General features: G+C 50.3%; 2 protein-coding genes and 1 long non-coding RNA gene across 5 annotated transcripts in view; 1 reads left to right on the plus strand and 2 right to left on the minus strand.

Annotated features, from left to right (window-relative positions):
* P2RX4 (purinergic receptor P2X 4) overlaps positions 1 to 5,825 on the minus strand; it is a 23,166-nt gene extending 17,341 nt beyond the window's left edge. The window contains exons 1-5 of the mRNA XM_078883425.1: positions 5,785 to 5,825; positions 4,310 to 4,437; positions 2,427 to 2,559; positions 2,074 to 2,145; positions 463 to 532 (exon numbers count right to left, since the gene is read on the minus strand). Of these exons, the coding sequence (XP_078739551.1) occupies positions 463 to 532; positions 2,074 to 2,145; positions 2,427 to 2,559; positions 4,310 to 4,431 (397 nt within the window). The 5' untranslated portion in view covers positions 4,432 to 4,437; positions 5,785 to 5,825. The remainder of the gene's footprint in view (positions 1 to 462; positions 533 to 2,073; positions 2,146 to 2,426; positions 2,560 to 4,309; positions 4,438 to 5,784) is intronic.
* An 8,937-nt stretch (positions 5,826 to 14,762) lies between these two features.
* LOC144952945 (uncharacterized) lies at positions 14,763 to 19,134 on the plus strand. The gene is made up of 3 exons (XR_013640723.1): positions 14,763 to 14,855; positions 15,938 to 16,002; positions 19,043 to 19,134. It is a non-coding gene; the product is annotated as an uncharacterized LOC144952945 (long non-coding RNA).
* A 2,059-nt stretch (positions 19,135 to 21,193) lies between these two features.
* Positions 21,194 to 39,323, minus strand: LOC144952939 (uncharacterized). 3 transcript variants are annotated; one of them, XR_013640721.1, is made up of 4 exons: positions 39,179 to 39,321; positions 37,118 to 37,190; positions 33,108 to 33,187; positions 21,194 to 25,940 (listed from the first exon to the last, which is right to left on the minus strand). XR_013640721.1 is itself a non-coding variant. In XM_078883427.1 (4 exons), the coding sequence occupies exons 3-4, from the start codon at positions 33,157 to 33,159 to the stop codon at positions 31,831 to 31,833; spliced, it is 639 nt and encodes a 212-aa protein (XP_078739553.1). In that variant the 5' UTR covers positions 33,160 to 33,187; positions 37,118 to 37,190; positions 39,179 to 39,323; the 3' UTR covers positions 30,242 to 31,830. The 3 variants fall into 3 exon arrangements, 2 of the variants coding, with proteins under 2 accessions (XP_078739553.1, XP_078739552.1); XM_078883427.1 differs by lacking the exon at positions 21,194 to 25,940 and adding an exon at positions 30,242 to 32,417 and having other exon boundaries at positions 39,179 to 39,323; XM_078883426.1 differs by lacking the exon at positions 21,194 to 25,940 and having other exon boundaries at positions 30,242 to 33,187; positions 39,179 to 39,323.
* Positions 39,324 to 51,011: the final 11,688 nt, after the last annotated feature.

Below are 51,011 nucleotides of genomic sequence, written 5' to 3' on the forward strand. Positions count from 1 at the left end.
GAGTTGTGAGTAGCTGGTGAGTAGGTGGTGAGTAGGTGGTGAGTGAGTGGTGAGTAGGTGGTGAGTGAGTGGTGAGTAGGTGGTGAGTAGGTGGTGAGTAGGTGGTGAGTGAGTGGTGAGTAGGTGGTGAGTGAGTGGTGAGTAGCTGGTGAGTAGGTGGTGAGTAGGTGGTGAGTGAGTGGTGAGTAGGTGGTGAGTGAGTGGTGAGTAGGTGGTGAGTAGGTGGTGAGTGAGTGGTGAGTAGGTGGTGAGTAGGTGGTGAGTGAGTGGTGAGTAGCTGGTGAGTAGGTGGTGAGTAGGTGGTGAGTGAGTGGTGAGTAGGTGGTGAGTGAGTGGTGAGTAGGTGGTGAGTAGGTGGTGAGTGAGTGGTGAGTAGGTGGTGAGTAGGTGGTGAGTGAGTGGTGAGTAGGTGGTGAGTAGGTGGTGAGTGAGTGGTGAGTAGCTGGTGAGTGGGTGTTTCACCCTCTCCCTCCGAGTCGATGATTCCTTTTGCACAGTCGGCGTCGGTCCGACAGGGAGACACAGCCGGGCTCTGGGGATGGACACTCACCACTCACTCACCACTCACTCACCACTAACACACTCACTCACCTACTCACTCACCAACTCACCACTCACTCACCACTCACTCACTCACTCACCACTAACACACTCACTCACCCACACACTCACCAACTCACTCACCAACTCACTCACTCACCACTCCCTCACCAACTCACTCACCAACTCACCACTCACCACTCACTCACCACTCACTCACTCACCACTCACTCACCAACTCACCACTCACTCACCACTCACTCACCACTCACTCACCACTAACACACTCACTCACCCACACACTCACCAACTCACTCACCAACTCACTCACTCACCACTCACTCACCACTCACTCACCAACTCACTCACCAACTCACTCACCACTCACTCACCAACTCACTCACCACTCACTCACCAACTCACCCACACACTCACCAACTCACTCACCACTCACTAACTCGCCACTAACACACTCATTCACCCACACACTCACCAACTCAACCACACACTCACAAACCCACCCACACACTCACCCACTCACTCACCAACTCAGCCACCCACACACTCACACACTCACCACCCACTCACCCACACACTCACCAACTCACCCACACACTCACCAACTCACCCACTCACTCACCAACTCACCCACACACTCACCAACTCACCCACACACTCACCCACTCACTCACCAACTCACCCACACACTCACCAACTCACCCACTCACTCACTAACTCACCCACACACTCACTCACCAACTCACCCACACACTCACCAACTCACCCACTCACTCACCAACTCACCCACACACTCACTCACCAACTCACCCACACACGCACTCACCACACACTCACCAACTCACCACCCACTCACCAACTCACTCACCAACTCACCCACACACTCACTCACCACACACTCACCAACTCACTCACCAACTCACTCACCCACTTACTCACCCACACACTCACTCACCAACTCACCCACACACTCACCAACTCACCCACTCACTCACCAACTCACCCACACACTCACTCACCAACTCACCCACACACGCACTCACCACACACTCACCAACTCACCACCCACTCACCAACTCACTCACCAACTCACCCACACACTCACTCACCACACACTCACCAACTCACTCACCAACTCACTCACCCACTTACTCACCCACACACTCACCAACTCACCCACACACTCACCAACTCACCACCCACTCACTCACCCACTCACTCACCAACTCACTCACCCACTCACTCACCAACTCACTCACCAACTCACTCACCAACTCACTCACCAACTCACTCACCCACTCACTCACCAACTCACTCACCAACTCATTCACCCACTCACTCACCAACTCACTCACCCACTCACTCACCCACTCACTCACCAACTCACTCACCAACTCACTCACCCACTCACTCACCCACTCACTCACCAACTCACTCACCCACTCACTCACCAACTCACTCACCCACTCACTCACCCACTCACTCACCAACTCACTCACCAACTCACCAACTCACCTGGGGGCAAGTTCCCTGCGTCTGGTTGGCCGTGAGCACGAAGTTGGTCATCACAAAGAACGAGTTCGGCTCCTGCGCGGGGAGAGGGGAGGGGGTCACGTTTATTGTCGACCTGGGCTGGGTAAGTGGGCTGGGTAGGTGGGCTGGGCACGTGGGCTGGGTACCTGGGCTGGGTACCTGGGCTGGGTACCTGGGCTGGGTACGTGGGCTGGGTAGGTGGGCTGGGTAGGTGGGCTGGGTACGTGGGCTGGGCACGTGGGCTGGGTGAGTGGGCTGGGTAGGTGGGCTGGGTGGGTGGGCTGGGTAGGTGGGCTGGGTGGGTAGGTGGGCTGGGTGGGTGGGCTGGGTGGTACCTGTGGGGGCACCACGTAGTCTGCCGCGTCGAACACGGCGCCGTCAGCGAGCGCCGCTCCCTTCACCTTCGTGGTGACGGAGCTGAGGACCTCGTCCGTGTCCTGGTAGCCGCGCTGCAGCACGAACACCCAGCTGGTGGGGGGGGGGGGGGTGGTGAGTCGGTGAGTCGGTGAGTGGGTGAGTGGTGAGTGAGTGGGTGAGTGGGTGTGTGAGTGGGTGTGTGAGTGGGTGAGTGGGTGAGTGGGTGAGTGAGTGGGTGAGTGGATGGGTGAGTGGGTGAGTGGGTGTGTGAGTGGGTGAGTGAGTGGGTGAGTGGGTGAGTGGGTGAGTGGGTGAGTGGGTGGGTGAGTGAGTGGGTGGATGAGTGGGTGAGTGGGTGGGTGGGTGGTGAGCGAGTTGGTGAGTGAGTGGGTGGGTGGGTGAGTGGGTGAGTGGTGAGTGAGTGGGTGAGTGGGTGTGTGAGTGGGTGAGTAAGTGGGTGGATGAGTGGGTGAGTGGGTGGGTGAGTGGTGAGTGAGTTGGTGAGTGAGTGGGTGGGTGAGTGGGTGAGTGGGTGGGTGAGTGGTGAGTGAGTTGGTGAGTGAGTGGGTGGGTGGGTGAGTGGATGAGTGGGTGAGTGGGTGGATGAGTGGGTGGGTGAGTGTGTGGGTGAGTGGGTGGGTGAGTGAGTGAGTGGGTGAGTGGGTGGGTGAGTGGGTGAGTGGGTGGGTGAGTGGGTGGGTGAGTGAGTGGGTGAGTGAGTAGGTGAGTGAGTGGTGAGTGGGTGGGTGAGTGGGTGGTGAGTCGGTGAGTCGGTGAGCCGGTGAGTCAGTGAGTGGGTGAGTGGTGAGTGAGTGGGTGAGTGGGTGAGTGGGTGTGTGAGTGGGTGAGTGAGTGGGTGGATGAGTGGGTGAGTGGGTGGGTGAGTGGTGAGTGAGTTGGTTAGTGAGTGGGTGGGTGAGTGGATGAGTGGGTGAGTGGGTGGATGAGTGGGTGGGTGAGTGTGTGGGTGAGTGGGTGAGTGGGTGAGTGTGTGGGTGAGTGAGTGAGTGAGTGGGTGAGTGGGTGGGTGACTGGGTGAGTGGGTGGGTGAGTGAGTGGGTGAGTGAGTAGGTGAGTGAGTGGTGAGTGAGTGGGTGAATGAGTGTGTGAGTGAGTAGGTGAGTGAGTTGGTGAGCGAGTTGGTGAGTGAGTGGTGAGTGAGTTGGTGAGTACTCTGTGTGTACCCTGTGTGTGTACTCTGTGTGTGTGTACTCTGTGTGTGTGTACTCTGTGTGTGTACCCTGTGTGTGTACTCTGTGTGTGAGTACTCTGTGTGAGTGTACCCTGTGTGTGAGTACACTGTGAGTGTGTACTCTGTGAGTGTGTACTCTGTGAGTGTGTACCCTGTGTGTTAGTACTCTGTGAGTGTGTACTCTGTGTGTGAGTACTCTGTGTGTGTGTACTCTGTGTGAGTGTACCCTGTGTGTGAGTACTCTGTGAGTGTGTACCCTGTGTGTTAGTACTCTGTGAGTGTGTACTCTGTGAGTGTGTACTCTGTGAGTGTGTACTCTGTGTGTTAGTACTCTGTGTGTGAGTACTCTGTGTGTGTGTACTCTGTGTGAGTGTACCCTGTGTGTGAGTACTCTGTGTGTGTACTCTGTGTGTACTCTGTGAGTGTGTACTTTGTGTGTGTGAGTACTCTGTGTGTGTACTCTGTGTGTGAGTACTCTGTGTGTGTGTACTCTGTGTGTGTGTACTCTGTGTGTGTACTCTGTGTGTACTCTGTGTGTGTACTCTGTGAGTGTGTACTTTGTGTGTGTGAGTACTCTGTGTGTGTACTCTGTGTGTGAGTACTCTGTGTGTGTGTACTCTGTGTGTGTGTACTCTGTGTGTACTCTGTGTGAGTCCCAGCCAGTCTCACCCAATGACGTAGGCGACGATGAGGAGTTGGAGGAGGCGATTGGCCACGGAGACTTTGCAGCTGTGGATCTTGACGATACGCGGAGTCTCGTACTCACAGAGCCCCCTACTCACGCAGCCCATCGCAGACTCACACACACAGAGTACTCACACACAGGGTACACACACAGAGTATACACACACAGTACACACACCCACAGGGTACACACACAGTACACACACACACAGTACACACACACAGACAGTACACACACACAGTACACACACACAGTACACACACAGTACACACACACAGTACACACACAGACAGTACACACACAGTACACACACAGACAGTACACACACAGTACACACACACAGTACACACACACAGTACACACACAGTACACACACAGACAGTACACACACAGACAGTACACACACAGTACACACACAGGGTACACACACAGAGTACTCACACACAGTACACACACCCACAGGGTACACACACAGTACACACACACAGTACACACACACAGTACACACACACAGTACACACACAGTACACACACAGTACACACACACAGTACACACACAGTACACACACAGACAGTACACACACAGTACACACACACAGTACACCCACAGGGTACACACACAGTACACACACACAGTACACACACAGTACACACACACAGTACACACACAGACAGTACACACACACAGTACACACACACAGTACACCCACAGGGTACACACACAGTACACACACACAGTACACACACAGTACACACACACAGTACACACACAGACAGTACACACACAGAGTACTGGTACTCACACACACAGAGTACTCACACACACAGAGTACTGGTACTCACACACACAGAGTACTGCTACTCACACACACAGAGTACTGCTACTCACACACACAGAGTACTCACACACACAGAGTACTGGTACTCACACACACAGAGTACTGCTACTCACACACACAGAGTACTCACACACAGAGTACTGCTACTCACACACACAGAGTACTCACACACACAGAGTACTCACACACACAGAGTACTGCTACTCACACACACAGAGTACTCACACACACAGAGTACTGGTACTCACACACACAGAGTACTCACACACAGAGTACTGCTACTCACACACACAGAGTACTGCTACTCACACACACAGAGTACTGCTACTCACACACACAGAGTACTCACACACACAGAGTACTGCTACTCACACACACAGAGTACTGCTACTCACACACACACACAGTACTGGTACTCACACACACAGAGTACTGGTACTCACACACACAGAGTACTCACACACACAGAGTACTCACACACACAGAGTACTGCTACTCACACACACAGAGTACTGCTACTCACACACACAGAGTACTCACACACACAGAGTACTAATACTCACACACACAGAGTACTCACACACACAGAGTACTCACACACACAGAGTACTGCTACTCACACACGGTAGTGGAGTCCTCGGCGGCGTCCTGGGCGAGGTGAACTTTGCCTTGAACCTCGTGGGCGGAGTCTGGCGCGATCAGCTGACAGCTCCCACGTGGGTGGGTACAGGTGAGGGCAGGTGAGGGCAAGTGAGTGGTGGTGGTGGTGAGTGTGGTGAGTGGTGAGTGATGGTGAGTGATGGTGAGTGGTGGTGAGTGGTGGTGAGGGTAGGTGAGTGGTGGTGAGTGGTGGTGAGGGTAGGTGAGTGGTGGTGATTGGTGGTGAGTGATGGTGAGTGGTGGCGAGGGTAGGTGAGTGGTGGTGAGTGGTTTTTCAGTTTTTAGTGGTTTTTCGGAATTTCTTTCAGTTTTTAGTGTTTTTTTGTTTTTTTTTCAGTTTTTAGTGGTTAAGGTGCATTTTTTAAATTTTTAGTGTTTTTTGGGTTTTTTGTGGTTTAGGTGTTTTTTTCAGTTTTTAGTGGTTTTTTTCGTTTTGTTGTGTTTTTTCAGTTTTTTTGCGTTTTATTAGTGGTTTTGGGCTATTTTTTCAGTTTTTAGTGGTTTTTCGGTATTTTTTCAGTTTTTAGTGGTTTTTCGGTATTTTTTCAGTTTTTAGTGGTTTTGGGGTATTTTTTCAGTTTTTAGTGGTTTTTCGGTATTTTTTCAGTTTTTAGTGTTTTTGGGTTTTTTCGGTTTTTAGGGGTTTTTTCGTTTTTTTGGGTTTTTTCAGTTTTAGTGGTTTTGGGTATTTTTTCGGTTTTTAGTGTTTTGGGGTATTTTTTCAGTTTTTAGTGGTTTTCGGTATTCTTTTCAGTTTTTAGTGTTTTTGGGTTTTTTTTCGTTTTTTCAGGTTTTTTTCAGTTTTTAGTGGTTTTGGGTTTTTGTTTCAGTTTTGAGTGGTTTTGGGGGTTTTAGTGGTTTGGGGGTATTTTTTCAGTTTTCAGTGTTTTTGGGTTTTTTTCGGTTTTTAGTGGTTTGGGTTTTTTTTCTTCAGTTTTTAGTGGTTTAGGGGTATATTTTCAATATTTAGTGGTTTTAAGGTATTTTTTTCAGTTTTTAGTGTTTTGGGGTTTTTTCGCTTTTTTCAGTTTTTAGTGGTTTTGGGGTATTTTTTTCGGTTTTTAGTGGTTTTGGGGTATTCTTTCAGTTTTTAGTGGTTTTTCGGTATTTTTTTAGCAGACGGACAGAAAAATATGACATCTGTGCAGGACCGCCCTTTCCTGAAACCGCATTGGGGCTCCGCAAGCCCCTCCTCAGCGTGCCTAGCAAGGCGATGTTGAATAATCCTTGCCAGGACCTTTCCCGGCACACTGAAGAGTGAGATGCCCCTGTAGTTGTTACAGTCTGTGCAGTGACACACACACAGTGACACACTAACACAGTGACACACACACAGTGACACAGTGACACAACAACCGCCATACGCCACTAAGTGGCGGTGACGTCACCACGACGCTTGTGCCAGGCCATGTGCACCTTGAGGCCACGTGAAGTGTTGAACGCCCGCTGGCAGGTCACGGGGCAGACCCAGCAGGTGCCACGGGTCGACTGACCGAGATGACACACACTAACACACAGTGATACACACTAACACACAGTGTCACACACAGTGATACACACTAACACACAGTGTCACACACAGTGATAGACACTAACACACAGTGACACACACTAACACACAGTGACACACACTAATACAGTGACACACACTAACACACAGTGACACACACAGACAGTACACACACTAATACAGTGACACACACTAACACACAGTGACACACACTAACACACACACAATGACACACACTAACACAGTGACACACACACAGTGACACACACTAACACACACAGTGACACACACTAACACACACACAGTGACACACACACAGTGACACACACTAACAACAACAACAACCGCCATTCGCCACTAAGTGGCGGTGACGTCACCACGACGCTTGTGCCAGGCCATGTGCACCCTGAGGCCACGTGAAGTGTCGAACGCCCGCTGGCAGGAGGTCACGGGGCAGACCCAGGTGCCACGGGTCGACTGACCGAGATGACCGAGATGACTGGCTGATGCACCACCTGTGCCCCCTACTGTGCCAACTTGCTGTGCTTTAGCCACCCGGCGCTCCGCTCGTTGTTGTGAGCGTCGCTCCTCCGCCCTCCGTTGTTGTTGGAGGGCGACTGCCTCCAACTGCCCAGTAGCGTCCTTCACGAGCCTCCTCCACAGAGGCCGATCTTGACACCGCTGGTACCAGTCATCGGCAAGTCCACTCAGCTCCACGTCCTCCTGTACCACATCACTCCATCTCTTCTCTAGCCCGTGCCGCGCCCGTTTAGCCCCCTCGATCCGGCCGAACAAAAGCTGTTTAGGCATGCGGTGGCTGGGCATGCGGGCTACATGACCCAGCCAACGCAGCCTTGCCTGCCGGAGGAGCTCACTGATGGGACTTTGCCCAGATCTGTCAAGGACTTGTGAGCTCCTCACACAATCCAGCCTGGTTAAACCCAGGATGGATCGTAGGCAGGCCAGCCTAAATGTTTCCAACCGGCGAAGATGCTCCACTAGGGGGGTCCACGTTTCGCAAGCGTAGAGAAGGGAGGGAATGACCGTGGCCGAGAAGACCTGAAGCTTCGTGCGGAGCGACAGGCCAGGTAGCTTCCACACAGCGTTACGCAACCGATGAAAAGATATTGCCGCTCGACTGATTCGGAGTGAGACCTCTGCTGATAAACTGGAGCCGGTCATAAGCACACTGCCCAGGTATGGGAAACTCTCCACTCTCTCCACAACTGCCCCATCACCGATTGGGAGTTGTGGGGGTGGAGTGCCCGATGGTACAAAATACCCAGGCAGGTGCTTAGTTTTGGTGGGGCTGATGGTAAGGCCCCACCTCTTAGTGGCACGCTCCAGTCTCAGCAGCAGCGTCTCCAACTCCTCTTCTGAATGAGCAGCTATTACCAAATCATCGGCATACATAACGTGGTTGACCAATAGGGAGCCATCCCTTGATCGCACCTGGGCGTCGATCAGCCTCCCATTATATCTGTACCAAATGGTAATTCCCCCGGTACAGCTATTGAAGGCTTCACGAACTACGCAGTCGAAATAGATGTTAAATAATGTGGGAGCCAGAGGAGATCCCTGTCGCACCCCAAGGTGTACAGGGAAAGGCTCCGACTCCCGGCCACGTAGTTTTGCCCGGGCCCGCTCACCATCATGAAGGTCCTTAATGATCGTGAGCAGAGGGTCAGGGACTCCGAAAGCACGAAGAACAACCCAGAGCCCAGTCCTACTGATGGTATCATAGGCCTTGACCAGGTCAATGAAGCAGAGATGTAGGTCTTGTTGGAATTCCCTACACCTCTGCTGTAGCAGACGGACAGAAAATATGGCATCTGTGCAGGACCGACACACACTAACACACAGTGACACACACAATGATACACACACTAACACAGTGACACACACTAACACACACTAACACACACACAGTGACACACACTAACACACAGTGACACACACAATGATACACACAGTGACACGCACTAACACACAGTGACACAACAACCGCCATTCGCCACTAAGTGGCGGTGACGTCACCACGTGTAACACAGTGACACACACTAACACACACATTTAGATGGTTTGACGACAACAAATATCCGAACGTCGAAACAAAATAAAAATAAAATTTTTTTGAAACATTTTAAGTTTTAAGAGAATTGTGAAGGGGAGCCCAGTTTGAAGTGACGGTTGGAACGGTCTCTTTAGAATTGCCACCACGCATTGGCTCGGACTATCGGATCCCGCCGCCTGATTGGCTGCGACTCGACTCTCTCCCGACCTCTCAGCCAATCGGGAAAGACAATCTCAGGCACGGCGGCGCATCCTGACTATGTAATCCAAACCAGGCTGGAGGGAGGGGTGGGATGGGCGGTTGTGCTGTGGAGCTCCGCCTCCTGAATGCGTTCTCATCCAGCAGTGGATTTTAATGATTAAAAAACAAATTTGTAGCTGAGTCACGGCACGAAAAATAATAAACAAAAAGCACGCAATGGAAAACTGATCGAACCGAAGAAATTATAAGAGTATTCTGATTCAAACGATAAAATAATCTCGCTTTTTTGAAATCGCGGGCAACATGGCGCGGCTACTGGAGGAGTTCGAGGCTTGGCAAGAGGCGAGAATGAACTTTTATTTGTAATTTAATAAGTTTATTATTTAATGTGTCGCTCGTTATTTCAAGTTTAGATTACTATTCATTCCGTCGTTCATTATTTAAAGTAAATAATTACAACTGTACCGTGGAAATGCACGTTTTGTGTTTTTATTACATAAAATCACTTGCGGTAATTAACCGTACACAATTGTTCGCCTGCAAAGTGTTTTATAAGTTGTTGTGTTCGAGGTGTTACATATTGTTTATTCGTAAGGCTTTAACGTTGCTTTGTGTAATAAAACTATTACAGTTTGTGCATTAGTTTACGTACAGCATATTGTGCAATAGCTAATCTGCGTATAATGTAGTATTGTGAGGGACATATTTGCTACAAATTCGATTCACATGAGGTGATTGTGAGAACCACAATGTTACAGTACAAAACAAATGGTAAAATGCACATCAGACGACGCCAGATCAATTCTGTGCAATGATGACATCTCCACCAATTGGATTCTGAAATTATTTCAGCCACGACCAAAATGACGGTGCATGTCACGAATTCACCAGACCATGTGCCGATGCGTCATCCTTTGACTCTTTGGTTCTTTCGGTAAAATCACGTATAAAGATAAAATAATAAATTAAATAATAGCAGACGTTTCGATCGCAACACAAGCAATCATCAGGTATAAAAGAAATAGCAACAAAAATCTAACCAGAAAACTATAGACAGACATATAAGCAGACAGATATCACCAAGATACATAGAGAACAGACAGTACCGATACGTGTTCTCTCTCTCTCTGTGTATCTCTGTGATATCTGTCTGCTTGTATGTCTGTCTATAGTTTTCTGGTTAGATTTTTGTTGCTATTTCTTTTATACCTGATGATGATTGCTTGTGTTGCGATCGAAACGTCTGCTAGTATTTAATTTATTATTTTATCTTCATACGTCACTTTACCGAAAGAACCAAAGAGTAATTCCTGCAGTCACGAAAGCTACAAATTAAGACGTCATCCTCTTGTTGGGGGTTGATGTTTATAATCGGCATGATGGTGTTAGCAGCGTGTGTGCACACAATCTACTGGATCACTCAGATCCATGTCGCCTACCCCGCGTTACACAGCGTCGTGTAATGAGTCTTGAGGGTAAGCTTTAGACTGGCATGCCCACTACAGTAAACAAAAACAATTGCTGTGCTTGTCCCACCTGATGACGGAGGCTTGTGTTGCCTCCGAAACGTCGTGATTTAGTTATGTGACTTTACCGAAAGAACTCAAGAGTGGAGTAAGTAGCGTGTTCTTTCTCCGCGTGCGATGACGTGTGGCAAGCTTGTGCTCCCAGCATGTGCAGCGTGTTGTCATCGCGTACAACCACAGCGAGTGACGTGGCGTGCTGCTGCTTGCTCTCTCAGTATGTTTGTGCGGCAGGGCGCAGGAACTCGACTCTGAAGCGGAGACTGCAAGAGGCCGAGTGGCGTTTGTCAGCGAGTCAGGCGACCGAGTCTCAGCTGCGGGAAGGTGCCACCAGTCAAGCTCGTAGCCGCTCCACCATCACAACATCTTCACATCATCATCATCATCACGACATCATCATCATCACGTGTCACACTCGTCACTAGGCATGGGAGGACCCCCCTACCACCGACCACCTCCACAGCAGAGGTCGCAAACGGGTTTTGCTTCCTTACCCCCCGTACCCGTACCCGGCCGCACCAGGGTCGCAAACGGGTACCCGTACCCGGCCGTACCCGTACCCTACCCGTACCCGGCCGGGTACGGGTAGGATACGGGTATCGGGTACCTGATTTCGACTTCTGGGATGAAGCCATGTTGCAGGCGCGGGTGGGTTGATTCTAGGAACTTGAATTGTGAGAAGAGACAAGACTTAATTTTAGAACTTTCGTGACTGCAGGAATTATTATTTGTTTCTTTCGGTTAAGTCACGTCTAAAGATGAAATAATAAATTAAATTAAATAATAGATTGTTCACACTTAAATTCTAACTTAGCAATCTTTGAAATACGTAATCAACCAGGCAATGCGTTAATTGTGTGTTGACCGACCCTCTGTGTTGTATTACATTACATTTCGATATTTTACTAGGTTATTTAATTTTAGTGTGTCCTTCTCCTGATTTTCAGGCTTGCTTGCCGTGCCATCGCATTCGCAGCACCACGTCTGTTGACCACTCATTGATATGCTAATTTTTTCTCTAACCCTCCTCCCTCTCTCTGCCTCCGCCCCCCCCTCTGTCTATTTAAGGCCACCACACAGAGACGATCACCCCTCTCTGTTACCTGTGTTGCTCTCGCTATGTATCTTGGTGATATCTGTCTGCTAATATGTCTGTCTATAGTTTTCTGGTTAGATTTTATGTCGCTATTTCATTATACCTGATGATGATTGCTTGTGTTGCAATCGAAACGTCGTATTCTATTATTTTATTTTATTTATTATTTCATCTTTAGGCGTGACTTAACCGAAAGAAACAAATAATAAGAGACAAGACGTTGGGAAATGAGTGACAAACAGTTACTCACCAATGACTCACGGTCTACCCGTACCCGGCCGGGTACGGGTAGCCGGGTATCGGGTAGGGTACAGGCATCGGGTACCCGGTTGCGACCTCTGCTCCACAGTGATTTCATGACCTGTCACGATTCGATTGACAAGTTGTTGTTTTTGACGTCTCTTGTTCAATATTGTCTCTCGCTATTTCAATATCTCGTTTGTGCAGTCTTACCTTCTCCGTTAGCCTTGGTCCAGCATTTACATTCGTAGAATGTGTACAAGTACAGCACTTTTGTCAACCCACTGCTGGATGAAGGTCTCCTCGCTCCATGCAGGTCATGGGGTTGTTTGATGTGACCTCATCATGCTGATCGGGGCCAGTTTATGGAGGCGAAGGCATAGACATGGGGGCATTGAAGTAGATTACGAGAAAACATGTTTCTCCGCTACGCCCTGCTGCCTTGCAAGTATCCCAGAGCGTGTTGTGTCCATGGTGGTCATCCATCCAGCGCGAATCCACTATCCACTAGCCATGCTGAATCCACTACCCAGCCAGAATCCCGCTGACCTTCTGAGGTCGGACGAGATGGGCCTATTCTGGGTGATTTTGTCTGAGGGCGGCGTGCATAGTTAACGTGAATAACAAAACAATGATAATTGGTTTTTTACCCTTCTGGCAACAAAACTGACACCTGTTTTACAAGGAGTCATGTTTGCATTGACCACAATACCTGCAGCCATAATGCAAACAAAAAACATAACTTTGATAATGTATGCACTGTCCTTGAAGTTGATTGGTCCACACCCGAGACAGCTTTCCTTAAAGCCTAGTCTCACATGGTGTTGGACCAGATGACGCCAAAAGGCGCACAACTCAAAGACAATGCACCATCAGAGTATGAGAGCTCGGGGTAAGCATTATTGGAACAAAACAATGCTTTCGGGAATCGATGTATCGCGTGCGTGACGGTGCATCGCTACGTGCCTCCTATTCGCTGACAATCATCGCATCCGGTGACGTACGAAGAAGGTTAGAGATCCATCTTCTTGGTTCTTTCGGTAAAGTCACGTAGAATGGAAATAATAAAATAATTAATTCTCACGACGTTTTGGCCACAACGCAAGTAGCCGTCCTCAGGTGGAGAACAGGTCTGTCGAGAAGACAGTCATTTCCTGAGGACGGCTACTTGCGTTGTGGCCGAAACGTCGTGAGAATTGTATTTTATTATGTTTTATTTTTATTATTTTATTATTTCCATTCTACATGACTTTACCTGAAAGAACCAAGAAGATGGATCCCTGCAGTCACGAAAGCTTGAAATCGAAAGTTCGAGATCCAGTGAGAAGCTTTCGTGTCGAGAACTCTCTGAATGTCAAGAACTCTGTAGCACTTGAGCCTCCCGATGTTTGGAATGCTCAAGGTGTGCAGGCGTGTTCACGGTGACCAGTGGCGATCCTATCAGGATGCCACGAACGAGGGCCATGGTGCAATGCTAATGAACAGCAGTTGCCCCCCCTCATGCAAAGCCCCATGACGAGGCAATTTCTCAGGCTTGTGAGCCACCGCAGTTCAAGCTCAAGAAGTCATCGCGGCCAGTGCCGCTGATGCCACTGATGCCACTGCATTCTGCCATCGCCTTCCTTTGCTGCTGCTGCTGCTGGATCTCTAAGCAGTTGTCCAGTTCATTCCTCACCTCCATAAGCCTCCTACAATCCCGAGTGTACCGAGTTTTACTTTGAGCACTTGAATAGCGGTGCCCCCCGCCCTCATACTCCACGTTAGGTTGTGCCCACCGCTGGCTGCCACACGTTTACTACGTCTTAGTTCTTTTGGTAAAGTCATGTAGGCAAAAAATGAAATTAATACAAATAAAATAATAAAATCACGACGTTTCGGAGGCAACACAAGTCTCTGTCATCAGGTAGGACCGTCACAGCCAGATTTGCTGCATCAAGTGAGGCAGGGATTCAAGATGCAAGCTCTTAAATACAAGTTGAGGGGGAGGAGAGGTGGGGAACTTATCAGAATGCCTCACTTGATGCAGCAAATCTGGCTCTGACGGTCCCACCTGATGACGGAGACTCGTGTTGCCTCCGAAGCGTCGTGATTTTATTATTTTATTTTTATTAATTTTAATTTCATTTTTTACCTACATGGTGACTTTACCGAAAGAACTAAGAGTATGAATCCTTGCAGTCACGAAAGCTTCAAATCTAGAAGTTTACTACGTCCTTTGATTACGGTACCACAGCTGGTGGCCTAACCTCGACAATGGTCGCACATTGGCATCTGCAATCGCAGCTTGCGCAATCTTTAACACCCTTGGTTTGTGACAGAGCGCGCGACGGTGCATGGCGTTGTGCACAGCCTGCAGAAGTCACTGCACTGCTTCAAAGATGTTAAAGGTCGGTTAAGCGGCACCTGTTTGACCACCAATGTTCCACATGTCGTCACCCACAGTCACATTTACATTGCACCTTTAGAGCTGAATGTGTGTCCGTAGCCTCGCTAACCTTACCTGCATTGGCAGTTGAGCCAAGCGGCCTAGTTGGCATGCAAAACGTTTACGCTTTAGTAATCGCAGCCGCTTTACAATGTTAACCATTTCTCTCATGCACTTTTAGTGTCACGGCACCGATTGACCTTGCGTTGACACATTGAGTGTGTAGATTTGCGTTGACACATTGAGCGTGTAGACTTGCGTTGACACATTGAGTGTGTAGACTTGCGTTGACACATTGAGCGTGTAGACTTGCGTTGACACATTGAGTGTGTAGACTTGTGTTGACACATTGAGTGTGTAGACTTGCGTTGACACATTGAGTGTGTAGACTTGCGTTGACACATTGAGTGTGTAGACTTGTGTTTACACATTGCGTGTGTAGACTTGCGTTGACACATTGAGTGTGTAGACTTGCGTTGACACATTGAGTGTGTAGACTTGCGTTGACACATTGAGTGTGTAGACTTGCGTTGACACATTGAGTGTGTAGACTTGTGTTGACACATTGAGTGTGTAGACTTGCGTTGACACATTGAGTGTGTAGACTTGCGTTGACACATTGAGCGTGTAGACTTGCGTTGACACATTGAGCGTGTAGACTTGCGTTGACACATTGAGCGTGTAGACTTGCGTTGACACATTGAGTGTGTAGACTTGCGTTGACACATTGAGCGTGTAGACTTGCGTTGACACATTGAGTGTGTAGACTTGCGTTGACACATTGAGTGTGTAGACTTGCGTTGACACATTGAGTGTGTAGACTTGCGTTGACACATTGAGCGTGTAGACTTGCGTTGACACATTGAGTGTGTAGACTTGCGTTGACACATTGAGTGTGTAGACTTGCGTTGACACATTGGGTGTGTAGACTTGCGTTGACACATTGAGTGTGTAGACTTGCGTTGACGTCGAGTGGTGCTCTGTGTTAGCAGGGATCAGACGCTGGAGAGTCAACTGTGGCTCAATGTGGTCTGACGTGAGCAGATGAGAATGACGCCCTGAAGCAGAGAGTGAGGCACAAGGAGCTGCATTTGGTCGAACTGCAGACGGTGATTACGTGAGAACTCTTACAGAAAACGGCGTGACGTCACCCGACTGTTTTAGTGGTAGTTTTTGAGAATGTTCTCCTGAAGGTGCTATCACAGAACTACGACTGAGCTGCTATCAGTTGCCTCCTATCCACACGTGGTGGTGGTGGCGGTGGTGGTGGTGGCAGTGGTGGCGGTGGCGGCGGTGGTGGTGGTGGCGGCGGCGGTGGTGGTGGCGGCGGTGGTGGTGGCGGCGGTGGTGGTGGTGGTGGCGGTGGTGGCGGTGGTGGCGGTGGTGGCGGTGGTGGCGGTGGTGGTAGTGCACTCTGGCATGCCCTGCTATGGAGGTGTTTTGTCACAAAGCAATCGAACCAAGCACTGCTCAGTCCATGGAGTTGCACTGTGACAAATTAATTGGAAACATTGTTTATTGTGATGGGTATTCTTGGTTCTTTCGGTGAAGTCACGTAGAAGGGAAATAATACAATAAATAAAATAAAACCATAAAATTATCACGACGTTTCGATTGCAACACAAGCAATCATCATCAGGTGTGAAATCCACACACATTTTCTTGGCGTAGTTTTCACACCTGATGACAATTGCTTGTGTATAGCAGTTGAAACGTCGCGATAATTTTATCGTTTTATTTGTATTATTTCCCTTCTACGTGACTTTACCGAAAGAACCAAGAAGATGAATCCCTGCAGCCACGAAAGAAGCTTTAAATCGAAATGTATTGTGATGGGATTGATTATTGTGATGGATCATCGTTGACCTTGTGGAGACCACAAATTCTCTACATTTGAGAACTCCGGATGTCATCTAGGAGTCAAGAAAAAACCTACAACACAAATTATGACCAATCAGGTGGTTGTCAGCTCTGCCAGCACTGTTAGTGGATACGTTGAACTCGTTAATGGATACCGAGCAGTGCAGCACATTGCTACGCGCTTGATGAACGCTTCGCCTTTATCCTAAGTTAATCAACTGAGCATTCAATTTCATCTCTGAGATGAAGCAAGATTTCCAACTGGGCCCTCCACATCACTTTTTCCCTCGATGCGTCCTTGTTTATTCTCACCGAACTGCTCAGGTTTTATATTCCACTGTGAAAACTGATATCTGTTGATACTGGTCCCCACTACTCAATATCATTACAAAGGCCAGATTTTGTTCTAATGGAGACGGAACTTTTCGATTTTGGAATTCCCGATAATTGGTTTTTTACCCTTCTATCTGGCAACAAAACTGACACCTTTTTACAAGGGGTCATGTTTGCATAGACCGCAATACCTGCAGTTATAATACAAACAAAAGAACATAACTCTGGCAACAGTTTTGTTGCCAGATAGAAGGGTAAAAAACCAATTATCATATTTTTACTGGCAAATGAGGTTCCCATAGTGTAGATGCTTACCCCGAGCTCTCACACTCTGATGGTGCATTGTCTTTGAGTTGTGCGCCTTTTGGCGTCATCTGGTCCAACCCATGTGAGACTAGGCTCTAAGGAAAGCTGTCTCGGGTGTGGACCAATCAACTTCAAGGACAGTGCACACATTATCAGAGTTATGTTCTTTTGTTTGTATCATGACTGCAGGTATTGCGGTCTATGCAAACATGACCCCTTGTAAAAAGGTGTCAGTTTTGTTGCCAGATAGAAGGGTAAAAAAACAATTATCATATTTTTACTGGCAAATGAGGTTCCCATAGAGTTTGGAATTCCCTTTAGGGAATCTGAGTCTGGAAGAAGTCGTTTTTACATTATGTCTTAAAACGCGCCCATGTTTTATTCTTATTTTTTCCAGGCCATGTCAAAGAAATGTAATAATTCTCAGTATTTAGTTGTCTCTTTACTCAGCGGCAGGAGTCGTGAAGCAGCAAGTCGATGAAATGTAGATGTGTCATTAAACCCCCATCACATTGTGAATGTTGTGGGTTTACTCTCCAACACACCGGTGCTCTGAACTTGTCACGAATTGGCACGTTCTGTTTACGTGACAAACCTTACGAATTGGCCGTGTCGGGTGGTGGCGGATTTAATGACACATTTACATTTCGATTTAAAGTTTTCGTGACTGCAGGGATTCATCTTCTTGGTTCTTTCGGTAAAGTCACGTAGAATGGAAATAATAAAATAATAAAATTAAAACATAATAGTGAGAATTATTTTATAATGTTTTATTTTTATTATTTTATTATTTCCATTCTACGTGACTTTACCGAAAGAACCAAGAAGATGACACATTTACATTTATGCAATCTAGGTTGATGGCTTAATTTCAGTGCCTATTCTATGGGGAGAGAGAGAGGTGGGTGGGGGGAGGGGGTCCATGCCCCCATAATGACCAGCAGTGCCTCCCCCACACGTGCCCCCAATTCAGGGGCAGATCCTCGGGGTGTCTGGGGAGCGAGGCGCTCGGGGGAAAGTGACGGTGGCCATGGTCACTACCGACACCACCACACACCTCTCTGCCTGGTTCTGTGGGCGGTGGCACGGTCAGCTTATGACCTCCGAGTCTGCTCTGACAGTCTCTCTCTTAGGGGGTTTCACAATGAGGGGGTCAAATTGGTATCCCCTCCCCCCCCCCTCAATATTAGTGCCCCCTGTTGACTGTCCTAGATTCAATCTTAATTTGGAGCTTTCGTGACTGCAGGAATTACTCTTTGGTTCTTTCGGTAAAGTGACGTATAAAGATAAAATAATAAATAAAATACTAGCATACGACGTTTCGATTGCAACACAAGTAATCATTATCAATCAGGTATAAATGAAATAGAAACACAAATCTAGTATACTTAGAAATGGAATGTAATACAACAGAGAGTCGGATAACATAACAGTCAACACCCTACCTGGTTGATTACGTTCTTCCTGAGAATGCTAAATTTGAGAGAGAGATAACGCACAGAACCAGAGACATATAGACAGACATATAAGCAGACAGATATCGCCACTGATTGTTCTGTAACTCGCTTCATTTCACACGGCATTAGGGGCATCCGCTTACGAGTGCTCGATGTTGATTGTTCCGTGTTTTGTGCGTCCGCGTCGCGCCAGCGTCACGATGAGGAGCTGCGGAGGCTGGATACGGAGCGGCTGGCGGAGCAGGAGAACCACTCGCTGCTCCTCGCCGCCGTGCAGCAGGAGGCGGAGTGCCGGGGTGAGTCCGTGCCCCGGGGCGTCAGCGGCTGCTGGCTAAACCACGGCCGAGTGGGACGGGCATGTCGGACGGGGATGTCAGACGAGTGGCCTCAAGCGCCACTGGTGACTTGGTCCGCTGGCCTGGCGTACATGCTACCGACGTGCACGTCAACTACGAATTGCTGACTTTTTGTTGATGTCACAAACTTCAGAAGGTATTCGCCTATAGCTTTGTCAATGCAGTAATGGATGGATATTGTAGGCATCACTTTGACACGGCTTTCATTTGAACGCGTCAATGTCGTCGTGACGTCATTCGAGTGCTGTGATTGGAGTAACTGACCGTGAGTTTTAAAGTGTTGTCTTCTCATGAGCGAAGTTTCAAACTGTTATCACGCAGCTTGGGGCACAGTATGGCTATATATAGTTAGTAGAAAGCAGTTGATTTTCATCATGAGGCCTCCTTTGCCAGTACCAAAATATACTAATAGGGTTTTTTCTGGCAACAAAACTGACACCTTTTGCAAGGAGTCATGTTTACATTAACCACAATACTTGCCGTCAAATGCAAACAAAAAACAACACTCTGACCGGTCGAACACCATATGAAACTAGGCTTTAAGAAAAGCTGTCTCTGGTGTGGACCAATCAGTTTCAAGGACAATGCATACATTATCAGAGTGTTGTTTTTTGTTTGCATTTTGACTGCAAGCATCACAAAGCTTCAGTTTGAACTCCAGGTTACCTCCCAGCCCACACCCCGCCCCCACACTCACCATGCCCCCCCCTCCTTCCCCTGCAACTATATAACTCTCTCTGAGACACACTTCAGCGTTTGTGCTTTCACTGCGTTGTGCCCACCTGAAAACGGACCCTTGTGTTGCGCCCGAAACGTCGTGATTTCATTTAGTTGTTTTCACTTATAATTTATTTCATTTTTTACCTACATGACTTTACCGAAAAAATGCAAGGTTCGTGGTTAATGTAAACATGACTCCTTGCCAAAGGTGTCAGTTTTGTTGCCAGAAAAAAAGGGAAAACCCCTCTTAGCAGTTGATTTTCTTTGGGGCTTCATCTTCCTTGAACCTTGGCCACCAGTCGAAATCGATTCGTGCTCCTGTCCACAAAGTGCAGTGGTTTAGCCATGTTTGTTTGTTGTAGTACAGAGTTAGACTGATGGCCTTAATCTAAGTTGTCTTGTGGTTGTTGTTGTTGTTTGTTTGTTGTAGTACAGAGTTAGACTGATGGCCTTAATCTAAGTTGTCTTGTGGTGGTTGTTGTTGTTTGTTTGTTGTAGTACAGAGTTAGACTGATGGCCTTAATCTAAGTTGTCTTGTGGTTGTTGTTGTTGTTTGACTTGCATCCCACTGGGATTTTTGCACACAGCGTTGGTGTACGGTGTTTTTTTTCTGCAATATTTTGCTGTCTTTTCTTGGATTTTCTGTTTGCACTTAGTCACATATTCACTTTAAGATGTTTTCTTGTTCATGTTTTTGTTTTTTGTTTGTTGCGGTTGTTGTATATGTTGGTTATGAAAATTGTGTTATGTTGTATGCGTGCGTGGGTGAAATTATTATGTCGTATATGTGGGTTATGAATATTCAGTGAAAATAATAGTAATCAAATGAAATTTGGCCAAATGTGTAATTATCCGGAAATATGTTAATTTTATGTAATTATGCACATTTAATTATGCCAATTCGAGAGGTAATTGTAGTAATTATGCGAGTGGGTGTAATTATGATAATGCAAGTCGTTATGATAACCAGACCCCGCCTCGGTGACGAGGGTGGGTTATCGATCGGAATACGGCAATTAATCGTATGCAGTTATGCAGGTGTGGTGTAAGTATACAAGATTAACTTAGATTAACTCGGCATCGTTGTCTAGGTTCGTCTCATTCTCGCTTATCTTTAGGTCCCCGGTTCACCCCGTTATCGCTTTAACATTTACTGAGTATGTGTTAGTGTGTTTATTAAGGTCACCAAGTTCAGATCTCAACGCAGAAGCAGATCTTATGCATAGACTTCAGGAAAGAATCACACAACCACTTCTGTATTAATCAATTTATTACTAATTCAACCTCAACTATGATATAGTATGCGAACTCTCAATCCCGGAACGTCAACACGGCATCAATACAGTATCATCAATGATTGTCTGATTTCACTTGACAACGGCACATGGATCCCGCGTAACGCGATGGTTGTTAGTGAGAGAGAGTCGTTAAAACATGCAAATACTATGCTAAGAAAACCTTAACGTTAATGAATGAAAGATACTTGAAAGATTATACGGCGATAAAAACACAATCAAGACAGTTATTATTCTTAAAGGCACCAATCTCAACAGATACATCGGCAGGTTATCTGACAACAGAATGGCTCGGAGTAAGGGCCGGCGACGATGCTCCTTTTCCGAAGATCGTTATCTTATATCAAATTTACTAATTGGGGACCAGATCACCTGATAAGGATCTGGTGGGCCACCACTCCCCACGTGAGCGTTGCTCGGCGGAAGGAGGTGCCAAGAATCAATTCGTATTGATGGATCTGTTGGGAATTTATGCGATTAAGAGTACAGCCCACTAAATATTAAAGATAAAAATTACGAATACTCTTATAAACGACGGATGACCATCACTCGGTCTCGAGTGTTTCTTCACAGCCACGGATGGCTTATGGGTTCGAGTGTTTTTGAGTGGTAAGAGTTGTCTTCAATAGTCAGTGTTCGGAGTCGGTTCTTTATGTCAAACAGACGCCTGGTGGTCGTGTGGTGAGGGGACGGTGCGCGTCATACGTATTAGTCGCTCCTCTGTCGCCGTGGGGAATTTGGTTTGGATGTCCGTCGATACGCTGTCGTAATTCGGAACCCGGTCGGTAGGTGGCGCCCACAGCTCGCTCGCAGCGTCGTCGCCAAACCGCGATTCTCGCGGCAGCAGGGAAACCGACTCGGCAGAGGTTGAGCTGTCAAGCGGGTCTTGCCCGCCTGCAGAGGAGATGGGGAGCCGCTTGAGTCGAGCCCCGAGAGCCGGCTGAACTCGGCTGAGTCCCAGAAGCTGAAGAGTCGAGCCGACCCTTGGTCGCAGCTCGCCCTTGAGTCGACCCGCTCGGTCAACTCCTGATGAGTCGACCCTTCTGGTCGAACTCAAGATGAGTCGAGCCGACCCTCCCGGTCGAGCTCGCTCCTGAGTCGACCCGTTGGTCGCACTCGTGGTGAGTTGACTCTCCTGGTCGAACTGGTTTCCAATGCTCAGAGTCCTTTCTTTTATGCCGAAAAATCCCTTTGGACCCTGCCCACAAGGCGGGGTTTCCTTTTGATTTACTGTGTCAGGATCTGTCCGTGTGTAGGTGTGTTCATGTGTGTGTCCGTACGTCCGTGTGTCCTTGTGTGCATCACCCACGGTATTTTCCGTGGTCATATTCCCTCCATAAAATCCACGAGCAAACAATCAGGTGTTACAAATTGCCTCGAGGTCGTCTCTCTGTCTGGGTGCGATATTATCTCTTGTTTGGCCTTCTTCATGAACCAAAACACAGACGTTACAAATCGTCTCACAGGCGTCTCTGTCCGTGTTGCACCACCTGGAGGGAGGGGCACACTCCCCCCGACCCTCGCTGACGCATGAAGAAATGATTAAAAGTTTTAACATTTGTCCCTTACCATTTCCCAGTTGTGATTCTATTTAACCTAAGGTCTGTCATTTCCCATCGTGGTGCTTGACTCAAGTGGAGGTTTCCCCGAGCGTATACACACTCATATCCCGCGCTGCGGGGATACAAAGACGGCCGGGATCTCCCTTTCTCTCCGACCCTGGGTTTAACATCGCTCTTTTATTATGTATTTTATTTCGACCTAGTGGTGATTTATCCCGCTATCCTGGCTTTTCATAAGTTTTACTTTTGTCTTTCATGCATAGGCTTATTATTATTAATTTATTTCCGATATCTTAGGGTAAGGGGTAAGTTTCTTGATCCTAGGAATTCGTATTCCTTGGTGTCTGCATGGTTATATAAGCGGAATATAGTTGACGGTGAATAGCGTTAACATTGATGTTATGTACGATATTATGTATTGTGATGTTTTTAACTTAACTTGGTCAGGGCTTTACTGACATGAAGTTGTATTTCATAGCCTGGCAGTCTTTGCCTCACTCTGTCTCTGCTCGCCGGTGTTGTTGCTGTCCAGCTGACGCCGTTAACTCAAGGCCTCATTAATTTCCGTCACTCCTTGTAGGTGAGGGCGGTTGAACCTTGGAGTCAGTTCTGGTTTTTGTCTGCTTGCTTTTTCTGATGTCCCCTGACCCCGGGAGTTATCATTCCTACTTTTATGGCCTGTCGAAGCCCGACTAGCTGTTGCTGGGCTTGGTGTGTTGTTCCCGGCTTTTTTGCTTACGTTTGCAGTTCGCCGTGCTCTTAATTTCCTTCCCTCTTCAACCTTATATCGACTATTCGCTCCTGTCTGGGTGCGATTCAATTTTGACTTAGGAAGGTTCTGATTGTCATATGCTTCGGGTCGAGTTGTATATTAAAGTATGGAAATAACATTTCATATTGACTTAATGATGGTGATGGTTCAGTAGGCGTAACTTGTGGCCTGGTTTAATTGGAGTGGGTGTGAATATCGATAACTTTAGCCTATCCTGTTGTTAAATTCCGACTTTAACGTTACTTTAATAGCAATACCGAATAATTGAGCTTTTCGACTTAACTAGGCGAACACGAACTTTTGGTGACCTCCGCAGCCTTGTTATTCAGCTGAGCCTGCAGCCTTGAGAGAGGCACAACACCCTTATTCTCGTCTCACTGTGGTCATCCAACCTTCTGTCCTGGGAGGGTGATTAATTCCAGGACAAGGCCCCCTCACGTTCAGACGTGCAGTGGTTGTTAATCAGCCCCCTCTCCTGTGTACACAACCTTGAGCTGAGTTTATCTTGGCTCTTTCAGCTGCAGAGAACAAGGCGTGTTTCTCCTCTCTGTGTGCACGTGTTCCAATTAGCTCGAAATCCCTGACACCCAATCAGTGATGACCCCCCCGGCCTTCTGTGGCCGTGATCCAGACAAAGGCGCCTCTGCTTCGAGTCATGACTTGAGTCGACACTGCTCCATTATTCGCCCATGTGCTGAGGTCATGGATGGTTGGGCCCCCTGCCTTAACCATATCTGGCTGACTCCCACTGTCTCTGCCCTTGCAGGTGACATGCCCGTTCATCAGGCCTTATCTATCCCTGAAGCAAGGTTGTAATTCTGCCATCTTAGCCCTCCTCCCGTTCATTACTACAACACCTGGTGTTTTGCAGTTTGCTGCGCTTTGGTGTGTTTTCATTCATTATATATCAATGATGGAAGAAGGCTAGAATACAACACGGTTGCACCCGATTCAAGAGCCGAATGGCTCACAGGGCTATATCTAGTACATCAACTTGAACTTGAAGGCACCACGTGGGGCTTTTAGGGGCTGGAGCCCAGGTGACCTCCGCCAGCTGGAACGCCTCCAGAGATGAAGTTGAAATGTTATTTGATTTGTGAATGCTGAATTTTATTTGCCGTTAGCCTTGTAAAAATAATAATTGTTTTTTTTTTACCCTTTTACCTGGCAACAAAACTGACACCTTTTTTTTACAAGGAGTCATGTTTGCATTGACCACAATACCTGCGGTCGGAATGCAAACAAAAAGAAACACAACTCTGATTATAATGTATGCACTGTCCTTGAAATTGATTGGTCCACACCCGAGACAGCTTTCTTTGGAAAAAAAAGGTGTCAGTTTTGTTGCCAGATAAAAGGGTTAAAAAAAACATCATATTTTGCTACTGGCAAAGGAGGTTCCAATGTTGTAAAAATAACTTCAAATTTTCTTCAACTTTTGTTTTCCTTTTGAAAATACAGTACCTGCATCCCAGGGGCCTACACAATCTTAATCCGGCCCTGAGTGTAAGGGGCCGGCAACCTACAGTTGTGGAGCCGCATGCGGCTCTTCTAAAGACCACATCGCGGCTTTTGAAATACAATAAAACCTTTGATTGCGAGCATAATTCGTTCCGGAGACGTGTTACTCGTATATCAGTTGTAATCACGTGACGCTCGGCAGACAAAGCGTATACTACACGTACTACTCGTATTGCAAGACCTCTCGCTCGTTTATCAAATTAATATTTAGTTATAAATTTTGCTCGTCTTGCAAAACACTCGCAGACCAAGTTACTCGCAATCCAAGCTTTTGCTGTCTTGAGGTTTTTACCCAATTCGAAATAGATGGCTCCTGTTATTTTGGTTGCCGACCCTAGTGGCAGCGCAGAGCAACGAAATCACTTTGTGATTTCGATTTAAAGCTTTCGTGACTGCAGGGATTCATCTTCTTGGTTCTTTCGGTAAAGTCACGTAGATGGGGGGGGTACCCTTTACCCATGACTTTACCGAAAGAACCAAGAAGACACTTTGTGATTGCTCAGTTTTGTCATTGCCTGGTCATGCCAAGCGAGCGTTAGTACACTCCTGGAGTGTGTGACACACTCAGTCAGGCGTCTGTGCACCGACGCCAGTTGTTGGGGGAGGGTGGCCAGGATGTGGGTACCCTTCACCCGACACGCGGATACACCGAGAAGCCGCGGTGTCGGCGAGCGTGTGAGCGGAGGCTCTGTGCGTGTGCTCGCCGTTCAGTGGCGGAGGAGGCGGGGCGGCTGCAGGAGGTCACCAGTCAGCGGCGGCAGGAGGTGGAGACGCTCGCAAGGCGGCTGAGCGACGTTGAGAAACAGCAGCGGGCAGAGCTTTTCGCGCTTCAAGTGGAGGTAGGGCACACCCCGCACTGCGCTTCCTGTTTGCGTTCATTCACAAAGACGTTACCTTCTTGGTTCTTTAGGTAAAGTCATCACGTAGAATGGAAGTAATAAAATAATACAAATAAAACATAATAAAATAATTCTCACGACGTTTCGGCCACCAACGCAAGCAGCCGTCCTCAGGTGGAGAACAGGTCTGTCGAGAAGACAGAGTCTGAATGTTATTATTTTATTATTTCCATTCTACGTGACTTTACCGAAAGAACCAAGAAGATGAATCCCTGCAGTCACGAAAGAAGCTTTAAATTGAAAAGAAATTACCGTGCAGAGGACAGGCGGCGATTTACCGTGGATAACTGTATCCACCATTAGAACCCCCCCCCCCCGCCCGCATCACTACGGATGTGAATTGTGTCACTATACATACAAAACCTGAAGTGTAAAGGAAGGTTGTTTCGTTTACAAGACTCTCGAAAGAGTACGCGTAGAATGTTTGATTACAAATGTAATCGACGCCATACAGAAATTCAAAACGTCATTAAAGAAAACAGGTTCGTGCCGTCCGAGCAGGAACGTGCCTTGTACTCCACGCACACCGCCTTGTACTCCACGCACACCGCCTTGTACTCCACGCACACCGCCTTGTACTCCACGCACACCGCCTTGTACTCCACGCACACCGCCTTGTACTCCACGCACACCGCCTTGTACTCCACGCACACCGCCTTGTACTCCACGCACACCGCCTTGTACTCCACGCACACCGCCTTGTACTCCACGCACACCGCCTTGTACTCCACGCACACCGCCTTGTACTCCACGCACACCGCCTTGTACTCCACGCACACCGCCTTGTACTCCACGCACACCGCCTTGTACTCCACGCACACCGCCTTGTACTCCACGCACACCGCCTTGTACTCCACGCACACTGCCTTGTACTCCACGCACACCGCCTTGTACTCCACGCACACCGCCTTGTACTCCACGCACACCGCCTTGTACTCCACGCACACTGCCTTGTACTCCACGCACACTGCCTTGTACTCCACGCACACTGCCTTGTACTCCACGCACACCGCCTTGTACTCCACGCACACCGCCTTGTACTCCACGCACACTGCCTTGTACTCCACGCACACTGCCTTGTACTCCACGCACACCGCCTTGTACTCCACGCACACCGCCTTGTACTCCACGCACACTGCCTTGTACTCCACGCACACCGCCTTGTACTCCACGCACACTGTCTTGTACTCCACGCACACCGCCTTGTACTCCACGCACACCGCCTTGTACTCCACGCACACCGCCTTGTACTCCACGCACACCGCCTTGTACTCCACGCACACCGCCTTGTACTCCACGCACACCGCCTTGTACTCCACGCACACCGCCTTGTACTCCACGCACACCGCCTTGTACTCCACGCACACTGCCTTGTACTCCACGCACACTGCCTTGTACTCCACGCACACCGCCTTGTACTCCACGCACACCGCCTTGTACTCCACGCACACCGCCTTGTACTCCACGCACACTGCCTTGTACTCCACGCACACTGCCTTGTACTCCACGCACACCGCCTTGTACTCCACGCACACTGCCTTGTACTCCACGCACACTGCCTTGTACTCCACGCATGCAATGATCCGGGGTCGCTGTTTAGGCTTTGCAGTCGTCGGTAATCGGGCCACTCTACTACCTCTTCGGCTTCTCAAATGCTTCTGCGAAGAAGGGCCATTTCCCAAAACATCACCCGTTTACTTTTTCCTTTTAAGGACACGGCGTTTGTTGACAAACTCGCCGATATTTGTTGTTGCCGATGCATCATCGCCACGTGTGGATGTCCCGTCCTCGCCCTGCCGTGCGCTCTCTCTCCCCTGCGGCAGAACGACATGAAGATCGCGAAGCTGCAAAGGGCCGCTCTGCTCGGCAAGCAGGGTGGCAGCGGAGCCTCCGACCACGACATCTTCAGAGAGGTGCTCTTGCCGGGGCTACTACGCTTTACTTCTAGGAAAGCTCCATTTGTTATATTATATTATTATATCATATTATTATATTAGTTAATTGTATTATATTATTATTAATTTACTATCATATTATTTTATGATATTATTATATTATTATTTTATTATGTTTTGTTTTTATTATTGTATTACTTCCCTTCTATGTGACTTTACCGAAAGAACCAAGATGACTCCATTTGTGCATCGTTTGGTCAGAGCACCCGAGTGATTTTTCATCGCACACAGTCAAAGTAATCGCTCGCTTGTTTACGAGAGGGAACTAGGGGGACCTATGGTGTTGAGCATGAGCTCTATATACGCCCTGTGAGAATTTTGACTTTTGAAAGTCCATGCCGATTGCGCCCACCTTCCCCTTGTAGCCCCGCCCCCCCCCTGTCCCTGACTGCCACATTTAGAGAAGCTCCTCCCCCCTCCCCTGAACCAGTATTTAAGATCTCGTCTCTTGGATTTCTCTTCACTTGATACAGTAAATGTGGCTGTGACGGTCCCACCTGAAGACGGAGACTTGTGTTGCCTCCGAAACGTCGTGATTTAATTGAGTTTTTTTTTATTTATTAGTATTTTACTTTATTATTATAAAAAAATTTACCCACGTGACTTTGCCGAAGAAACCTAAGAGTGTACCCCCCTCTCCCGTCCCGCTTGTTGTCCCGCCACAGAAGCTGCGGCACCTTCGAGAGAGCAAGGAGCAGGAGATTGTGGCGCTGCAGAGGCAGTTGGCGCAACTGGAGCACCGTCAGCGCACGCAGCGAGACTCGCTGACAAAGAGACGGAGGCTGTGACTGCCCCCCTCCCCCCCGATGGTACCGACGTCGTGCTTGTTGCAGCGTGTGGCATCGCTAGCACGGAACACGGGGCGGAGACACGCGCGCGTACGGGGGGAGAGGCCTCCAGCAGGTGCCGTTTCTGGGCACGCTTTGTCCATTGGTGAATGGCACGGAGGGGCGGCAGGTGGTGTGTGCGGTGGTGTTACTACCCATGGGGAGTGGGGAGTGCTCTGCCATCTGTGCCTGCACCTGTTGTTTGCTGGCGGTAACTCGGGATGCATCGTAGCAGTGTGTTTTGTTTTGCTGTACGTGCAAAGTGACGTCCTTTTCATACCGCCTGTTCCCGTCAAGTTAGTCTCCGTCGGACAGACGCCCGTCGCGATTATGTTATTGTTGTCTTCACTTGGGGTGATTTGAGCTGGCATTCTCTTGCAGACGGTTCAGTGCCGACTGCAGGAATGAGTCGGCGGGTGGTGAAAGGCGGCAGAGTGAAGATTCATCCCTCTCACCCCAATGGATTGTTTGCATCTCTCTGCATTGCTATTTTAAAAAAAAAAATCGCTTTTTCCCCTTCACATTGTGGTGGATGCAGCAGCAGTCTCCGACGGCTGCAGAGGGCTCGTGAAGCTGCCTCGTGCAGCGTAAACGAATGGGATAAGCTCCGAGTCTTACGCGCGATTCGATGGGCGCGTTGGCGAGCTTAAGAATCCAAGTCGGTCGACGCATCGTTGCCGAGGCGATTTCGCGAAGGGACTTTGAGGGTGCAAACAAAGTGACACGCAGCGCCCACTTGCGTGCCAACAGGAGCCAATCCTGCAACAGCCACCCTCAGCCAGTGATTGCCATTCTGTCAGCACATGCACTTGAACTCTTTGCCGTTTCTAATCAATAGTGCGGCACGTTCGTGCCCGTTACTCACGGTGAAGAATGCCGGTGACGTAGACGGCTAATATTCTTCGTTCTTTCGGTAAAGTCACGTAAAAGGGAAATAATAAAACGTAATAAAGTAGAGAATTTTATAAAAAAAATTGAAACGTAATAAAATAGATAATTTTCTTTTATTAAAAAAATTAAACGTAATAAAATAGAGAATTTTATTTAATTGCTTTTATTTTTGATTATTTTTATTATTTCCCTTCTACGTAACTTTATCGAAAGAACCAAGAATATGAATCCCTGCGGTCACGAAAGCTTTAAATCGAAATATATCGACGGCCAAGCCAAGCGTGCTCTAAGGCACTTGGAGATTAAAGTGACGTGACAGAGAAGCGGTGGTAGCGTGGTGTCTCCCAATAACTCATCCACTCCTCAGAGGCAAGATCAATAACAAACAAATTGGAAGTTAAGTTTAAATATTTGTTTGTTAAACGCTGTTAAAAGATTGTGATAAGTATCAATGCTATTTAGAGGTTCTTAAACTCAGAATTGGTTATACATGTGCTGTACAACACCATAATGTACTGTACAATATCATACACGTACTGTACAATATCATACACGTGTAATAAATGTCATTGAGGCGACTTCTGGAATCCGGTCTTTTATTCAACTTGTATTACAGCTCTCCTTCACACTGCTGACAGGCAGCGTGAGAGGAACAGAGGAGGGGGCCCCGCTCCTGCGTGGCCCCCTCCTCCGTTCGTTCCCGTTCTGACCACGTGTCGTTCGTCTCCACCCCTATTTAATACCCGGGTCACGTGGTACCTTTCCACCAATCCTGGTTAGCCTCCATGGAATCTTCCAGACTCCCTAGTAGGCTCCCAGGACCACGCCCCTGACTCGTCTCCCCATTGGCTGTGGCCAAAGCCAGCAGAACCAATCCTCTACTTGCAGCTGTCACCTTCCCATGACGTCAGGGCCACGCCCCTAGACTTCCCCCCATTGGCTATGGACCAGGACCGGCAGAGCCAATCATCGTGACGCGTTGTGATCCGTCAGCGACCCCGATATAGCCTCACATTACACAATTATCAAATTCAAAACAATATACGATTCAAAGTTGTCTCATTTTAAAACTTCAAAACGGAGCATCGGGTGCGTCGTTCGTGTGCAATTTTTTCGTGACTTTCCTGGCCCAAGGCCGTAAATGGTTGTGAGGGGCACCGCAGGCGGTCAGGCTTGCTTCACCCCATGGTTGTCAACATCCAGACGTTAATCGGCAAGGGCCATTTCTCGTCCTAATTCGACAAAATCTACGTCAACACGTAATACAAAATTATAATTCGTGTTGTTGAGAATGTATCTCCTCTACGTGTAACTTTTGAGTGGTATGCCTTGTAACAGATGAATGATCCGAGTGTGCTCCCTATTTCAAAGACAATGAGTTGCTCCAGAGGGAGATGCTTCCTGAAAACACAAAAATACCCTTTGACCTATATCACCAGAACAATGAGTCTCACCTGAGTTATCTGTACAGGTTACTTCCAAAACACACACTGTGTCCTAACATGACTTATTCAATGTTTGACCCTTACAGACAAAATGGTACACGTACGCACACCATCAGACAAGTATTCATTGTAAATTATTGACAGGCATATGAACAAAATTGAATTACTGCACTGAAATATACTGCATTAGGTTACATCCTATTAACTAGAAGCTAATTTAAAAAAATACGCACCGTCTGCTTAACAGTGTATGTACAACATACTAATGCACCATTCAAAACGAGTCGGCCATTGCATGCTGGCATCTGGGTAAAAATGTAGCAAATTCTAAACATTACCTACAAACTCCACAACTGAGATGCCACATCAACCATCGCCCCCTACTGACAGGCTCTTGTCCACATGCAGGCCGGTAAAGGGCCACCACCTTGTGCCACACAGGGGCAGCTGCTACTTGGGGATGCTCTTCAAGTGTTTGAGACGAGATACGATACAAAACTACGAATTGCCGAGGCAATTAAGCAAGCACAATATAAATGCAATTATGATAACATAGTGATTGCTTGGGAGCTTATTGGCTCTCGCTCCTGGTTAGAGATCTACCCAACACACAGGTCCACAAAGACTGGCCGCTCTTACCCTGCAGGTTGAACCTAGCAATTGAGTGTTCAATTTCACATTCTTGTCATTAAAGGCCTGTGACAAAGGTGCATCTATTGGAGCGACATCGTCACTGGCTTACACATCTACCGGGTCTCCACTTGACTTTGTATTGTCTCGGAGGAAGTCCACCCACACCTCCACTTCCACAAACTGCTGGGAGTTGCCTCGCTCTGCCTCACAGTCAGAATTCTCCTCCTGCTTCACGTTGCCTCCATCGATGCGAAGGTCCCATTTTGGAGTTGAATCTTCATCTTCAAATTTTACCTTCACTTCTTGGCTCTTCAGCATCACTTCTTCACATTTCACCATCACTTCTTCATATTTCACCTCAATACCTTTAAAAGCGTCCAAGCTGGGATTTTCTTCCGGTTCTTGTTTGATGAGGGATGGGCTCATTGCAGCACTTTGACTTTCACAAGCTGATTTCAGACTCCATTCCGGGTGGATCTTCTGATGCTTGCGTGATCTCTGGTGTCTTTGAAGATTTGTTGAAAGTGTAAACGCCTTCTCACACACACCGCACTTGAAGGGTTTCTCTCCCGTGTGTGTTCTCTTGTGTGTTACAAGAGTAGATGAATCTGAAAACGCCTTCCCACACACACTGCACTTGAAGGGTTTCTCTCCCGTGTGTGTTCTCTGGTGTCTGACAAGAGTAGATGAATCTGAAAACGCATTCCCACACACACTGCACTTGAAGGGTTTCTCTCCCGTGTGTGTTCTCTGGTGTCTTACAAGAGAAAATTGTGAAAACGCCTTCCCACACACACTGCACTTGAAGGGTTTTTCTCCCGTGTGTGTTCTCTGGTGTTTTACAAGAGTAGATAAATCTGAAAATGCCTTCCCACACACACTGCACTTGAAGGGTTTCTCTCCCGTGTGTGTTCTCTTGTGTGTTACAAGAGCAGATGACCGTGCAAACGCCTTCCCACACACACTGCACTTGAAGGGTTTCTCTCCCGTGTGTGTTCTCTTGTGTTTTACAAGAGCAGATGACTGTGCAAACGCCTTCCCACACACACTGCACTTGAAGGGTTTTTCTCCCGTGTGTGTTCTCTGGTGTGCTACAAGATGAGTTAAAAGTGCAAACGTTTTCCCACACACACTGCACTTGAAGGGTTTCTCTCCCATGTGTATTCTCTGGTGTGTTACAAGAGCAGATGAAAATGCAAACGCCCTCCCCACACACACTGCACTTGAAGGGTTTCTCTCCCGTGTGTGTTCTCTTGTGTGTTACAAGATTAGCTGGACGTGCAAACGCCCTCCCACACACACTGCACTTGAAGGGTTTCTCTCCTGTGTGAGTTCTCTAGTGCCGTGTCAAATGTGCAGGACAATCCGTGCTGTATGCACACCGGTCGCATTGTTGCCTTTTGCACCGAGCCGCGCCGAGTGCCTTTGCTCCATCAGACCACTTCTGCAGAGGCAGCGACAGCTGCAGACAGAAACAAAGAATATCCACACCATCTACACATCAGTATCGAGGCACAGAGGAATGCATATACACAGTCACACGTGACTTACACGTCTATAGTTTATCATATATTTATGATATAGTTAAAAAAAAGTGTCCCAAATTCATCACACGGGCTCTTATGGCACACAATGAGAGGGCAAATGGTCATAAACCTGCCTGGAAGCCCTCGTATCTTCAAAATGAACGTTAACCCAAAACTCAGCACACAATTTCAGCTGTTTGGCTTCAAAATGAATGTTTATGAAAGCTAAATTCAGTTGACATAGCAAAGGGTGTTGAAAATAAAACTATTTGTGTCATGCACAAATGCATAAATTAATGTTCAATCGCAACTTAGAGGTGTGAAGCCAGGCACAGATGTCCTTGATTGCTGGGATGAGCAGTTCCGACTTCAGCTGCTGCACGTGTGAGCTGTGATCACTTCCTGACTCCATTCTTACAAAGAGTTCCAGAGGAAAACTAAAATAAACTACTGTTTTGATATAACCTCTGTGCTCAATAGAGTTAATAAACTTTACTGCAAATACAAACTTGACACTGTCACACACTCAGAGGTGGAGCCAGGATTTTCAGGTAGGGGGGGGAAACCCCTCCAGCAATGAAAAATTACAGGAGTTGTTAGTAAGTAAGGAGTTGTTAGTGAGAAAGGAGTTGTTAGTAAGAAAGGACTTGTCCCTTGCTTTTCATTCGACGCGTGCGATCGTCATCGCGCTCGCTGAACGTGTTGATGCCTTCAGGAAAGAAAAATAGACTTTTGTATTTTGGGGGGGGGGGGGGGAATGACCATGACGTATGTGGCATCAACCCGCATCACACCTGAGCTAAGCGCTCTGCAATGCTTACCCCCCTACCACATGGCTCTTCGCGCGCCGTACTTCTACAGCTGTTCACAGCGTGCCGGGAGATTTTAGGTGGCGCTTCGCTCCTGGCCGATTAAGTCATTGGCTTCTCGGAGTTTCAATCCTAATCCGTGTGAAGAACGGGTACAACTGCCATCTTAAATATAAAGCAGAACTTACACCTGTTTGTTTGTGTGCAGCAGCAAAAACTCTCCAACGCTGAGCTCTGGCGTCATGAAATTTTCACAGCTTATGCTGTCTGGAATGTCTAAGCGAGCGCCGCGTCATTCCCTTCCCGAGTGGCAAAAATCGACCTGACGTAGCAGTGGGTTCAGGTTGAATTTCCTTGAGTGAAAACATCCGATTTAGGTAAATTGAAGTGTTTCGGCTTCCTTCTTGCAAGCATCAATTTTTTCAGGGTTTTTCATTGAATTATGAGGGAATATTAAATTAATCCAAGACAAAAATCCAAGTCCCGGGCAAAGCCAGGTAGTGAAGCTAGTTACTAATAAACCCCAATGATCCTATCGAAATTACGGATTTCTATCGGATCGTTGGGGGGGCACGTGCCACCCCACCCCCACTGGCTCCACCACTCTCACACACTGGCAGCATGGTTCACAGGTGGTGGTGTATCCAGACCCACGCCTGGCCACCTTCACCTGCTCAGTATTAATGCTTCCTCACTCCACCAAGTAATTCATTGAGGATCAACCAACACAGCCGAGGCTGCGTGTCTCTCTGTGGTGAGATGTTAACTACCTGTCCTGGCATACAGGAAGTCGTGGGTTCGATCCCGACCCTGACGCCTGCTGTATATTTGTAGTTTACGTGTCTCTCTCTCTCTCCCCGTGGTCGCGTGGATTTCCTTCCCGATCCCCGGGTTTCCCCTCCACACGTCTATAGTGAACACCGCCACGTGTCTATAGTGAACACCTCCACGTGTCTATAGTGAACACCTCCACGCGTCTATAGCGAACACCGCCACGCGTCTATAGCGAACACCTCCACGTGTCTATAGCGAACACCTCCACGCGTCTATAGTGAACACCTCCACGTGTCCAGAGTGAACACCGCCACGCGTCTATAGTGAACACCTCCACGCGTCTATAGTGAACACCGCCACGTGTCTATAGTGAACACCTCCACGTGTCTATAGTGAACACCGCCACGCGTCTAGAGTGAACACCTCCACGTGTCTATAGTGAACACCGCCACGCGTCTATAGTGAACACCTCCACGCGTCTATAGTGAACACCGCCACGTGTCTATAGTGAACACCTCCACGCGTCTATAGTGAACACCGCCACGTGTCTATAGTGAACACCGCCACGCGTCTATAGTGAACACCTCCACGCGTCTATAGTGAACACCGCCACGTGTCTATAGTGAACACCTCCACGCGTCTATAGTGAACACCGCCACGTGTCTATAGTGAACACCTCCACGCGTCTATAGTGAACACCGCCACGTGTCTATAGTGAACACCGCCACGCGTCTATAGTGAACACCGCCACGTGTCCAGAGTGAACACCGCCACGCGTCTATAGTGAACACCTCCACGTGTCTATAGTGAACACCTCCACGTGTCTATAGTGAACACCTCCACGCGTCTATAGTGAACACCTCCACGTGTCCAGAGTGAACACCGCCACGCGTCTATAGTGAACACCTCCACGCGTCTATAGTGAACACCTCCACGTGTCTATAGTGAACACCTCCACGTGTCCAGAGTGAACACCTCCACGCATCTATAGTGAACACCTCCACGTGTCCAGAGTGAACACCTCCACGCGTCTATAGTGAACACCGCCACGCGTCTATAGTGAACACCTCCACGCGTCTATAGTGAACACCGCCACGTGTCCAGAGTGAACACCTCCACGCATCTATAGTGAACACCTCCACGTGTCCAGAGTGAACACCTCCACGCGTCTAGAGTGAACACTGCCACGTGTCTATAGTGAACACCGCCACGCGTCTAGAGTGAACACTGCCACGTGTCTATAGTGAACACCTCCACGTGTCCAGAGTGAACACCTCCACGCGTCCAGAGTGAACACCTCCACGTGTCCAGAGTGAACACCTCCACGTGTCTATAGTGAACACCACCACGCGTCCAGAGCGAACACCGCCACATATCTAGAGTGAACACCGCCACGCGTCTAGAGTGAACACCGCCACGCGTCCAGAGTGAACACCACCACGTGTCTGGAGTGAACACCACCACGTGTCTAGAGTGAACACCGCCACGCGTCTAGAGTGAACACTGCCACACGTCTAGAGCGAACACCGCCACGCGTCCAGAGTGAACACCACCACGCATCTAGAGTGAACACCACCACGCGTCTAGAGCGAACACCGCCGTGTCTAGAGCGAACACCGCCACGCGTCTAGAGTGAACACCACCACGCGTCTAGAGCGAACACCGCCACGTGTCTAGAGTGAACACCACCACGCGTCTAGAGTGAACACCGCCACGCGTCTAGAGTGAACACCACCACGCGTCTAGAGCGAACACCGCCACGTGTCTAGAGTGAACACCACCACGCGTCTAGAGTGAACACCGCCACGCGTCTAGAGCGAACACCGCCACGTATCTAGAGTGAACACCACCTCGCGTCTAGAGCGAACACCGCCACGTGTCTAGAGTGAACACCACCACGCGTCTAGAGTGAACACCGCCACGCGTCTAGAGCGAACACCGCCACGCGTCTAGAGCGAACACCGCCACGTGTCTAGAGTGAACACCACCACGCATCTAGAGTGAACACCACCACGCGTCTAGAGCGAACACCGCCGTGTCTAGAGCGAACACCGCCACGCGTCTAGAGTGAACACCGCCACGTATCTAGAGTGAACACCACCACGCGTCTAGAGCGAACACCGCCACGTGTCTAGAGTGAACACCACCACGCGTCTAGAGTGAACACCACCACGTGTCTAGAGTGAACACCGCCATGTGTCTAGAGCGAACACCGCCACGCGTCTAGAGCGAACACCGCCACGCGTCTAGAGTGAACACCGCCACGCTGTTGACGAGCCTCACCTTGTTGTTATTGTTGTTGTGGGCAGGTCGTTTCTGAACACAAGAGCGGTACAGCAGCTCAAGCGGGCGTGGCCTGGTAAGAAATGAAAAAAAACTGTGAATATTTAAAACAAAACAAGTTACAAAGTAGCGAGCCAGGTGAAGGGAAATTAAAACTTAAGCAAGATACTCTTTCGGTAAAGTCACGTAGGTAAAACATTAAAATTAATGAAAGTAAAATAAAATAAAATATTTTATTTTATATTATTTTACTTTCATTAATTTTAATGTTTTACCTACGTGACTTTACCGAAACAACCTAAGAATATGAATCATTGCAGTCACGAAAGCTTCAAATCTAGAAGAAACTCTTTGGTTCTTTCGGTAAAGTCACGTAGAATAAATAAATAAAATAATAGCATACGACATTTCGATTGCAACACAAGCAATCATCATCAGGTACAAATGAAAGAGAAAAAAAACCTAGTAAACAGAAATGTAGTGCAATACAACACAGAGAGTCGGCTAACATAACAGTCAACAGCCCACCTGGTTGATAACGTTCTTCCAAAGATTGCTCAATTTGAGAGAGAGACACGGAGACACATAGACAGACACATAAGCAGAGAGAGAGAGAGAGAGATGACACATAGACACACAGAGAGAGATGACAGAGAGACACACAGAGACACACAGAGACACACACAGAAACAACGCCTCTGTGTCGAGGCCTTAAATAGAGAGAGAGGGGGGCAGAGAGAGAGAGGGGGGTAGAGAAAGGGGCAGAGAGATGGGTGGTGGTGGGAATCCGGTTTCAAGTACCACCATCCCTCTCAAAAGAATTCTCTCATCAAAACGCTATACCGCAGAGCCAATGGCATTTCTGACCAACACCACTTGGCCGGTGAATTAAGTCATGTACATCGGGCCCTCAGGATGAACGGATACTCTGACCGCACTATCCGCCAAGCTGTTTCTCCCACCATACAGAAACAGCCACATGAAACTCCAACCAAAACTATCACGTTGCCATACATAGCAGGCGTGACCAAAAAGATCTCCAAAATTCTAAACAAACATAAGATCCAAGTCCGATTCAGTACAGTGCATAATATCCGTTATTTGATTCCATCTGTGAAGGATGTCGTTCCTGACTTACAGTATCCTGGAGTCTACAAATTGAGTTGCATTTGTGGTGATTGCTACATTGGAGAAACGAAACGTCATGTTGCTGATCGTGTCCGCGAGCACAAGTCAGATCTGAAACACGGCAGAACTGATTCTTCGGCCGTTGCCGATCATTGCTACAACTCGGTGGGCTCTCATGAAATTGTCTTTTCCGAGACCAAGGTTCTCTGCAAGCCTCCTGGCTACCATCAAAGGTTTGTGCACGAAGCCATACAAATATACAAACACAGACATAATTTCAACCGTGATGATGGGTACAAACTTAGTAATCATTGGAAAGATGTTATCAACCACGCAAAAAAGATTTAACTACACTTATTTGCCAATCTTATTTGACAGACAACTATTACAGTTTTACCATGTTTAGTGGTGGTATCCCTGCCACAGGTTGAGTCACAAACCGCACCTCTCCACAACAAAGGCTCAGCCTTTGTTATGCAGTCTATTCTTAGTCTTAAGCCTCACCTTACCATATTAATAATGCGCCCCTTGCACCACGATCTTCTCCAACCATTATATAAACGGAGTGGTAGCTACTGCAATCTCTCATTTACTTGATACAGCTGTCGTGGCTGTGACGGTACCACCTGAAGACGGAAGCTTGTGTTGCCTCCGAAACGTCGTGATTTTTTATTTTACTTTTTTACGTGACTTTACCGAAAAAACCTAAGAATAAGCGAGAGAATTGAAGCAAACGCGACCAGGCGAGGGCAGGAGGCAAGGCCCCGCGTTGTAAAGTTCCAAAGTGGACATCGCTTCCATGCTCGCTGCTACTCAATTGACATCCCTACGAGAGAGAGAGCGAGGCGCTACCTCGGTAAACAACAACCACCACAACCACCACAACAACAACCACAACAACCACAATCACCACAACCGCGATGAGAATCTCACCTCGGATTTCAGTGCACGGGCCGAGCGGAAACTTCCCGGTCCCTCGTGACGTCACGCGGCAGCAGGTGACATGACGTCACTTGCGGTGTACGATGACACTCCCCTCCCCACAATGAGCGGCTCGAAACTCGCGACTTCACGAATAAATTATGTTAATGAGCCGCCAGTCACCGGGCGTGGCTTTGCCCAAATAAGGATTGGCACTGGGACAGGTATCGGCAGCGGCTGAGTGGATGTGACGTCACGCTCAAGAGCGCGGTGGTCGGGGGTGAGTGACATGACGTCACTAACGAGGCACCTCCCCCTGGCGTTTGACGCCGATGAGGTCACGCTGAGCGGTGACGTCAGAAGCCATACAAATATACAAACACAGACATACATTCAACCGTGATGATGGGTACAAACTTAGTAATCATTGGAAAGATGTTATCAACCACGCAAAAAAGACTTAATCACAAATTTTTTGGACCATCTTATCTGACAGGCACTATTTTACTGTACTTTACCGAGTGTTAACATCCCCAGTTATTTTAACAGTACTCTCTTCATTGTTCAGCCAGCATTGGTATAAACATGGGCATTTTCGTTCTTTTGTCTATCATGTGTATCAGACCCCCCCTCCCCCTCTCTCTCCATTGTGTTGGCGTGTGCAGTAATTGGCCGCTTGCGCACAAGCGCTTCCACGTCCGTCCCCCACCCTTTTGGCCTCGCCCCCCCTCCCTCCCGCTACGTTCCATTCATTGGCTACCATAGTCTGATGAGCTCCCCCTAAGTTTGTACCCATCATCATTTTCGTTCTTTTGTCTATCATGTGTATTAGACCTCCCCTCCTCTCTGCCCATTGTGTTGGCGGGTGCAGTGGCTGGCCGCTAGCGCACAATCGCTCCATTGTGTTGGCGTGTGCAGTAATTGGCCGCTTGCGCACAAGCGCTTCCACGTCCATCGCCCACCCTTTTGGCCTCGCCCCCCCTCCCTCCCGATACGTTCCTTTCATTGGCTACCATAGTCTGATGAGCTCCCCCCTCCCTCTCCCTCCCCCTTCAACTCGCTTTTAAGGGATTACATCTTGAATCATGGCCTCACTTGATGCAGCTAATCTGGCTGTGACGGTCCCACCTGATGACGGAGACTTGTGTTGCCTCCGAAACGTCGTGATTTTTTATTTTATTTTATTTTCATTCATTTTGATGTTTTACCTACGTGACTTTACCGGAAAAAACCTAAGAAGAAATTTAACATGGTTGCTGCAGGTGTGGACACATAGTGCAACTGCAGCGCCTCAGCGCGCTAATTGTAGCAGTGGAACTGTTCGGTGTCTTCACGGCTTCATTGCAGCCAACCCGCTTGGGACAAACGCCAGAACGCCGCCGCAGCAGTAGCAGCGTGGGGGGGCTGGTCACGTGGGCTGGGGGAGGGGCGGGGCTGGTCACGTGGGCTGGGGGAGGGGAGGGGCTGGTGACGTGGGCATGGGCTGGTCACGTGGGCGGGGGGGGGGGCTGGTCACGTGGGCGGGGGAGGGGCTGGTCACATGGGCGGGGGGGGGAGTGGCTGGTCACGTGGGCGGGGGGAGGGGCTGGTCACGTGGGTGGGGGGGGAGGGGCTGGTCAAGTGGGCGGGGGAGGGAGTGGCTGGTCACGTGGGTGGGGGGGGGAGTGGCTGGTCATGTGGGCGGGGGGAGGGGCTGGTCACGTGGGTGGGCGGGAGGGGCTGGTCACGTGGGCGGGGGAGGGGAGGGGCTGGTCACGTGGGAGGGGGGAGGGGCTGGTCACGTGGGCGGGGGAGGGGAGGGGCTGGTCACGTGGGCGGGGGGGGGGAGGGGCTGGTCACGTGGGTGGGGGGGGAGGGGCTGGTCACGTGGGTGGGGGGGGGAGGGGCTGGTCACGTGGGCGGGGGAGGGGAGGGGCTGGTCACGTGGGCGGGGGGGGGGAGGGGCTGGTCACGTGGGCGGGGGAGGGGCTGGTCACGTGGGCGGGGGAGGGGAGGGGCTGGTCACGTGGGCGGGGGAGGGGCTGGTCACGTGGGCGGGGGGGGGAGGGGCTGGTCACGTGGGCGGGGGAGGGGAGGGGCTGGTCACGTGGGCGGGGGAGGGGAGGGGCTGGTCACGTGGGCGGGGGAGGGGAGGGGCTGGTCACGTGGGCGGGGGGGGGAGGGGCTGGTCACGTGGGCGGGGGAGGGGAGGGGCTGGTCACGTGGGCGGGGGAGGGGAGGGGCTGGTCACGTGGGCGGGGGGGGGAGTGGCTGGTCACGTGGGCGGGGGGGGAGGGGCTGGTCACGTGGGCGGGGGGGGGGCTGGTCACGTGGGCGGGGGAGGGGAGGGGCTGGTCACGTGGGCGGGGGGAGGGGCTGGTCACGTGGGTGGGGGGGGAGGGGCTGGTCACGTGGGCGGGGGAGGAGAGGGGCTGGTCACGTGGGCGGGGGAGGGAAGGGGCTGGTCACGTGGGCGGGGGAGGGGAGGGGCTGGTCACGTGGGCGGGGGGGAGGGGCTGGTCACGTGGGCGGTGGTTGGAGGGGCTGGTCACGTGGGCGGGGGAGGGGAGGGGCTGGTCACTTGGGCGGGGGGGGGGAGTGGCTGGTCACGTGGGCAGGGGAGGGGAGGGGCTGGTCACGTGGGCGGGCGAGGGGCTGGTCACGTGGGCGGGGGGGAGGAGCTGGTCACGTGGGCGGGGGAGGGGCTGATCACGTGGGCGGGGGGGGGAGGGCTGGTCACGTGGGCGGGGGAGGGGAGGGGCTGGTCACGTGGGCGGGGGAGGAGAGGGGCTGGTCACGTGGGCGGGGGAGGGGCGGGGCTGGTCACGTGGGTGGGTGGGGGGGGGGGTGGTCACGTGGGCGGGGGGGGGAGGGGCTGGTCACGTGGGCGGGCGGGGGGGCTGGTCACGTGAGCGGGGGAGGGGAGGGGCTGGTCACGTGGGCGGGGGGGGGGCTGGTCACGTGGGCGGGGGAGGGGAGGGGCTGGTCACGTGGGCGGGGGGAGGGGCTGATCACGTGGGCGGGGGGGGAGGGCTGGTCACGTGGGCGGGGGAGGGGAGGGGCTGGTCACGTGGGCGGGGGAGGGGAGGGGCTGGTCACGTGGGCGGGGGAGGGGAGGGGCTGGTCACGTGGGCGGGGGAGGGGAGGGGCTGGTCACGTGGGCAGGGGAGGGGAGGGGCTGGTCACGTGGGCGGGGGAGGGGAGGGGCTGGTCACGTGGGCGGTGGGTGGAGGGGCTGGTCACGTGGGCGGGGGAGGGGAGGGGCTGGTCACGTGGGCGGGGGAGGGGAGGGGCTGGTCACGTGGGCGGGGGAGGGCCTGGTCACGTGGGCGGGGGAGGGGCTGGTCACGTGGGCGGGGGAGGGGAGGGGCTGGTCACGTGGGCGGGGGAGGGGAGGGGCTGGTCACGTGGGCGGGGGTGGAGGGGCTGGTCACGTGGGCGGGGGAGGGGAGGGGCTGGTCACGTGGGCGGGGGAGGGGCGGGGCTGGTCACGTGGGTGGGTGGGGGGAGGGGCTGGTCACGTGGGTGGGTGGGGGGGGGCTGGTCACGTGGGCGGGGGGGGGAGGGGCTGGTCACGTGGGCGGGCGGGGGGGCTGGTCACGTGAGCGGGGGAGGGGAGGGGCTGGTCACGTGGGCGGGGGGGGGGCTGGTCACGTGGGCGGGGGAGGGGAGGGGCTGGTCACGTGGGCGGGGGGAGGGGCTGATCACGTGGGCGGGGGGGGAGGGCTGGTCACGTGGGCGGGGGAGGGGAGGGGCTGGTCACGTGGGCGGGGGAGGGGAGGGGCTGGTCACGTGGGCGGGGGAGGGGAGGGGCTGGTCACGTGGGCGGGGGAGGGGAGGGGCTGGTCACGTGGGCGGGGGAGGGGAGGGGCTGGTCACGTGGGCAGGGGAGGGGAGGGGCTGGTCACGTGGGCGGGGGAGGGGAGGGGCTGGTCACGTGGGCGGTGGGTGGAGGGGCTGGTCACGTGGGCGGGGGAGGGGAGGGGCTGGTCACGTGGGCGGGGGAGGGGAGGGGCTGGTCACGTGGGCGGGGGAGGGCCTGGTCACGTGGGCGGGGGAGGGGCTGGTCACGTGGGCGGGGGAGGGGAGGGGCTGGTCACGTGGGCGGGGGAGGGGAGGGGCTGGTCACGTGGGCGGGGGTGGAGGGGCTGGTCACGTGGGCGGGGGTGGAGGGGCTGGTCACGTGGGCGGGGGAGGGGAGGGGCTGGTCACGTGGGCGGGGGAGGGGAGGGGCTGGTCACGTGGGCGGGGGAGGGTCACGTGGGCGGGGGGGGAGGACCTGGTCACGTGGGCGGGGGAGGGGAGGGGCTGGTCACATGGGCGGGGGAGGGGAGGGGCTGGTCACGTGGGTGGGGGGGGGGAGCTGGTCACGTGGGCGGGGGAGGGGAGGGGCTGGTCACGTGGGCGGGGGAGGGGAGGGGCTGGTCACGTGGGCGGGGGAGGGGCTGGTCACGTGGGTGGGGGAGGGGAGGGGCTGGTCACGTGGGCGGGGGAGGGGAGGGGCTGGTCACGTGGGCAGGGGGGAGCTGGTCACGTGGGCAGTGGGTGGAGGGGCTGGTCACGTGGGTGGGGGGTGCTGGTTGGGGCGCCCCCGTGCGTGGTGACGTCATCGCGCTCGGGTTGATTGAACCCGAGCGCGATGACAAGAATCTGATCTGTCCAGGTTACTTGCAAAACACACACCGTGTCCTCACACGACTCATTCAATGTTTGACCCTTGTAGACAAAATGTTACACGTACGCACACAATCAGACAAGTATTCATTCTAACTTATTGACAATCATTTTTACAAAGTTAAATTACTGCACTGAAATATGCTGCATCAGGTGACATCGTATTAAGAAGATAAACAAAAAACACTGTCTGCTTAACAGTGTATGTACAACATACTATTGCTCCATTCAAAACAAGTAGGCCATTGCATGTTTAATGTAGCAAATTCTAAAAACATTATCTACAAACTCCACAACTAAGATGCCACATCAACCATCGCCCCCTACTGACAGGCTCTTGTCCACATGCAGGCCCGTGCAGGGCCACCACCTTGTGCCACACAGGGGCAGCTGCTACTTGGGGATGCTCTTCGAGTGTTTGAGACGAGAAACGATACAAAACTCAGTGTTGCTGGGGCAATTAAGCGAGCACCATATAAATGCAATTATGATAACATAGTGAATGCTTGGGAGCTTATTGGATCTCGCTCCTGGTTAGAGATCTACGCAACCCACAGGTCCACAAAGACTGGCCGCTCTTACCCTGCAGGTTGAACCTAGGAACTGAGTGTTCAACTTCACATTCTTGTCATTAAAGGCCTGTGACAAGGGTGCATCTATTGGAGCGACATCGTCTCAAGCTTACGCATCTACAGGGTCTCCATTTCACTTTCTATTGTCTCGGGGGAAGTCCACCCACACCTCCACCTCCACACTGCTGAGAGTTGCCTCGCTCTGCCACAGTCAGAATTCTCACGACGTTTCGGCTACAACGCAAGCAGCCGTCCTCAGGTGAAGAATGAGACGCCGCCAAGCTTGGAGCGTATTTTGAAGCTGGAGCGTACATTTAAGGCCTAAAGGTTCAACCTCCATTTATCCAACGTTCCTCATCTTTGGACACCCAAAGGGCGACAGATCCCAACATCTTCAGGGGCTGGTCACTGTACTGGGTGGGCTACGCTAAGCTCACCATATACAGGGCAAGGAGGGTGGTCGTGGAGGGGAAACGTCCGGCCAGCAGCCTGGGCATCTTCCACACTCTGGTCAGTGCCAGGGTGTGTGGACTGAAATTCCAGCATGAAAAAATTGGAGAAGCTCCGCATCAAGCGGATTTCACAAGTAGTACTAGTCGCATTCCTGCATTTCCCATACATATGCTAAATTCCTCGCGAGTGGTGAGGGCGAGTGGTGAGGGCGAGTGGTGAGGGCGAGTGGTGAGGGCGAGGGGTGAGGATGAGCGTGAGTGGTGAGCGGTGAGTGGTGAGCGGTGAGGGAGATGGGTGAGTGGTGAGAGTGAGTGGTGAGGGAGAGGGTGAGGATGAGCGTGGGTGGTGAGCGGTGAGGGGTGAGGGCGAGTGGTGAGGGAGATGGGTGAGTGGTGAGAGTGAGTGGTGAGGGAGAGGGGTGAGGGAGAGGGGTGAGGGAGAGGGGTGAGGGAGAGTGGTGAGGGAGAGTGGTGAGGGAGAGGGGTGGGGGAGTGAAGAGGACGTGAAACTTTGATGAATTTACCTCAGCGTCGCGTGTTAATGCGTGCGCATATTTTTAACGCGAATTAAAAATGGCGTCCACCCTGCAGCGACGGCGTTGCTGCCCGTTGCCAGGGGCAACCGCCCTGGTCGGCGTCTCGCGCATGCGCAATGGCGTGCTTCGTCACGTGCCGGTCGGCAATAGTAAATAAATACATATAGAGAAACCGCACTAAATCGAAAATCGGACCGATTTCAAGGTGACGGACGAAAAAACGGAAATGCCTATTCCCACCGCGGGGCACGGGACGTGCCTCCTGTTGTGTTTATACCCCCTTTTTATATTAAGAATAATGAAGAAATTTTTTTTCTTCTATTTTTATTTAATAATGAAAACAACCCACTCCTCCTCACAAGCACACCAGGAATCCATGAAACATGGAGGGCCATTAAAACGGTAAGATTTCGGTCACAGAGAGGTCATAGACATCCAGATGGACAAAGATCGATGGACTAACCTCCCAAGACATCTGGATGTCTACAGATAAGGTGCAGAGTAAAGGATAACAACGGCTGCAACTCGCGTTTTCTTTAACGTTTTCCTTACCGAAAAGTAGAAACTTAACAAAAAGAATTAACCAACAAACAATAGGGGCTTGTTATTAGATATTCCCTTATATTACTCGTATTCACCGTATATATATATATATAATTTTGTATTGTATGTTTCTATCTACCTGACCAAAAAAAATAATAATTACGAATTCCAACAGTTAAGGAAGCGTAAGTGGCAACTTACACTTAACCTCAAGACATTAAACAAAATAACTCGAGTAAAACAGTGCGATCCCTGTATATAGATAGACAACAAACATCAATAAACTCTACGAAATACGTGTTAATAACCATGGTAAATCACAAACTGAATAATAATTATTAAGTGTTAGAACAACGGTCATCCAGAAGAATAGGAAGTCAAAATAGGTCAACCACGCACAACTTAAAGAATATGCATTCCATAGAACCAAAAATCTCCTCGGCCACCTTTGTCTTCCAACGATTTGGCACAAACACATACCAGCCTGAATACGTATTGGGGGTCTGGCCTCGGAATGACCCACTCAGAGGGAGGGGTCAAAGGGTCGCGAGGGGGGGGGGTCTGTGCTGGCATAGCTGGGACATCTGTTTCTCTCGTTGTTGTTCCTCTCGCAAGAGATGCGCAGAGAGGGGAGTCACGTTTTGAGTTTTAAGCACAAGCGCACATCACGAATGAGCAGTCTGGTTCGAGTGGCGCTCACTCTCGCAACTCGGCTCGCAAGAGAGCTGGGGCAGATCGTGCCTCGAAGAGAGATGGAACGAGGAGGGGTCGTTCGAGTCGCAGAAGTCTGAGTTCAACCTGGGTCGAGGCTGGGTTCAGCCGTGCTGAGGCTGGGTTCAGCCGTGCTCCGGCTGGCGGAGCGTCGTGAGGGAGCAAACGCCGATGCCGATAGCAGGTGTCGCTTCTCGCAGAACGAAGTTAAGTGCGAGTGAAGCTGGCAGCTGCACGAACAAAGGAAAGCACGGAGAAGAGAGAGTGACGAGTGACAAGCAATCGACCTATAGAAAGGGCGGAAACCATCAAGCGTCGACCAAGCGAGCATCGCAAAGGACGAGCAGCAGCGGATGAGCAACAAGAGCCATCGTTCATCGCCAGGGCGCTCCAAGCCGGTGAGCGCGCAGAGCCACTTCGTCCAGAGCCTGAGCCAACACAGCCTGAAGTAAGGGCGGGTGTCCGTGTGAAGTTGGCAGCGATCAAGGAGAGAGGGACAGCAGCAGCACGACTCGGGCATCACCGAGCATCGTGCCGACTCAACAATCATCCAGCAGTGGAGAAGCCTAGAGCTGCCACCAAGAGAGAGAGAGCGCCATCGAATGCGCCGTGTGTTTGATACACACACACCGACCAACACCCAGTGAGAACAGACAAGACGTCCAGCAGCGACGACGGAACCATCAAGCGCCAAGCAAGCAAGTTTCTTCAAGGAACATGGTGCCAACGCCGCTCAATCCAGCAGTGGAGAGAGGGCGCAGCACGGGCTCGCTGCGGCCACGCCCAAGCCAGAGAGAACCTCTCTGGCCACTGTTTGTATAATCCCTCCCCCACCCCACAAGCTAAAGACAAAACTCCCGGCTCTAATTTTTTTAAAATTAATATTACAAGGGGACAACGCGCACACAACACGCACACGAATAAGATTTTAAAAAGTTATCTTTGTGTTTCAAAAGGGGTTGCCATTTCAAGGTGGTGCGTTCAATATCAACTGATCGTGCAAAGCAGTTGCTGCCGTTGAGTTACATGAATAAGAAATGTTTTATTTTTCGATTTAAAGCTTTCGTGACTGCAAGGATTCATCTTCTTGGTTCTTTCGGTAAAGTCACGTAGAAGGGAAGTAATAAAATAATAAAAATAAAACATTCTCACGACGTTTCGGCCACAACGCAAGTAGCCGTCCTCAGGTGCCATAGACAAACCCAACATTAAACCCTCCCCGTAGAGACGGTTAAATTGCAGTCACGAAAGCTTTAAATCGAAATTTAACCGCCTCTACGGGGAGGGTTTAATGTTGGGTTTGTCTATGGCACCTGAGGACGGCTACTTGCGTTGTGGCCGAAACGTCGTGAGAATGTTTTATTTTTATTATTTTATTACTTCCCTTCTACGTGACTTTACCGAAAGAACCAAGAAGAAGAAATGTTTTAGTCATTTATTTTCGTTAATTGCATAATCTTGCCGATTGAATCTATTGACGTATACTTTTGCCTTTGCATATTAGCAGAGGTGTGGACTCGAGTCATGTGACTTGGACTCGAGTCAGACTCGAGTCATGAATTTGATGACTTGCGACTCGACTTGGACTTGCATAACAATGACTTTGTCCCACCTCTGCATATTAGTGTCATATGTTTGTTTAGAATTAAAATTGCTTAACACCAAGTGTTCGAGTGCTTCTCTCCCAGTCCATGCAAAACTGTCTACCTGCGATGAGATATGAATTTGGAGACCTAACATAACATAAACACACTAAGATAATCAATAAATGTGTAATGCGGGTGTAATCGACCTTCGGGATGTGACGTCACGGGGAGGTGGAGTCATGTGACGTGGGAGGAAGGTTCGGGTCCTTAAGCGGTAAAACCGGAAGGAGAAGGGAGTTGGGTTGAGACTGGAAAAGGGTGAGGCCACGCGGGCGAACCAAGGAGGGGTGGCACCGTCGGCCAGCGGTGGCCAACCCCGGAGACAGTAGTGGGCTACTGGAGGGAGTGAGGCTGCAGCGAGTACAGCCAGGGAGGCTGTGTAAGAGAGGCAGCGGTGAGGCTGCCAGGAGCTACGGGAGCGACAGAGAGAGAGACAGCAACGAGGCTGTCAGAGTCTACGGGAGTGACCCAGAGAGGGGGGCTGCAGCGAGTACAGCCGGAGGGGCTACGTGAGAGTAACAGCAGCGGGGCTGCTACGGGAGCTACGGGAGCGGCAGAGACCAACAGCGGAGCTGTTGGCGGTGACGAGAGAAACAGCGAAGTCGGCACCGTGTGGAAGGAGATAAATAAGGACAGCCGTGTGGGAAACAGAAACCGAACCAAATAAAGGACACCGAGCCAGACATCGTGGTCAAGTCTTTTATTACAAATGTTTAATCAAAGATAATCGGTTATCCTGATTGATACAACTCTGGATAACGAAGCTAAGGCATAATTATAATAACTGCATACATTAACATAATCACAAGCATTCGCATAAATTACTACGATTATCTCCGTGATAATCATAATTTATGTATATTATTACATACATTAACATAATTCATGCGAATTACGCATTTTTTTGAAACAAGAGCAGTACAGCAGCTCAAGCGGGTGTGGCCTGGTAAATAATGAAAAAAAAACTGAATATTTAAAATAAAACAAAGTTACAAAGTAGCGAGCCAGGTGAAGAGAAATTGAAACTTAAGCAAGATACTGTTTGGTTCTTTCGGTAAAGTCACGTAGAAAAAATAAATAAATTACATAATAGTTTTAGTTTCATTTATTTGGTATAGCCCCGTGAGCCATTCGGCTCTTGAATCGGGTGCAACCGCAACAAACAAACAAAAACATGAACGAGAAAACAAACCTAGTAAACTTAGAAATGTAATGCAATACACAGAGTCGGCTAACATAAGTCAACTCCCCAACTGGTTGATGACGTTCTTCCAAAGATTGCTCAATTTGAGACACGGAGACACGGACAGAGAGAGATGACAGAGAGAGAGACACACACAGAAAGATGACAGAGACACACAGAGAGAGACAAAGATAAAGATCCCCCGTATAGCCTTAACAGACTGTAGGGGCAAGTGCTGTTAGCGAGCACCTATGAAGGCCAGAACGGTACACGAGGGGGTGGGTGGCCAGCACCACGCCCGACCGCCTTTGTCTCCCCAGTGGCGATTTTACACACCTCACCGGGTACTCATTTGAGGCTGAGTCGACCTACGTACACTCACTCACGGACGTACACTCACTCACACGGACACTCCACATGCAGCTGTGGTGCCACAGCGACAGGGCCGCTCTGCCGAGCCAGGGAGCCGCCCGGCTTCCCCCACCGCACTGCCCCCCATCACCCCCCCCACATAAGCACACATCCGCACGCATTCCCCCCCCCCCCCCCCCCCATAGAGCTGGAAGGGAAGGTCACCTGATCGACCGGTTTTTATCCGAGAAACCCTCATCGGGATTAATTCTCACGGTTTCCGGCGATCAGGGAATTGGATGACCTCCCCCGTGCTACGTGGCACCGCGGCGCTGCGGCCGGCCTTAATATGGTGTGGTCGCTGCGTGGGGCATTTGGCCACCGCGGTTGAGGCGCATTTCCCCCCACACAGGCGAGTATCGACGGGGCAGGCAGAGGGAATAAGTATTGTGATGGAGGAGCATCATTAGAAAACACGCAGCGCATCTGAACTGCATAATCAGGCACCCCCGCACCGGCAGCGGAGGGACGACGTAATTACGCTCGGGCACGCAGGCACCATTATTAGGGGAGTTAAAGGATGAGGCTATTAGTATGAATAACCTGGAGAGCGGGGTCACGCGGGCAGCCGTGCACAAATTCCCACGGCGCACCTTTGTCATGGACGCCGCCGCATGAACCTCGATGATGGGGGCCTGCGTGAGAAAGGGATTAATTAGGATTTACGCCGCTCACCGATTAGCGGATCAAAAGCGCCCGGAACCGCCGTGCGCGGGCTCGAGGTGCACGAGCCCATTGTTCAGCGCAGCATCCCTTTGAGGTAGAGAGAATAAAGAGGGGGGGCGCAAGGGGGAAGGGGCTCTCTTCTCTCCAGGCCAGCGGACCAGCAGCAGCTCCAGCCAGCAACCCGGACGTCCGTGTGACGTATCGAGGTACCTCCGCGGGCGCCAAACAGCGAGTGGGGAGGTGAAGTAGGATAATAGCAGATAAATAGGGAATAGGTACCGGTTTAGTGGAATAGGCCAGCCTCGTCGACTCACCGATTCAACATTAGTTACCAGGTAATAAATCATTAATAGCGAAGCGTGGTCTCGCGTGATCTTGTCGTGCAGTGTGTGCGTGTGTGCGCTCCGTGTGCGATACAGGTGCGCGATCCTAACGTGAGTGGTCAGTGTTGAGTGAGTGCCGTGCAGAGCTG

This window comes from Lampetra fluviatilis, chromosome 71, assembly GCF_964198595.1.
Source record: "Lampetra fluviatilis chromosome 71, kcLamFluv1.1, whole genome shotgun sequence".
Lineage (NCBI taxonomy): Eukaryota > Metazoa > Chordata > Hyperoartia > Petromyzontiformes > Petromyzontidae > Lampetra > Lampetra fluviatilis.

Coding starts and splice junctions, on each gene's coding strand:
- LOC144952939 (XM_078883426.1), bottom strand. CDS start 32,883: ATGGGAGAGAAACCCTTCAAGTGCAGTGTGTGTGGGAAAACGTTTGCA.